This window comes from Vombatus ursinus, unplaced genomic scaffold (genome assembly GCF_900497805.2).
Source record: "Vombatus ursinus unplaced genomic scaffold, bare-nosed wombat genome assembly UNPS02009205.1, whole genome shotgun sequence".
NCBI lineage: Eukaryota > Metazoa > Chordata > Mammalia > Diprotodontia > Vombatidae > Vombatus > Vombatus ursinus.
The window spans coordinates 22184858-22256946 of record NW_020948983.1 but is presented as its reverse complement, the minus strand read 5'-3'; positions in this window follow the sequence as shown (position 1 = coordinate 22256946).

Below are 72089 nucleotides of genomic sequence, written 5' to 3'. Positions count from 1 at the left end.
GTTTGTGCAGTATTCTATGACCATAATCCCCCTACCCTTCACTTCTACAATGAAGAAAAGGGGGTATGTTTCCCTATCTCTTCTCTAGGGTTAAATTTGGCCATTAAAATTTCAGAGCTTTCAGATATTGTTATTTATATTAACATTGTTGTGTGTACTGTTTTCTTGGTTCTACTTTCTTTACTTTGCATCAGTTCAGAAGAGTCTTCTGTGCTTTACTGAATTTTTCATTTCATAATTTCTTATAGGGTAGTGATATGCCATTTTATTTATGCACTACAATTTGTTCCCTAGTTCCCTAGTCAGTAAGCATATACTTAGTTTCAAATTCTTTGCTACCATAAAAAATGCTTCTATAAATACTTTGGTATATGTAAAATGTTTCTTTCTGTCTTCAACTTTCTTGGGGTATACACCTAGTAGTGGGATCTCTGGGTCAAAGGGAATAGAAATTTTAGTCACTTTTTCAAAAGTATAATTCCAAGTTGCTTTCCAGAATAGTTGAACCAATTCATAGCATAACCAACAATACATTAATGTTCTTGTCTTTCCACAGTCCCTACAACATGAAATGTTTCTATACTGTACCATCTTTGCCAGTTTACCGAGTCTGAGGCAAAACTTCTAAGTTGATTTGATTTGCATATCTCATATTAATGATTTGGAGCAGTACTTTTCAATTCTTTTGAAGACTGTGTGTTCATATCCTTTGAATACTTAGTTATTGGGGAATAGCTCTTAGTCTTATATATTTGTATAAATTCTTCATATGTCTTGGATATTAGATGCTTATGAGATAGTTAATCCAAAAGATTTTCCCCAGTTGGTAGTTTTACTTTTTATCTTTGCTGAATTAATTTTGTTAGTACAAAAGCTTTTCAATTTCATTGATTTATGGTTGATATTTTTGGGTTTATCAAACACTGGGCTATTGAAATCTGTTGTTTCTGATGCTTTTTTACCTTGGTCTGTAATTTCCTATTTTTTCATCAGAACCAAATAATCTTGATGATTCCAGCTTTAAAATGTAATGAGCTCTTGAAGTAATGCTCTCCTTCATTCCTACTGTTTTTCATTGTTTCCCTTGAAATTCTGGACCTACCTTCCAAGTGAATTTTGTGATTTTGTGTACCTTTATGAAATTCTGCTAGGTAGTTAGTTTAATATAGCAGTAATTTGGTAAATTAATCTAGGTAGTATCATTTTATTATATTAATGTGGCCCAGCTGTGAACAATGAATAACACTCCAATTATTTGTCATTCTTAATTTCTTTATAGAGGATTTTATAATTATATTTGTGTAAATCTCAAGTATCCCATTATCCTTGTTAACTTACTTGTGGTCACATGCTGGAAAGCACTGAAGTCAGAACTGAAAGCTGACATCTGATTTCTGATCCCAACGTTCTTTACATTTTTCAGTCTCGGTCGCAGTCTCTCTCTCGGTCTCTCTGTCTCTGACTCTTGGTCTCTCGGTCTCATGGTCTTTCAGTCTCTCCTTCTCTGTGTGTGTCTCTGTCTCTGTCTCCATCAATTCAAGACACTGGACTAGGCTTTTTAGCAGTTCTTGTGAAGGTTTTACTGAATAAACCAGTTTATCCAAATGGGAATTTTTCTGTGAGGGCAACCAATGCAAAGCCACAGAGATGAGAGATGGATACATGTACACTCTGTATGAATCTTGTATTCATATGTAAAGCTTCTATGGTTCTATGGTTCTTTTTTTGTTTGTTTTGTTTTGCAGCAGACTTGGAGTGAAGTAGGGGAGAGCGCAATACCTGTAGTTTAGTCTGATCTGTACTACAAGCTAGCTGAATGATCCCTCCTGAGCAAGTCAACTCATTTTTCCTCATTTATAAATAAAGGGGTGGGACTTGATCTCCAACTGTTAATCATGAAATGTCAGGAATTGAAAACTTTTTTTTAATCGACTTGGGTGTTTTGGACCAAAGTGGTAACAGAAAAAGCCTTAAGGCATTTTCCTAGAGTACTGTTAAATCCATAGAAAACTTGCATCTCTTTGTACATATTCATTTCTTCTCTATGTTGTTTTAAATTATAAGCATTACATTTTAAGCGAGTGGATACTCTTCCTTGGAGAAATTATCATAAGGGAAGATATATCAAGCCAGTAAGGTAGAGGAGCCCTACTTTATTTGATGAGTTCAAATTATGATTTAAGTCAGTTTGGCTTTTGTGGTCTTTTGGCATAGATGAAACAGGTGTGTGTATGCATGCGTGTATTTGCTCCAGACTATAGATCAAGCAGGCCGTATCCAAGCACAATGGAGTCATTGTGCAACATCAGTATTCTTCCAAAGGCTGGGATATTTACAGAGAGAAACACTTGAGAAAGCACTATGTGAAATGGATTCCAGTTGATAGGTGGAAAAGACCTTCTTTCAAGAGAAGGCTTTACATCTGCTTACATCTACTTAATTGTGTTTGCCCAGTAAGAGCTGTATCTTATCACTTACGTCTGAGCTGGAAAGTGGCTCTGTTCATGTGCTGTGTACACCGTTTTTATTCCAGAACACTTTTCTACCAGGTTGCTTTTTTTTTTTTTTGCAACAGGGGTGTTTGTGTGTGTGTGTACATATATACGTGTACAAACACATCCAGACTCTGGCCCCAGCTTCCCTAGCTCTTTAAGGTTGGGTAAGTCGCCTCTCAGGGGCGTCAGTTTTCCTCATCTGTGAAATGATGAAAAGCGGATTAGGTTATTGTCTAAAACCCCTTCCACTTTTACAGTTCTATTAGGTGCTATATTTAATCTCAGGTTATTCTAGATGGAGAAGTTGTAAAGCCTGTTTTTCTGTCCTTAGACCATTTATTTGGACCAGTCTTATACTAAATATTCATAAATGAGGTGAGAAGAGATGCCTTGGGGCATTAACTAGCCAACTTCTGCCGCTGGATACTCAATGGGCAAACAGCCTGGAAGGGGATGAATATACACATACACACATACATGCTGAATGTGTGTGCGTACATAGATATACATATAAAACTTGGTAACTGTAACAGATACTCTAAAAACTAGCTTTTTAATCTGGTGTATTTGTGAGTTCTGGTCTACATTAAGAAAATTTAACAGCAAGTAGAGTTTCAGAATGGATTCTAAAAATATTTGTCAGCAGTAGGTAGCACCTGGGTTGTAAGTGAATGAAATGCTCAGCTGGGTGCAGGAAAGTACAGTTTGCCACTTTTTGTTGTTTTAAGCACAGATATTTAAGGTGATCTTAGAATCAGGTTGACATGAAGCAAACAAAATGACACTGGCATGGTTTTCTTTGTATGATCTGAATGTCTGGATTAGGTCACTTAGCCCTTTCATAGTTTAGCCAGCCTCGACTTGCATGGTGGTGACATACATCTGCTGACTCGATGGTTCAGTGCATTCAGCTTCAGGCTGACTGGTGGGCCATGCTTGAAAGACTTCTGGCATGTGCTGGTGCCTGCATTTTTCACCCTTGACTGAAAGCATATGCTTCATACAATCAAGACAGTGTTAGCGTGTGGGTCCCAGGCAGCTTCCTACACATCTGGCAAAGCCTGGCCCTCCTTCCAGGTGAATCATCTCTCCTGGGAGGGTGGCTTGCAGCACTGTGGCATCTGTGGAGTGGCAGGAAGTGTCTGAATTCATCTGAGAGTGATTTTTATCTCCACATGCTTTTCCAATTTCATCAGGGCCCCTTGCACTACATTCCAAATGACATGTCTACATCTGCCAAAGACAAAGGAGGGCTGATGGATAAAAATGGTCTGTGACCCTTAAAAATCTGTCCCGCTTTAAGGTGGTAATAACTTGGGTAAAATAAGCATTGTATGAAAAGCCTTAGAAATACCTTGAGTAATGATGACTTTGGGGAATAAAATAACTCTAGTTTCTTTTATCTCCCCACCCCCAAACCCTTTGCAAAATGAGCAGACTGTAAACACCAGGGAAAACTGCATTTTCCTCCCTATTCCCCCTCCTTTCCAGTTTCTTTCCTCCCCTCTTCCCCCTCCTTTTTAGTTGCAATAAGCATCTTAGAGGCATGAACTTACTGTGTAAGTTAACTTGGATCAGGTACTCAAAATCACAGTAAAGGGTTTGTAATATTATTAGATCACAATGTGTAACAGCTTCTCCTGCTGTCCTTATTACACAAAGTATGTCCAAGAGAAATTTTATGTGTTAAATGAGGTAAAATTCTGGGGAGTTGTTACTCCTTTCTTCTAAGTCGATATCAGATATTGAGGCTCAGTGCACTTTGGTTTAGGTCTTCAGAGACTGAGAGAGCCTTCTGTCCTTCAAGTGGGGATATAGTGGTGATAATGGGAATTAGTTGGGCCACCATGTGCTCTCTGCTCTGCTGGGTTCTGCTTCTCCCCAGGCCTTAACTCTATTCCAAGAATGAGGCTGTCGTCGTAGCTTGCTGTTCTCAGAGAAAATGTTTAGTCAGACCAAAAGCTAGTTTCTACAAGTCTCACACTGTCCTCAGGAAACACTGAAAGGAAGGGCAAACGGTAAGGAATATTAGTCCCTTTTAAGCATCTGGATGCCCAGCACCCTGAATTCACCAGCAGCAACAGTTGCCTTAAGAATCAAGATAGATTATTCTTTTCTTTTACAGACTGAATGGACTCTCAAAATCAGATGTGGGTCCCCTTGAGAGGTTCTGATATCACAAAGCATCGCCACCTCTTGACAAAAGAAATCATATTCTGGCCCTCTTCTCCACTTCCCATTTTGTTTCTGGATTTTGAAGACAAATACTGTAATGTTTTTCACTTTCCAAACCAAGGCAAAAACAACCTTCCTTCCTTCTGTCCTCCCTTCCTCCCTTCCTTTGTTTCTTCCTTCCTTCCTATCTTCCTATAATGGAGAAAGCCCTGGACTGAGATTTCAGATATCTGGAATTGGTTCAATGCAACAAGCTACCGACTAGCTGAGTAAGCTTGGGAGAAGCCATTTCATCTCTGGGCCTCAGTTTACACATCTGGATGGATGATTTCTAAGATCTCTTCCAGCTCTAAAATTTCAGGTTTTGGGACTCCTAGATTAATGGCAAAGAAATATGTGCTGTCTGTGTGAAGTCATCCTAGCGTCAGTTGGGCTAAAGGCAGATGAGAATCCTTTCCTAGGATGTAGGACTTGGGATAGTAGATGTGGGGAAGAATTCTTCTTTTTGGGCAAAATGATGACAGAGGAATGTCTAAAAAGGTGATACCTGTTTTCCATCCCTGATTACTCTTTCTCTCTCCTCCTCTCTCTTTTTCTCCTCCCTTTCCAGTTCCCCTTTTTTCTTCCCTCTCCTTCCCTTCCTCTCTTCTTCTATTCTTTATCTCCTCATTATATATGTCCAGTGTGTACGACAGAGACAGAACTGGTCCACGATTGAGCCTTGGGCACGATAGCCTGTGGACATCAAAAAAAAAAAAATCCAAAAGGATACTAGTTCAAAGATGAGATGATTAACTTTTGTTTCAAAATTCTTTGGGAATTTCATAGGATCATCAGTTTAAGGCTGGAAGGGACCTTAGCTCATCTAGCCCTACCTCTTCATTTTATAGATGAGAAAACTGAGGCCCAGAGAAATTAAATGACTTGCCCAGAACCACACAGGTAGCTACAGCGATGTTTAAAAGAATTGTTTTTGTTTTTAATAGATTTTTATTGCTATCTTTTGTTTTTGTATTATCTAGATTTTCCCCTGAATCCCTCCTTCTGCTCTGTCCAAGAGAAAAGAAATAAGAAAGAAGAAGAGGAAAATTCAGGAAAACTGATTAATACTATTTAAAAATGTAGTATTCCAAACCTATATTACAGCTCAGTGGCATGGTGGATAGAGTGCTGAACCTGGAAAAAGGAAGACTTGAGTTCAAATCCAGTCTCGGACACTTAGTAGCTTTGTGGCCGTGGGAAAGTCACTTAACCCCTGTTTTTTGCCTCAGATTCCTCATCTGTAGAATGGGGATAATAATAGCACCTTACAGGGTTTTTTGCAAGGATGAAATAATATTTGTAAAGTGCTTTGCAAATCTCAAAACATCATGCAAATCATTATTATTATTGTTATCACTATTATTATAACTTGTGGTCCTCTTACCTGTGCAGAGGAGTTGGGGGCCAGATTATCTTCTCTTCTTTGGGGCCATACTTGTTCTTTGTAATTTAGCATCATTATTTTTTTCATTGTTTCATGGTTGTTCTTTAAATTTCCATTGTTGTCTTTGTGTATGTATATTTTTTTGGCTTTGCTTGTTTTACTCTGCATCAGTTCATGAGTCTCTTTCCATGCTTCTCTGGATTCATCATATTTGCTGTTTCTTACAGCGCAGTGATATTCCAGAACATTCACATGTTTTTCGAGCCTTTCTTCAAGCAAAGGACATCTACTTTGTTTCCAGTTCCTTGCTACCATGAAAAGTGCTGCTATAGGTATTTTGATGCACGTATACCCTTTCTTTTCATCAGTGACCTCCTTGAGGTAAATGTCTAGCAGTGGAATTTCTGGGATCAAAGGGCATGGACAATTTAGCCACTTTATTGGAATAATTCCAATTCACTTTCCAGAATGATTCCACTAATTCACAGCTCCATCAGCAAAGTATTCATGTACATGTGTTTCCATGACACCCCTCTCTTCCGCCTCCCCCGCCCCAGTTACTGACTATCCTTTCTTTGGTCATCTTTTCTGTTGTCATCTTGACCAATTTGCTGGGTGTTAAGGTGAAACTTCAGGGGTTTTTGGATTTGCATTTCTTTCATTGTAAGTGATTTGTATCATTCTTTCATATGACTGTTAACAGTTTTGCAGTTCTCCTTTTGGCAACTATTTGTTCCTATCCTTTGACTACTTCACAGGTTGTTATAAAATGGACACAAGTTTTCCTTGATCTTCAGTCCTCCAGCTACGAAAGGGAGTGCCCCTGGTCCTGGAAACGAGAGGGGCTGCCGGCTGCTCCAAGGCCAGGTGGAAATGGCAATATCTGACCCATGGTTGATGAGGCAGCTGGGTATGAGGGTTGGGGGAAAGAAGAGTAGAGCAGATTCCTACTTGTCGGTGTAGGAGATAAGCAGGTCAGAGCCTGGTACTTGAGATAAACACGGAGACCGTCTGAATCCAGGCCAGGAGTGTAGACCACAGAGATGTGAGAGCTATCAGGGGCAAATCCAGGAGCAAAGTCCAAGATAGAGGCAGAAGTCAAGTTCCAGTAAAGTGAGCTGGGGGGGGGGGGGAGCCCAGTGCATTCCGAGGGCTGTGATCCATGGAATCCCAGTTACCAGAACCAATGATTTGACTGACTGGTTTTCAGCTTGGCTCAGCGTCTGTCTGTTTGTAGTTGGGGTACGTTGTCATGCTTTTACCCTTCTCTTCCTGCTTACCATGCTGCAGCTGTGATGGGAGCCAGCTCTGACACCTGGCTCTTTAACATACTTTGAAATAATACTGCCTGGTATTGTGATTCACACAGCACAGCCAGAAGATTCTCTGACCTTTCACTATCTAACTCTTTGCTTATTGTATTCCCCCAACTATGTCTGGAAGGAAGTCATACTTGCAGTTTTTTTCCTGCCTATTTGTTTGTTTACCATCAAATCCCAAACCTTCAAGTTCTTTTCTAAAATAATAAAACGATCCTACATTGCGTATATATAGCCTTCTCACTAACTAGCCCTAAACACTTTTTTTTCAGTTCCCCATCTAAGGCAGCCGAAATATTCCTGTTCTGTCTTAGGAATCAAACATCAATAAATCCATGATTAAATTGAATTAGAGCTGGGGATGTTCTTAGAGGTCATTAAGTTCACCCAGATGAAGAAACTGAGGTCCGGATCTAGTTAAGTGACTTGTCCAAGGTCATATAGTAAGAGAACTAGAATTCAAATCCTTGTTCTGTTATTCTGTCCACTTACACCATCTTTTAAATGTATCTGCTCTGTGGTACTGTATTACAGGCAGTTAAAAGGGAAGTGTGATCTGCTAATATTTGGATATTTATTAATATCTGAACTTCTATAAATGCAAGTTGTGATTTTTAAAGCAACACTTCATTGATATCTTTTGTTGTATATTCCCTACATTTTCCAACCTGTACCCCCCTCTAAGGGCCCCTCTCCCATTGTAAAGAGTTTAAAAAGTGAGGGGATTGAGTAAAACCAACAAATACATTAACAGCCTAATGCTATATGCAGTGTTCAATATTTATACACTACACACACACATACCCGTATACCCCTCTGCAAAAAAGGGGGAAGGGGAAGTGCTTTCTCATATCTCTTCTTTGAGGCCGAACTTGTTCATTATATTTTCACAGCATGTAAGTTCAGTTGTTTCATTGTTATTCTTAACATTGACATCACTATAGTTATTGGGCGTATTGTTTTCCTGGTTCTGATTACTTTGCTTCAATTCATCTAAGTCTTCCCATGCTTCTCTGTATTTATCATAATCATTTTGTATAACATCATTCCATTCAGGTATCACAACTTGTTTATCCATTCCTCAATCAAAGGGCATCTACTTGGTGTCTAATACTTTGCTACCACAACAAGTGCTAACGTGAATTGTTTGGTGTATATAGGCCCTTTTTTCATGTCATATCATTGACCTCCTTGTGATATATCCCTAGCCATGGAACCTCTGAGTCAAAAATCATCAGCATTTTAGTCACTTCTTAAAGTATAATTCCATATTGTTTTCTAGAATAGTTGGACCAGTTAAAAATTCCATCCACAGTGTTTTAGTATGCTCATCTTGCCTCAGTCTCACCAACACTGGCTATTCTCTTTTATCGTCTTTGACAATTTGCTGGGTGTAAGGTGAAACCTCAGTCTTGTTTCAATTTGCCTTTCTCTTATTAATGATTTCTAAGATGATTCCCTTCTTGAATGATTAATTCAATGCCCTTCAAAAGCACTCCACCCTAGATCCCATATTGGATCCAGATCTCAGAGACCACAAGATGATAGGGTAGAAAAGCTGGTAACAAGGACAAAGTAGAAAATGCTTAATGAGACTCTACTCATTCTTAGTCTGCATAATTCCATTTTATCTTTATAACTGTTGGGTCTTTAACTTCTAAAACATTGCCCAACTACAGTGGCATTAAGAAAGTAAGATCCTGTGTGTTTAATTAAAATAGAAAAAAAAAAAGAAACAATTGGGTTGGCAGAAGTAGGGAAGGAAGAACAAAGTTGTGAAATCAATACAGTGAGTAATAAAACTGAAGATTCTCGTTGCCCCCTCTTTACATTTTGGTAAGCTTTTAGAGTCAGAGATTGATAGATTGTTAGATATTACAGGAACCTAAGAGTTCATCAATCCAACAGCCTTCCAGCTTCAAGTTTATGATACCTCATTTTTCAAATGAGGATTGAGGCTTAAGTTTTCCAAGATCACATAGCAAATTTGTAGTAGAGCTAGGATGGGAAGGAACCCTGGGAGTCGCCTACCTTCCTAATGTTCTTTTCACTGTACCAAATTGCCTTCAGTAGAATGTATAGTTCTTAAGGACCCAGGCTGTTACATTTTTGTCTTTTGTATCTCCTGTCCCCAGCTCAGTCCCTGGCCGAGTGGGTTCTTAAGGACTGAATGAATACATAAATGAAACATGTTAAGCACTTATAGACACTGTTTAAGCACAGGGGATACAAATACAAAATTGAGACAGTCCTTGTTCTCAAGGAGCTTATATTCTAATGGGGAAGACAACACTGGAGAGCTGGACTAGTAGTGGTCAGGAAAAGGAGTATTGGTCTGGGACATCACAGGATTATGAGCTGATCCATAGGGTAAGTTCAACTGACGTGTCCTTTTCAGAAGCAGTGAAGTACTTAGTTAATTATTGCACCCAGTGGAAAGCAGCTTTAGAGATGGGGAGAAGAGACAATGTGAAGATGAAAGATGATGGATAGGCTGGGTAGCTGGGTGGGATATGAAGGGTGGTTTAGTCTGAGGAGAGCTGGATAAAGCAGACTAGTTGAGTTTACACTATTGCTCACCAGTCAAGACAGCCAGACCCAAAGCACTAGAGGCATCAGTTCTGGAAGTCTGGTCCAGAGTCTGCTAATCCAGGTGGGAAAGATATGACAAGTTAATGAATGCTTATTGAATTGATTTGAATTAAAGTTCCTCTAAAATGCTTTTGGTGATTTACTACTGACAAATGTCAAGTAATAATAGTTTAAAAAACATTATTTGATAAAGGAGAATAAATATTTGGAGTTTTTAATTCAAAGTCACTATTAGTATTTATTTAGTACCACTAGAAGAATTTAAGTGTGTGTGAGTTAAGAACAGATGGAGGAGTTTTACAGATAGAATCTCATTTTGACTAGTATGACAGGACATCAGAATTGTTTTGTCAATTAAAATGGAGACCTATTGCTATAGTTTACAGGTACTTGGATTTTCAAAAAAAATGAACAGTTCTTATCCTTCATTTGTCAAAGATGATACTTCTTGGTAGTGAATTATTGTGTTTATGTGACCAAAAATGCCAGCGCTGGGCAATGGTTATTTCCACCCTTAGTACAAGCGAAATGTCTTTTGATGAGTGAGTAGCTACAGTATAGTCATGTTGTTAGTCACTTTTAGTAAGGCAGCCTCTTAGACGTGTGGTTAACATGAGCAGGGTTTTTGGACCTTTGCTCAAAAAAGAGCAATTCCATGTTATGCCACCACTTGTCTCAGCAGCACCTTGATTTTCATGAATAGTCATGCTGTGTTGTTTGAGGCTGTGTTTCAAGGATCCTTAAAGTGTTCCTTCCACCCTCTCACTTTATGGAATACCCCATATGATCTAATCATACCAGCATCTTGGGATATTCCTGCTGTCATACATCCTTTGTACATTTCCAACATCTGTTCAGTGCACTTATGTGTCATGAGCATTGTTCCAGTGCTTATGTAAACTGGCTGTGTTCCAGGGCTTAATTAGGGCCTGTAGGTGATGTTGATCAAATCCTCTTAGAAACTTGAAGTGGCACCCATGGTTGATTCAGGTCTCCCTGCTTTATATGCCAGTAGAGTTTGGGGCCATGTTGCTATCATACTCTACAAGTCTCTTGGAGGACATGTTTGCTGCCTTGATTCACTGCAGCTCTATCAGCCAGTGTGGGACTCTAGCTATCTCCACAACCTCTACCTCTGATGGTTTTCATAGAGTGCTGGGCTGAAAGTTTCTTTGATTATCTGAAGGAATGCCAAAGAACTAGAATTCAACAACAGTTTTAGTTCAGTCCTACATGCAGTCCAGCATTATCCTGGAATAGGTCATTATATACATAACTTCAGGCTTCTTCTGGGTTTCTAGCATGCAAATGGATTTTGCAGATCTATGGTTGATCAGCTCTGTCTTCTTTCATGAGTATTTTGTGAGGATAGTACCTGCATGCAGAAATTCCACGGTGACTGTTTCTAGGGCTTTAGATGATCTTTGTGACTTAGTGAATTAAATATTTCCAAGATGTATACAAGTATAGCCTGATGCCAGTTTCTCCAGGTGCCTTGTTGCATATTTAGGAACTTCAGTATCTGTGGAAAAGGATCACTAAGGATGGAACTCTTCTGTGGCCTTGAGTCATTCCATAGGAAATGGGTCAAACAAGGCACTGTGACTTGACTATCTTAAACTGGGTAATTTCTTAGGACAGCCAAAATTGAACTCTTCTAATGCTGTTAACTTTTTTTCTTTGTGAAATTGGGATGGTGTTATTATTTCTGAGTTTTAGTCTAAAATCACATCGTAAATTCTGAAGTCCTTGATTCAGCGTATTGGCCAGGAAAGAATCTATAGAACTCTTCTGGTTGGGACTTTGACATGGAAAGCAGAATGATCATGAGGGATGTTGCACTCAGCTTTCTTTTCTAATTTAATTTCAGCAAGTAGTAAATTAGCATTCTTTTTTTTGTCTTACACTCTGCTAGATAGCCCAGTAACACAAGGATCCGAGATTTTTTTCAGTTTGGGCACTCCTTGTACCAGTGCAGGTTACTTCCCTTCTATGCTGTAGTAGGTGATCAGTCTTGGAGAGTTCCTTGGCCAAAAAAAATACATCACCCTGCAGCCAACTTAGTGATAAACCTCCTTAACCTTAACTAGGCTAGTCCTTGGATAACAGACGTGCCATGAATCATGAGCTCCATGCTTGCCAGTTGTTCTACCCAAACCAAGCTCACTAAGTAACTGCATCTAATACCAGGGAGTTACACATGATAATATAAAAAATAAAAGAAGAAAAATTTAAGAAACCAATAATATCCATATGTTATGGAGTAGACCATCAGGAAGCCACAGAATAGTGACAGACTCAATCATTCTGAAAGAAGAACCAAATGAATTACCTATGGAATGTCCTAATTATGGAGCTGATCAGTTAACAAGTATTTATTAATTGCCTATCATATGAAAGGTATTATATGTGGCACTGGGGGTACAAAAAATGAAAAAGAATAGTCCCCGCCCTGAAGGAGCTTATGTTGTAAGTGGGGAGATGTGTGTGTGTGTGTGTGTACATACATACATATATACAAAGTAGGTATGTAAATAGAAGAGAATTATGGAGGTAAGGTGATAGCTATTGGGAATATCAGGAGAAAGGGAGGGAGGGAAGGAGAAACTAAAAAGGCTTGGCAGAATAAACATCACTCTGCCTGACACTTCCCTCACCAGCTTGCCTCCTAATGACAAGATAAAGTCCTTGTGCCTTGACCTGGCATTCAGAACACTCTATAATCTTGTCCCGTTCTACCTGTCCAAACTTATTTCACTGTTCTCTTACCATGACTAGCAGGTATATTTTACTACCACAAGTCTAGTTTACTTGCTGTCCCCCAGACTTTCTTTCCTCCTATTTTCCTTTGCTCATATCATTCCCACTGTCAGCAATGCATTTCCTTTACTCTTTTCTCTCTGCTATAATTTCTATCCCTTTATCTGACCAAGCCCAATACCTTCATCCCTATGAAGTCTTCTCTTACAATTCTAACTGATAGTAATGACCTCTTAGCCCTCTGATTTCCTTTCAAACTTACTGTTATTACCAATGGTTTTCGAACCTGTAGGCTTTGGCCTTTTTTTTGGGGGGGGGTGGAGCAAAAGTGCTGAGATAAGCAAACCACAGAAAGGCAAACATACTTTCTGTTAACTGAATGGTATATCTTACATAGGTATTATATTAAAAATTTTTAAAGCAGTGCTGAATTAATGAAAAAGGCACATAGTAGACATGAGCAGACTACAACTCATAGCCAAATGAGGAACTTAAAGGAAATGTTTTGAGGAAACCAACCAATATATAACCAAATGAGGAACCAAATTAGAAAAATAAGAGTGAAGATATCATCAACAAAAGGTATACTAGGAAGATAAGATGGACTAGTCATGTGTCAATGGCAATGGGATGACAGTTAGACAGCCAGATTTCTCTGCTGGTACCCACTTGATGTCAGGAAAAAGTGAGGAAGGCTTCCAGCATGTTGGGTGGACCCCTTGAAGTAAACTTATGGGAGGGCAGAGACAAGAAGAGGAAAACCAGATCAGCTGGCATGGATGAGCCATGATAACTAGCACTGGAGAGAAGTCCTAAATTGATCATATGCCACATCCATTGGAGAACTGAATTCATTAGTACTTATTACATGCCTATGTGTCAGGCACTGCTAGGTGCTCGGGGTATAAATACAGTAGTAGCTTTCTGACAGCATATATTTTCTTGATAGCACAACTATCCTCATGTAAAGATCTATAAAATTAAAAGGTTAGGAACCACTTTTTGGGAACAGCTCTTATTTAGTACTTAATCATATACTCTGTATTGTTATTTACTCGTGTGTGTTCACATGCACATGTATGTGTGCATTTTGTCTCTTTAGCTATAACATATCCTTTGTGGGCATAGCTCATGATTTAAATATCCATGTTATCTCTCATTGCACCTAGTATATTACTTTGTATAAAGTAGATTCTCAATAGATTTGATGAATGAATAAATGTTACACCCCTCCCTTTTCCCACCATTTCCTTGCTTTGTTAATTACCCAGCTCTCTTTTATACTGCTAAGAGACCCTGGTTCTTCATCTGTTTCATTTTCACTCCACCATCTTCCTGACTAATAATCACCCTCACTATTCACAGACCTTGACTCAGGATGTGGTCCATTTCACCTCTCATCCTTCTCTCTGACTTTTTTTGTTCAGCATTTTCTACTCCATCATCTACCTTGGAACTTTCAGATCTCTAGAGCTCAAGTGAAATGCTGATTACCATCACTCTCACCCCAATATAGTCACAGAAACATTTCAAATTAACATTTGAAAAGCATACAATGAAGTTTTATTTCATTAAAATGTAGTTGCATTGGAAAGCCCAAATAAAAGATAATATCTTTATTATAGAAATTTACCCCTATTTGGATGGGGACCAATGACTATCTATTACATGGAATTTTTCATTTAAAAAAGTTCTTAATAATAACATTAGCAAAGCTGATGTTAATACGGCCCCTCACAGGGATATGAAAATAGTATTGTTATAAAGGCTTGGACAGTATAATAGTATTTATTAAAATGGGATTGTATCTCTAATTATTGGGTACCCAAAGTTCTGAACATGTTTTTTCTTGAGATTTAGAATAATGACTATTTCTAGGGATAGAGAGGTGTTTGAATGGAATACCTAGGGTTATTATGGAATCTCCTTCCTTGATTATCTTTAAGAAAAGTAGAGACATGACTGTTCCTGGAATGATTTAGATGCATTCCTACTAGTCCTAGCCTATTTTCACAGCTCTAGTTATATTGTGCCAACATCTCTTCCCTGGATGTTCTGCTATCACCATAAACTAAACATATCTAAAATCACATTTATCATCTTTCTCTTCAAGTCAGTTTCATCTTCTGACATCCCATTTTTGACAAAAGTACCAACATTATCTCAGTTACCTCAGCTGGAAATTAGGAGTCATCTTTGACTACTTCTTCTCTTTAATTCCCCATATTCAAGCTCTCCTCAAGTTCAGTCTTCCCTTAGTCTAAAATCTTTTGCATCGTCAATCCTTCCTTCGTCTAAAACCTTTTGCATCTATGTGTGTTTCCATTCCTATTAACCAACCTATTTTAGGTCTTTCACCTCATTCCTGTTCTGTAGTAACCTCCTAACTTGTATGCCTGTGTCCAGTTTCTCCCCAACATCTCTAACCTATCCTGCCAAATTAACCCTCTTAAAATACTCCTTTTTGTGTTTCCCATTGCTAAATCTAAAGACTCAACATTACAGAATCAGGACCTCAGAATCTGATTTGGAAGGGACTTCAGAAGCCATTCAGTTCGAGTCATCCCTAAATAAGAGTACTCTTAACAGAACATCCTTGCTCAAAGTCTTCTCTTGAGGAGCCCGTTACTTCCTGACAAAGCCCTCTCCACTTTGGATAGTTCTAAATGTGTGAAAGTTTTCTTAATGTCAGACTGAAAACCGCTACTCTCTCCCTTCCAACCATTGTTCTTAGGTGTGCCCTCTGGGACGAGGCATTTGAAGTGGAATCCCTCTTCCATATGTTAGCCCTTTAAATACTTCAAAATAATTCTTGTGTTCCCTTAAGTTTTCTCTTCCAAAGATTATACATCCTTGGTTCTTTTAGCTAACCCTCACATGGCATTATCTTAGGACCCTTCCTAAAATATGATCCCCAGAACTGAGCATAGTACTCTAGTTGTAGTCTGAGTGTAATTTATTATGGGACTATCACCTCTCTCAATATAGACCTGTGACTTTCTTAATGCAGTCTTAAGCATTTTGGGGGATGCCATATTAGGCTGCTATCTCATAATGAATTAATGGTCCACTTAATGCCTCATATCTTTTTCACATAAATTGTTACCTAGCCATACCTCTTCAATCTTGTATTTGTAGTTAATTTTTTTAGAACCCAAACATAAGACTTTAAATTTATACCCAGCATTCTAACCTGTCAGGATCTTTTTGGACCCATACTCTATCATCCTGTATTTTAGCTATGCCTTCTAGCTTTGTGTTATCTGAAAAGTTTTTAAGCATGGAATCTCTTCTTCTCCAAGTTATTGATAAAAATGTTAACACAGAGACACGGATTTGAAAGTTCACATCAAACCATTAACATAGTATTTCATTTACTTTTGGGGTCCAGCAATTTAATCAGTTCCTCAACTACCTAATTACTAGTCCCCATCTGTCTATCTCTTTTGCAAGAAAGACTTGGTCAAATTCTTTGCTAAAATCATGGTAAATCATATTTATAATATTCTATTGATCTACCTACCTGGTATCACATACCCAATATGACAAAAGAAAAGTACGTTGGTCTGGTATGATTTATTCTTGGTTGAAGCAATGTTGGCTCTTTGTGGGCATTGCTTCCTTTTCTAGATGTTCATTGGGCTCTCTCTTTAATAACATTCTAGAATTTTAACAGGACTCCAAATCAAGCTTACTGACATAAAGTTTGAAGATTTTACCCTCTTTTGATAAGTGGAAGATTTGCTCCTCCTTAGTCCTTCAATATCTTCCCCCTTCTCCATGATCATTCAAGATCAACGGTATTCTGCCAGTCATATCCTTTCATTTTTTCAGTATCCCGGGACATCGCTCATCTGGTCTTGACAACTTGGTCTCCTTAAGGATAACAAGGTTCTGTCTTATTATCTCCCTATTTATTTGGGACTTCAAGTCCCATTTGTTGTTCTGTTTAATGATCATTCTTGGCACAGAAAACAGAATTAAAATAAATTGACTAGCTTTCTTTCCATCATCTATTCTCTTTGTCTCATCTAGTCCAAGCAGTACTCCTAACTCCTTTTTGATCTTTCTCTGTCCCGCAGTGTAGCTTTTAAAAACACTTTGTTATTGCTATTGTTGTTGTCCTTAGATATTTCTTTACCAGTCTCAACTTATTATGTGTTCTTGGCACTACTCTTAGAGCATTATGGATAAAGTCCAAACTCCATAGACTAACATTCAAGGTACTTTTACAATCTGATCTCATAAGAATGTTTGTATTCTTATTTTCTGCTGCTCTCAACTTTTGGCCATTAGTTTCCTGATCTATAAAATGGGAGCAAAAGTGCCTATAGTATTTGCCTTATAAGGTTAGTAAACCTTAAAGTACAATATAAATAACACCTATTATTATTTATATTCATTGTACCTTTAATCGCTGCAATATAATTATCATAATCCTAGTTCCCATTTACATAATCCCTAGTTCCAAACTGTCCAAAGAAATTTGGAAAGCATTTCATTCATTTTTGTATCCCTTTGGAACCTATAGTGTGCTCTTGATGAAAGGCTTTCACTCCCTCCCTGACGCATTGCTTTTTCTGAAAGGAGGAATTAGAAGGAAAATGGTACAAAGAGGGCTCACTTTATTGTAACATCTGCTGTCCCTCTCTGCTGTTGATGGATGTCTAAAGTGTCTAGAAGCCTAGGCATATGGAATTTTCTGAGTCTCTTCTCGTTTACTTCATTGAAGGGTAGATTCATAGAGATAACATGCAGACACAAAATTGGGGTAGGGGGTGGGTAGGAAAATGTCACTGTCACTTCTTATGGGAGCATCATAAACCAGGAACAAAGAGAGTAGTTGACTAGGAGTCGAAAGACATTGATTTAGGTGCTGGTCCTATTACTATGTAACCTTGGTCAAGTAATTTTTGAGGTCTTCAGATCTCTGTTCCCTCATCTCTATGAGTGGATAGAGTTGGATTCTTTAATGTCCTTTCCCAGTTCTCTGATATTGTGAGGCTTTTCAGAACCCAGACTTGCTGTTAACAAAGATTATCCTAGAACAAGCTGAGAATGTATTGTTTGTATGACTTAATGGGCTATGATCCAGAATGAAATCTTTAGAGGGTTCTGAGTTCAAGTTTTGCCTTAGTTACTTCATTTTGGTATATGGTCCTACCGTTTAAAAAAGGGTGAGGCTACATTTCAAATCCATTTTGCTAAGGAGGAAAATGTGATAGTTTGTGATGTGGAAATCCATCCTTGTACTTTAATGGAAATTTTACTTTTAGTTTTCAAAAGCGCAATCAAATTGACAGGTCGCTCTACTTTTTTCTTAGATCTGAGTGTCTACAAACAAAATTTCTTGCATTTGCTGTTTAATTATTCATTTATTATTTTTGGTGTTACAGTGACCTGTGATCGCATGTATCTCAGATTATTGTTTTTCTGGACAGATAACCTTTCCAACAAGCTGAGCAAATTTTATTCAGTGCAGTCTTATTATCTGCCGTCTTTGTGAGAATGACAACCCATTGCCATTCCCATTCCTAGCAAATTCTAAGAACTGGCTAGTTGTTCACCTTTATCATGTGATCATCTAAGTGAGTTGTTATCTCTCTCTCTCTCTCTCTCACACACACACACACGCACACACACACACACACACGCACACACACACACACACACACACAATCAAAGCTGTAAGGGATCCACTCCTTCATTTATCTTCAATAGCTTTTGCCTAGGAGAAAGTAGGAGAGTAGGACTATGGAGTGGTGCTAATTTAGAGTGCTTCCATCCTGCATATCTTGTTTGCTGCCTAATGCCAAGTCTCTTGGACTCACTGCTATAAGATATTCTGGAGCTGCACACCTTGTGGGGTTCAGAGACTTTTAGGTGAAGTGTTCAGGTGACTCTTCCAGCTACCAACGACAGGGTGCTTTGATATATGCATACCACTGGTATTATATACACTGAATATGTTAGTGAATTCTGCCTAGGAAATGGTCTTGTTTTCTTCTTTTGTGTCCTTGAAATACTCTCAAGTAGATTACTGTTTGGTTTTTGACTAATCAAAATACCATTCCCCCCCCACACACACTGCCCTCTTTTGCCAAATTACTGATTTTTAGGACTATTGTATTCCTCTTTTCAGTAACTGCCAAGTGCAACTTAATTGCAAGCTATGGTCTCCTTATACTTTAAGTGAGGGGTGTAGGGAAAAAGGATTAGATTTAGGAAATTTGGAGTCTGAAGAAAAAGAGGGCCTATATTGAAGATACTTTGGGATACAGGAAACCATAGCTCCTGGCTTTCAATCCTGATTCTGTCGCTTGGAACTGTAACCTTGAGCATGTTGCTTGACTTTAATGTACCTGTTTTGTGATTTGTAAAATGAAGAAGTTGGACTTAATAATCTCTTAAGATCCCTTCTAGATTTGAACCTTTGATCCTTTGAGATGACATTAAAAGGAGAATCCCACTGTCCCTACCCTCTCCTGACCATGATTCTCCACAAATGCTTACATAGAGTAAGTAATAGAGAGGCCATTATGGCACAGAAATGGGACTGGGAAATTTACATAGAGATACCTAAGCATGGCTGTCATTATCAATGGGAGACCCTTTATTGTGAAATATCCAGTGTGCCTGTCTTTTAGAAGCATTTGGTAAGTTTGATCTTAGAAGGGGAAGTAGACACAAATTTATGCACTTCTATGAAAATCTGTTTTTGATAACTAGTGACAAGGCTTCTAGTTAAGATGGTGGTGTGAAAGGTATCAGATGAGCTCAAATACACTAGCAAAGACTTAAAAAAAAACAAACCTAACACTGGACTAAACATCAAGAAATCCAAATGAAACTAAATTAGCCATTTTCAGCTAACCTAAGACTGTACAAGAAGAGGACCCAAATGCTAAAGGGACCACTCCTCCAGGGAAGTTTATATGAATGCAAGTAAATAAGCTAGAAGCCTGCCAGTGCTGGGGCCAGAGATGTTTCAGGGGCACTTGAAGCCCCTTGCACCTGCAGCATTTTGTATTGAGTGCTGAGGTGGGGAGGAGTAGGAAGCACAGAATGGGTGGATTGGGAAGCTCCAGATGGCTAAGAAGCCTATAGTAGTACTCTGACCATTTTTACCACAGGATGAGAGCAGTCAAATATTTGATGAGTAGGGCTTCGAGTGTGTTGGAGATGTAGGCAAAAGTCCACAACATTCCAAACTGTGACTCTCCAGGGGTCTCTGAATCCTGAAGCACTTTGTACTGGGAGACAAGTAGCTTGGAATGTTTGGATGAGAAATCTCCAGGGGAGATCAAAAAATGGCAGTGTTTTGACTACTTTGACCATGACCATGGGTCAAAGAGACAGCAGTACTCTAACCAAAACACCCCAAGAGGGCCAGAAGCCCATAGCAAACTGAACCAAGATCTCCGGCTGTCTATGAAGACCACATCATGAACCTTTAAAGGAATAGAAGATTTTCATCGTTCCTGATGAAAAGACCAGAATTGAGTAGACACTATGAAAGTCCAACACAAGAATCCCAAGAAACCCAGAAAGGTAAATGTATTTGAGCACCTTGAAGGAGCTAAATGATAAAATGCTTACCTTCTCACTGGGGAGAAAAGATAAGTGTTCTTTCAAAACCCAAGGATCACAAAAGAAATTAAAATGGAGGGTCATTTTGGTTTTGTTATGTTTTCCTGGTCTAAAAGGGATGTAAAAGTAACACATTAGGGAAGAAATGAAGAGAGTGGAACTTATTTCTCCTAATTGGAATGCATGAAAAGAAGATTATATAAATACAGAGGGGAGGGGGTTAGGCATCACATAAATCTCACTCATATAAATTAATCAGCAAGTATTTATTAAGTACTTCTCATTTTCTGGTCCTGGGATACAAATACAAAGAATGAAACAATCTCTACTTAAAAATAAGCTTGCATTCTAATGGCGAAGACAACATGTACATATAAAAATATATGTCCTATAAATATATTAATATAAACATATACATAGTACATAAATACAAGGTAGTTTAAACCATACAAAAGACTGTTTTAAAAAGCAAAGAGTTTTGCTTAGAAACATACTAAATTCAACAGAGAAACAGACAGGGACAGAGGAGAAAGGTGAGAGGAATGTTTAAAAAGGAGGGAGGAGTTAGAAAGGAAATAGTCATAAGCAAAATAAACTTCAAAGACAAAGATATTGAATAATAAAAAAAAGTTAAAAGGAAAAAAGTAGATGAAGCAGGGATCAGTGTCTGGAGTGAGGAGGGGCAAGGGTGTATAAGCAAGATTGCTTCAATTATAGATTAATAATGTTGATCACATTCCTTTTCTTTTACCACCTTTTTTATAAAGAACATAATGAGGTATGGGCAAAAAGATGAAAATGTATGAGAAGATATGATGGAGGAAAATAAACAATTAACAACCATACCCATTAATGTAGATGAAATTTATTCACCAGTAAAATGGAAGAGCATAACAAAATTGGTTAGAAAGTGGAGGCAGTATATTGAAGGCAATATATTGTTTATAAGAAACACTTGGGACTGAAAGATTCGCACTGAGTTAAAATAAATGGCTGGAGCAGAATTTATTATTATTCAGTAAATCAGAGATAGCAACCATGACCTCAGATAAGGTGACAGTAAAAAAAAAAAAAAAAAATAAGCACAGTTAAAGATAAACAGGGAAACTACATTATGCTGAAAGGTACCATAGAAGATGAAATAATAAGTATTCAATATGTGTGCACCACATTGCATGGTAACTAAATACTTGGAAGTTAAATTATAAGGGAAAATAGATAGCAAAGTTACAATAGTTGTTGACCTCAATCTTACAACAATAACAGCAGCAAAATAAACAATAAAGAAGTTATGGACCTGGATAACAATGCAGAAAATTTAGATTTTGATATCATAATTCTCTGGTAATTATTTAACGGGAAGAGAAAGAAATATGCATATTTCTTACTGGCTTTTTAAAAATTTTACAAAAAATGACAATGTGCTAGTACATTTTTTAAAAATCCCTATAAGGAAATTAAGAAAAAATAAATACATCTTGTATTGATAAGAAAATAAAAAATAATAAATAAAAAGTCTTTAAAGAAGGGATTCCAATTTAAATGGAGACTAAATAATTTATTCCTAAATAATTGGTGAGATCAAAGAACAAACCAGAAAAATAATAGATAATTTCATCAAAGAAAATGATAATGAGACAGCATATCACCAAAGAAATCCTTAGGGGAAAATTTCCTTAAACACTTTGATCAACAAAAGAGAGGAAGGACAGGTCAATTAATTGATCTTTCATCTAGATTAGTTGCTCTAGATAATAGATGATTAATTGACCTGTTTTTTTTGAAAACCTAGAAAAATATAATATTAAAAATCCAACTAAATACCAAAAGAAAAAAATCTAAAAAATAAATGAGATCAACAATTGAAAGCCCCTCAAAATATCAAATTGATAAAATTGGAAGACAATTTAAAAATGAATAAAAAACAAACCATTAACCTGGTTTAAAAAAAAAAGAAAGAAAAAAGAGAACTATTGACAGTATTATAAATGAAAAAGAATTCACAACAAATGAAGAAATCAAAGTAATTAGACATTGTTTTACAAAATTGTATGCTAAAACTTCTCATAATTTAACTGTTATTTGAGTCCTTACAAAAATATAAAATTCCTTGATAAATATAACAAAGAGATTGAGCTTTTAAAGTTCTCTATCTCAGAAAAAAGAAATTGATCAAGCTGTTAGGAGACTTCCAAAAAAAAAAAAAAACCCAACACTAGGTAGAATTACAAATGATTTATATCAATCATTCAAAGAATAATTCTAACATTACATAAATTATTTGTAAAAAAAAATTGGAAAAGAGGAGATCCTACTGTATTCCTTTAGTGATACAAATGTAATATTGGATGCTTAAATTAAAGAGACAAAGTAGAGAAAGATAACTAAAGACTAGTATCCCTAATGAATATTCATTTAAAAGTACTGACTAAAATATTAGGAAGATGAAACACAATGGTGAGGCTGAATTTATGCCAAGAATTTAAGATTGGTTTGATAGTAGAAAGACTGTAAAAATAATGGAGAATATTAATAAAAAACAATAAAATTATATGATTAATCAATAGATGAATAAAAAGCTTTTAGCAAAACAACATTCATTTTGGTTAAAAAAACTCACTAAGAAGAATAGGAATAAATGAATCTTTCCTTAATATGGTAAATATCTATTTAAAACAAAGTGTCAGCATTATATTTAAGGGAGAAATGCCAGAGGCCTTCCTAGTCAGATCAGGGATAAAGTGAGTGTGTTTATCCTCAACTTTATTATCAACTTTAGTTCTGGAAATGCAATATATAATGCTGGGTAAGAAAAAAATGAGGGAACAAGCAGAAGGAAGGAAGAAACAAAATTTCTGGGTTTTGCTAGTGATATGAATTAGGATAGGAATTAGAGAATGCTAGTAACTTGACTAATATTAATTAAACCAATTGATAACTTCAGCAAATTAACAAGATATAAAATAAATACTTAAATCATCAACTTTTCTTTTATATTACAAACAGAATTCTCTAGGATGAAGTAGAGAAATTTTATTAAAAATAACTCCAGATAAAATATTTGGGAGTCTACTTAATAAGACATAAGAACTATAAAACATTCTTTTCAGAAATAAAATCAGATCTAAATAATCGGAAAGATAGAGTTCTGATTCGCCTGTGCCAATTTAATAAAATAACCGTACTACTTAACTTAATTTACTTTTCGGTGTCATGTCAAACTACCAAAGGGTTCCTTTATAGAAGTAAAAATAATAACTGTATTATAGAGGAACAGTCAAGAAACTAAAGGAAAATAATGAAAAAAAAAAGGAGGGGGGGGAGACCCAACAGTACCAGATCTCAAACTATACTGCAAAGCATTAATCATCAAAATGATTTGGTGCTAGTTAAAAAATAGAGAAAATGTGATCAGCGAAACAAATTAGATACACAAAACATAGATGCAAATGAACATAATGGTATAGTGTTGATTAAACTCTAAGACCTTACCTACTGGGATAGGTATTTACTAAGTGAAGAAAAACAAAACAAAATAAACCTTAGTGCTGGGAAACTGTTAAGCAGTCTGGCAGAAATTAGGTTTAAACCAATTAGACTTGACATACACAGCACATACCACAATAATCTCTAAATAGATACAAGACCTAGAGATAAAATATTACATCATAAGCACAAACAAGGGTAGCTAGGTGGCCCAGTGGATAGAATGTCAGGCCAGAAAGATTCTTCTTCCTAAATTAAAATGTAGCCTCAAACACTAACTAGCTGTGTGACCCTAGGCAAGTCACTTAACTCTGTTTGCCTCCACTTCATCATCTGTAAAATGAACTGGAGAAAGAAATGGCAAACCACTACAGCATCTCTGCCAAGAAAACCCCAAATGGGGTGACAAAGAGTTGGATATGACTGAAAATGACTAAACAACAACAAAAAACATAAACAAAATCAGTATGGTTAAAATAGAAGGGAACCAGTTAACAGTGGAAATAAAGCTTTACAATAAGTTTCTCTTCTAAAGGAAACATTCAAATGTTTAAGAAGAAAAGCCATTCCTCAGTAGAAAAGTGGTCAAAAATAATAGGGAACAAATCCAAGTTATCCAGAACCATGTGGAAAAAACAGCCCAAATCATTTATAATAAGAAAATGAAAAAAAAAAAGAAAATGCCAATTAAAACAACTCTGAATCTAATCTGACTGGCAAAGATGACAGAAAGGAAAATACAATAATTGAAGAAGCTATGTAGAGGTGTGAATTTATCCAGTCGTTCTGGAAAGAAATTTGGAATTATGCCCCAAAAGGCACAGAACTTTGGCCAGGTAATATTCCTGCTAGACCTATATGCCAAAGAGATCAAATAAGTAGGAAAAACACTCACATATGCAAAAATATTTATGGCACTTTTTGTTGTAGCAAATAACTGGAAACTAGGGAGGTGCCCATCGATTGGGAAATGTTGGAATAAATTATGGTGCACAACTGTGATGGAATATTATTGAACTGGAAGAAATGACACAAGTGGTTGATTGAAAAAGCCCTAGGAAGACTTTTTTGAGCTGATTCAGAATGCAGTGACTAGAACTATAGGGATAATTTATATGAAAACAAAAATGTTGTAAAGGAAAACGATTTTGAGAGACTTAAGGACTAGGATTAATGCAGTGAGCAAGGAGAGATCCTCCAGGAGCGATGATGAAGCATGGTGCTTGCCTCCTGACAGGCCATGGACTAAAGGCACAGAATGAGACATACATTTTCATTCTGTCCAGTAAATGGATTTCTTTGGCTCGACTGTGCTTATTTGTTACAAGGGGCAGGGTTTGGAGGGGAGAGTTAGGGAGCTAAAGAGATTAAGCTGAAGAATATTAATAAAGAAGCATCATTGGAAACTTTTTTTTAAGTCCCAGGAACAGAGGGATGTTCAGAGGAAAACGAACAGGGACAACTTTGACACTAACCTGTTGAACTTACTATATTCACTTGGAAAAAATTAAAGCTGTATTCCGTGAAGATTTGTGGTTTCACGTACAATCCTTTTTGTTTTTTGTGGATGGAAATGGTTATATGTTGGGTTTGGGATAACAGAAAATAAAAGTAAAAAAAGTAGTGATAGAGCCTGATGCTTGTAGAAAAAAGAACTTTACAGGATAGCTGGGTTTCAGTTCAGCCTCTGACTAGCAGGGTAACCAGACTTTGGTAAAATGAGGGAGCTGGATCATGTAATCATTAAGGTTCTTTCCAGCTCTGACATCCCAGGAGCCAGAGTATGCAGTGTTAGCCTCTAAATAGACTTGTTGTGACATCCTTATTTTGTATTCTCTTTTTTTTTTTTTTCAAATTACTAGTCTAGATTCTTATTTCTTTGGAATTTCAAAATACAGAGTTGATAGGTGGGAAAGAATTTAGCTGTAGAGAGAATACAAAGCAACTTTTAGAAGAGTTTCATAGAGTAAAAAAAAAAATGTGATTCTGATTTAATATTATTCCAGGATTGTTGGGTGTGTAGAGACCTGCTTTAAAGAATGAAAGGGAACTGTAAATTAGTCCCATTTTACCCTTCTTTGGATTGCTTTCCTTCATTAGGAACCTGCTGATGGGAGCTGTCATTCAGCAGCTGTAAGCCCAGGCGGAGTGTCAGGCACCCATCCCAACTGAATGTGTAGTCCACAGGAAGTAATGTTAAGTCTACACGATGTCAGGTGAAGTCGAGTGAGGTAGGGGAGAGAAAGAACCCAAAGCTCTCACAATATGATAAGAATTTTGTCAAGGCCTCCCAGTGCAATGAGGGAGTTACTAATAAATAGGTGGAGATGAGTTGGTAGAAAAATGTGATGTGACTTGTCCAGCCTTGTCTAGTCCACACCCAGTTTAGTCGCTAACCTATTTTAGAATTTCAGCATGGGACAGATAAGTTATTATTTTATTTAATAGAAATTTGAAAGTGATAAGTCTATAGGAGAGGCCCAAGACGTACTGTAAGCTACTTAAGGCAGCAGGGATCTAGGAAGGGGCCATGAACACACATAAGCCTGGCCTGGCAGGATGTGAAAGTTATCAGCAGGGACACCTGGAGGGTGGAGATGGAATGCATTTCATGCTTGGGGGACATCCTGAGTAGAGGCAGGAAAGGGCAGCACGAGTTCAAGGAACGGCAAATGGTTCAGTTGTGCCATAGAGCAGAATGAGTAAAGGGGAGTAGTGAGAGAAGTTAGGAAAGATAGGAGGGAACCAGAGACAGAGGACCTTGAATGCTGAACCCAGAGGTCTGGATCTCATCCTGGAGGTGGTCAGGAGTAAGCAAATTGATCAGGAAAAGGATGTAATCAGAGGCATATGTTAAGAAAATGACTTCTGGAGACTTCCGGTATCAAGATGGTGAAGTGAAGCCCTCCCAGATTTTCCTCCAAACAACTAGAAAACCACCTCATGATTGGTCTAGGAGCAGGGAAGCAGCTTACCAGCTCAGGAGGAAAGGTCTTTCTCACAGGGGTGGGAGGGGAGCGAGGTTCGAGAGCAGCAGCAGCAAGCCTCCCAACAGGGGACCTGCAGCAAGGCTCCAAGCCTGGGGCAATCCACCAGCAGTCCCCTAGGCAAGTGAGCCTTCTGTGCAGCACAGCAAGGCCCACCCCAGCGACCCCACCCTCAGTACAAGCCACCGGTGAGACCTAGACCCCATTGCTGACCAGTAGTGAAGCCCCATCTCAGGGCTGACCAACAGTGAATTGGCCCTTGGGGCCTACCAGGAGAGACGCTGTTTCTGTAGCAACCCAGCAGCAGGGCCTCACCCCAGGGGCCGACCAGCAGCTAAACCCCACACCCAGGGGACCCCTTCAGGGCCAACCACCAGAAAGACTGCTACCATGCCAACGCAGCAGCAAGGCCCCATCCCTAGAGCAGGCCAGCTGCTAAACCCCACACCCAGGGGAGGCCAACAGGAAGAGCCTTCCCCATCCCTGCTCCCCAGTATAGGCCAGAAGGAAAATCTACCCTCCAGAGAAAGCAAGCAGCTAAGCCCTGAAGCCCAGTGAAAGCCAGCAGTGAGACCCAAAGCCCCAGCACAAAAAACTTGGGAGAGTGTAGGACCAGAGCCCACCTCTCACATAAAAACACCAAAAAAGGCAGAAAAAATGAGCACATGCGCGCACACACACAAACACACACACACACAAAACGAAAACAAAAACACACACAGTAAAAAGAGCTTGACTGTAGAAAGTTGCTATGTTGAAAGGGAAGATCAAGGCATAAACTTAGAAGAGGATGATAGTGTCAAAATGACTACGTGTGAAGCCTCAAAGAAAAATGTAATTTGGTCTCAGGCCCAAAAAGAATTCCTAGAAGAGCTTTAAAAGGGTTTTAAAAAGCAAATTAGAGAAATAGAAGAAAAATTGGGAAAAGAAATGAGAGTAATGCAAGAGAATCATGAAAAAAGAGTCAATAGCACGAGAAAAGTTATATAAAAATTTGCTGAGGAAAGTAAGTCCCTAAAAAATAGAATTAGCCAAATGGAAAAGGCAATACAAAAGCTCACTGAAGAAAATAATTCCTTAAAAATTAGAATTGAACAAGTGGAAACTAATGAATATGAAACTTCAAGATTAGATAAAACAAAATCAAAAAAGTAAAAAAATAGAAGAAAATGGGAAATTTTTCATTGGAAAAACAACTGACACAGATCCAGGAGAGATAGTATAAGAATTATTGGAGTACCTGAAAGCTGTAATTAAAAAAAAAAAAAGCCTGGACAACATCTTTCAAGAAATTAGCAAAGAAAACTGCCCTGATATGTTAGAACCAGAGGGCAAAAGAGAAATTGAAAGAGTCAGCCAACCACCACCTGAAAGAGATCCCAAAATGAAAACTCCCAGGAACATCACAGCCAAATTCCAGAGCTCACAGATCAAGGAGAAAGTAGTGCAAGCAGCCAAAAAAAACAAAAACCAACAACAACAAACAAACAAACAAAACCCAATTCAAATATTGTGGAGCTACAGTCAAGATTACGTGGGATTTTGCAATTTCCACATGAAAGAACTAAAGAGCTTAGAATATGGTATACCAGAAGGCAAAGGAGTTAGAATTACAACCAAGAATCACCTACCCAACAAAATTGAATATGATATTTCAGGGGGGACAAATGGACACAACAAAATAGAGGACTTTCAAGCATTTCTAAATAAAAGACCAGAGGTGAATAAAAAAATTTGACCTCCAAATACAAGATTCAAGGGAAACATAAAAAAGTAAAAGAAAGAAATGAGAGAAAACATAAGAATTTCAATAAGGTTAAACTTTATATTTCTATATGGCAAGATAATAATTGTAATTGTTAACAATTTTATTACTGTAAGATCAATTAGAAGGAGTATATGTAGACAGAGGGTATGGATATAAGGTGACTTTGATGGGATGGTACCAAAAATCAAAGGGATCAAAAAGAAAATTGTACTGGAAGAAGGAGGTGGGAGATTGAATGGGAGTAAATTATCCCACATAAAAGAGGCATAAAAGAGCTATTATAATGGAGGGAAGATGAGGGGAGGAGCACAAAGCTTAAACCTTGCTCTCATCAAAATTGACTCAAAGAAAGAATAAGATACACAGTTGGATATAGAAATAATCTTACCCTATAAGGAAGTAAAAAAGGACAAGCATAATAGAAAGGGGGGTGATAAAAGAGAGGATATATTGGGGAAAGCAAGGATCAAAAGTAAAACACTTATAAGGAGGAAGAAGGGGGGGTAAGAGAAGGGGATAAATAAGTGAAAAATAGCATGGAGACAATAATACATAGTTATAATTATAAAAATGAATAGGATGAACTCACCCATAAAAGGCAGGCAGAAAGCAGAATGGATTAAAACCCAGAATACTACAATATGTTGTATACAAGAAACACATTTGAAGCAAAGAGATATACCCAGGGTAAAGGTAAGGGACTGGAGCAGAATCTATTATGCTTCAGCTGAAGCAAAGAAAGCAGGGGTAGCGATCATGATCTCAGACAAAGCAAAAGCAAAAATAGATCTAATTAAAAGAGATAAAGAAGGAAACTATATCTTGCTGAAAGGTACCATAGACAATGAAGTCATATCAGTCCTAAACATATATCCCCCAAATGGTATAGATTCTAAATTTTTGAAGGAGAAGTTGAATGAGTTACAGGAGAAAATAAAGCTATACTAGTAGGGGACTTCAACTTTCCCCTCTCAGAACTAGGTAAATCTAACCAAAAAGTAAACAAGAAAGAAGTTAAGGAGGTGAACAAAATTCTGAAAAAGTTAGATATGATAGATCTCTGGAGAAAGTTGAATGGGAATAGAAAGGAATATACCTTTTTCTCAGCAGTACATGCCATCTATACAAAAATTAACCATGTATTAGGACATAAAAACCTCACAACCAAATGCAGAAAAGCAGAAAGAGTAAATGCATCCTTTTCACATCATAATGCAATAAAAATTACATTTAATAATGGACAATGGAAAGAGCAATTAAAAATTAATTGGAAATTAATCTCTAAAGAACAAGTGGGTCAAAGAGCAAATCATAGAAACAAGCAATAATTTCATTAAAAAAATAAGTGAGACAGTATATCAAAATTTATGAGATATTGCCAAAGGGGTTCTTGGGGGGGAAACTGTTTGCATCAATGAAATAGAGGAAAAGCAGATCAATGATTTGGACATGCATGCCAAAAAAAAAAAAAAAGCTAGAAAAAGAACAAATTAAAAATCCCCAATTAAACACCAAATTGGAAATCCTGAAGATCAAAGGAGAGATTAATAAAATTGAAAGTAAGAAAACCATTGAACTAATAAAAATAGAAGCCGGTTTTATTGGCGGGGGGGCAATAAAATAGATAAACCATTGGTTAGTTTGATTTAAAAAAAGGAAAGAAGAAAAACAGATTACTAGTATCAAAAATAAAAGGGGTAAATTTCCCAATGAAGATGAAATTAAACAATTGTTAGGAGCTATTTTGCCCAATTATATGCCAGTAAATTTGACAATCTAGATGAAATGGATAAATATAAATTATCCAGATTAACAGAAGAAGAAATAAAATACTTAACCCAGTCTTAGAAAAAGAAATTGAACAAACCATCAATGAACTTCCTGGGCATTTTTTCTTAGGATCAGATGGATTCTACCAAACATTTAAAGAACAATTAATCCTAATACTATATAAACTATTTGGAAAAATAGGTAAAGATGGAGTCGTCCCAAATTCTTTTTATGACACAAATTTGGTGCCGATACCCAAACCAGGAAGAGCCAAAGCAGAGTAAGAAAATTATAGACAAATTTCCCTAATGAATATTGATGCAAAATTTTGAAATAAAATACTAACAAAGAGATTACAGCAATATATTACAAGGATCATACACTATGATCAATTGGGATTTATACCAGGAATGCAAAGCTAGTTCAATATTAGGAAAATTATCAACGCAATTGAATATGTCAATAACAAAACCAATAGAAATCATGTAATTATCTCAATAGTTGTAGAAAAAGCCTTTGCCAAAATACAGCACCTACTAAAAACACTGGGGAGCATTGGAATAAATGGGGCTTACCTTAAAATTACAAGTAATATTTATCTAAAACTATCAGCAGGCATTATCTGTAATGGGGATAAGTTGGACCCCTTCAAAAGAAGATCAAGAGTAAAGTAAGTATGCCCTTTATCACCTCTGTTATTTGATATTGAACTAGAAATGTTAGCTGTAGCAATAAGAGAAGAAATAGAAATTAAAGGAATTAGAATAGGCAATGAGAAAACAAAACTATCACTCTTTGTAGATGATATGATGGCGTACTTAGAAAATCCTAGAGAATCAACTAAAAAACTACTTGAAATTATTAACAACTTTAGTAAAGTTGCAGGATATAAAATAAACCCATATAAATCATCAGCATTCCTATTTATTACCAACAAAGTTCAGCAGCAGGAGAAATTCCATTTAAAATAACTCTAGACAATATAAAATACTTGGGAGTCTACCTGCCAAGACAAACCCAGGAACTATATGAACACAACTATAAAACACTTTTCACACAAATAGAGTCAGATATAAACAATGGAAAAATATTAATTGCTCATGAGTAGGCTGAGCCAATGTAATAAAAATGAGAATTCTACCTTAATTAATCTGTTTATTCACTGCCATGCCAATCAAACTATCAAGTTATTTTATAGAGCTAGAAAAAAAATAAAATTCATTTGGAAGAACAGAAACTCAAGGATATCAAGGGAATCATTGAAAAAAAAAATGTGAAAGAAGGTAGTCTAGCCATACCAGATCTCAAACTGTATTACAAAGTAGTAATTGTCCAAGTAATCTGGTGCTAGCTGAGAACTAGAGTGGTGGATCAGTGGAATAGATTGAATACAAATTATATTATAGTAAATGACCATGGTAATTTCTTATATGGTAAACCCAAAGATCTAAGCTTTTGGAACAAAAACTCATTATTTGACAAAAACTACTGGGAAAACTGGAAAACAGTATGGCAGCAATTAGGTATAGACCAACATCACACACCATATACCAAGATAAGGTCAAAATGGGTACATGATTTACATGTAAAGGGTAATATCATAAATTAAAAGAACATGGAATAGCTTATCTGTCAGATTTGTGGATAAGGGAAGAATTTGGGGCCAAACAAGATATAGAGAGCATTAAAAATATAAAATAATTAATTTTGATTATATGAAATTTAAAAGTTTTTTCACAAACAAAACTAATGCAACCAAAATTACAAGGAAAGCAGAAAACTGAGGGAAAATTTTTGCAACAAGTATTTATGATAAAGGCTTCATTTCTCAATATGTAGAGAACCGAGTCAAATTTATAAAAATACAAGTCATTCCTCAATTGATAAGTTGTCATAGGATGTGAACAGGCAGTTTTCAAAGAAATCAAAGCTATATGAAAAAAATCATATGATCAAAGTTATAGGAAAAAATGCTCTAAATCACTATTAATTAGAGAAATGCAAATTAAAACAACTCTGAGGTACCACCTCATACCTGTCAGATTAGCTAATATGGAAAAAAAAAAAAGAAAAAATGTTGGATGTTGGAGGGGATGTGGAAAAACTGGGAGACTGATGCACTCTTGGTGGAGTTGTGAACTGATTCAACCAATTTGGAGAACAATTTGGAACTATGCCCAAATGGCTATAAAACCGTGCATACTCTTTGATCCACAATACCACTGCTAGGTCTATATCCCAAAGACGTCCGAAAAAAAAAAAAGGGAAAAAGATCTATTTGTGCAAATATGTTAATAGCTGTTCTTTCTGTGGTGGCTCAGAATTAGACATGGAAGGGATGCCTATCAATTGGGCAATGGGCTAAACTAGCTGTGGTATATGATTGTAATGGAGAACTATTGTGCTATAAAAAATGACAAGCTGGATGATTTCAGAAAAACCTCAAAAGACTTATATGAATTGGTGCATAGCAAACAAAACCAGACAAATGTACACAGTAACAGCAATATTGTTCGATAAAGAATTGTGAATGACTGAACTGTTCTCAGCAATGCAGTGATTCAAGACAATCTCAAAGGATGAATGATGAAGCAAACTATCAGCCTCCAGAGAAAGAACTGATAATGATTGAATTCAGACTGAAGCATGCTATTTTTTTACTTACGTTTTTTTTCTTTTATTCAAGTCTTCTTGTACAAAATGACTAATATGGAAACGTTTTAAATAATTACACATGTATAACCTGTATCTGATTGCTTACTGTCTCAGGAAAGGAGGAGGGAAGGATAGAATTAGGAATTCAGAACTTTAAATAAAAATGTTAAAGAAGAAAAGAAAATGACTTCTGGCTAGAGCGTAGAGGACAGATTGGAGTAGCCAGAGACTGAAGGTGGGATGATAAGGTAGAAAGCTATTATGGTAGTCTAGGTGGGAGGTAAGGAGAGCCTGAAAGAGAAGGCTGGCAATGAGAGCAAAAAGAATGTAATAGGTGTAAGAGATACCGCAGAGATAGAATCCATCAAAGCTTGGCAATTGATTGAATGTTGGAGGTGAGGGAGAGGGAAGAGTGAGAGATGATTCTATTTTCAGGCCTACATTCTACGCTTTTAAACCATTTATCAATTCACTTTGAAAAAGTTTTTTTTTTTTTAAAGAAGCTATAAGTAAATAGAACTCAAATCTAAAAAGCTTAAACAAGATGTTTAGCAATGATGTGCCGTTTGCAATAGGAGGAGGGGTCGAGAAAATGATTAAAGGCAATTATGTTCAGAAGAAAAGTTTGGAAATTTTGAATTTGACAGGTGTTTGTTCTCTGCCTCTTGTGAATTCAGCAACCATTTTTCCTATTAAAATTACCTTCCACATTCTTCCGCTTGCTTTCATTGTCTTTGTTTTCTGCCATGTAGGGAAGAGATGGACTGCTGTTAAGGAGGAAAATCCTGGCTTTTGTCACCTCTTATTTCTCTTTCTCCACATTGGCAGCATGTTTTGCTCACTTTCCGCCATTGCTTTTGGTAACTGCTAGAATAAATAACAGCCTGGTAGACATTCATTATCTTCTCACGATGTTCAGAGATTTGGTTATCTGGTAATGATTAGCTGTTAGTAATCAGTAGACTGGATTATGTGGAAATGGTGACATTTGAAATAGCTAGAAGAGATCCACCTTAACATTTTTCATAAAAACTTTGGACTAAGATAATTTTTAGAGTGTTCATAATAGGTGGGGAGGTGGTTGCTTTAAAAAAAAAAGTGAAAATTTAGGGTATTTTAACAGAAACACATGCCCACATGTTCGACTATTCTCTCATTGTACCCAATGCTACTTAAGACCACATTGGGAGTATAGTGTTTAGTTCTGGATATTTTAAAAGCAGCGTTGACAGACTGGAATGTGGAGAGCCAGTGTGCTGTAATGGATAGTGGTGGCCATGATCAGAAAGACTTGGATTCAGATCACACCCCTGACACAAACTAGGTGACCTTGGACAAGTCGCTTAACTCCTTGGACCTCAGGGGTAAAATGAGGGAAGTTGAATTAGACGGCATCTGAGGTCCCTTCCAGCTCTAAATCTATAATCCTGTCTCATGGGGTTGTCCTGAGGATTAAATAAGATAATGTATGTACAATGTTTTGAAAACCTTAAGGTGTACTGTGTAATTGTGAGCTCTTCTTACTGTTATTATCATGTCTAGATGAAAGTGTCCAGAATCATTTGGATTCTTGGAACGATCTCATTGGTTGATTGTTGAATAATAATAATAGCTCAAATGTATACGTTTTAAGGTTTGCAGAGTATTCTATGTGGATTCTCATAGGAAAGAACTGGTGATACTTAGCTTGGAGAAGAATTTATTGTTTCTTAATCACTAAAAGATTCTCATATGGAAGGAGGGAATAAGCATTTATTAAACACCTACTGTTTACTAATAGTAAATCTAATCTCATTTTATCTTCACAACAACTCTTCAAGTACTGTTTTTTGTTTTGTTTTGTTTTGTTTTTGCAATTGAGGAATCAGGGGCAAAGAGAAGTTCAGTGACTTGCCCAGGGTCACACAGCTAGTAAGTGTCTGAGGCTCAATTTGACTTCAGGTCTTCCTGACTGCAAGGCCAGTGCTCTATCCAGTGCGCCACTTAGTTAAGATGAGAAGATCCTTTTCCCAACAATAAATATATCCAAGAATAGAATAGGGTGCCTTAGGAAGTAATAGAAACCTCATCACTTGAAGTATTAAGACAAAATCGGAATGACCATGTCAGGTATGTTGTATAAGGGATTCTTGAATTTGGAATTGGGTTTTGTGTTAGATGACCTCTGAAATCTCTTTCCACTCAGAGATTCTATGATTATGTGGCTTATTCTGAGTGACCCCAGAAGACTGATTTAGGTCCAGTGGAAGGCCAGTCAGATTTCTACTCAGTATAAAAACACACTTTCTAATAGTTCAGAGCTTTGCAACAATGAAATGGGAAGCTTGACAAAGTAATGAGTGCCCCATTCAGGTACTCAAACAGAAGCTTTGTGGTCTCCTATCATGTGTTCTAAAAGAGAACTCCTGCAGCAGGAGATAGGTTTGACTAGGTGACCTTCAAACTCTAGGTTTCTTGGATTCTGGGAATACTTTTTATCTGTGAGTTTGGAAACACTTTATAAACATAATCTCTCTTTGCCTCTTTAATTTTTTTTTTTAGTCAATGACAAGGTTTATTAGAACATCCATCATATTGGCCAGACTCTTAAGAAGTCTGAATATTAGTGAGCTATTGGCTAGATTTTAAGAATCTGAGCACTTCAATGGAGACAAGACGGCCCTTATATACAGAAAGACTGTGGGAGAGATCTAGGAGTGGCCAACTAGTCTGTGGGGACTTTGAGGTCAGGGACCTGGACCAGAATGGAGCCTAGCTAGGATTAAGGGTGGGACGTGACCAGGGGCCATAGGGAGGTAAGACAGTGGAGGGCTAAGCTAGGTTAAGGGTAACAGAGAGTTGGGAGATTGGGTGTAACCACAACGAAAGGCCGGTTGGTGGGATTATAGCCTCAAGCAAATGCCAGAGATTTGGCCACGTGGGAAAGTCCAGGGTTTTTCCTTTCCAGGTTCCAGATCCCAACCCCATCATTCCCCCCTCAAACAAATGGGACCCAAATTTTTGGGGGGTAAGGGGTGAAGGTCTCAGCTTCTGAAACTGCCTGCTGGCAAGGGGTGTAGAGCTGTCCCTGCCTCGAGGGGGTCCCAAAGAGGAGGCTGACTGGAAATGAGCACAGGCTGCATCCAGGGATCGATGGGGGACATTGGCTGGTACCCGCTGTTTGCTATCAACTGTAGGTGAACGGCCTGTAGTCTGGAAGACACAAATCTGACAGAAAAGACTGCAGGGCCCAGAGATGACAGGATAAAACATCTTTAGCTCTGTTTGGATTCAGATAATTCAGTTTTCCAACCATACAGAATCGAATCTACCTCATAGCCAGACTCAGAAATAGCCAGGTGGGTAACATTCCTTTTCAAAGGAACAAAATAGGGATACTGCAGGAGGAATCCATCTTAGACTGAGGCCAAAACTGTCCTCTCAGCTTTTCCCGATGCTGACTTCCCACGAGAATCTCATTCTCTCTGAGTAGCTTGTGGCATTTCTCTCAGATGGTAGATTATTGATTATTGATGGATTATTATGATTCATCAGACAACTCAAAATAAAATCCTATGAGCTTTTACTTCAAACAGCAAGTTTCACTAATGAAACTTTTCCAGGATTTACATCTCAAATTTAAATTTGTCCTGGTGTAAAAAGCCAATCATTAGAGATTATGTCTATGTACTTGCAAATTCTCAGCAAGACAAAACCCAAAAAACTTTTTGCCAAGTTTACATGTTAAAACAATAACCAACAATAGCCAGATTATTTTAGTGGTAACCAAATTATGAAAAGTTGTTTGACATAACTGACACAAAAAGTTCACCAATTTGAAAATTGAAACAAACCTATTACCAGTCAGGTGACTGAAGTTTTGTTAAATGCATTTCCAAATTACTTTACACAGAGAATCAACATCTCATTAACAGTTAAAACTACAACTTTAAAAAAGCATGCTTATCCAAGTTCAGAGACTGGGTTCTTTACCTTGAGCAAGATGTGCTGAACCTGGGTGATGCTTCCAGGTAAAGGTTGCCCCAGGACCCAAGGCCACTGCCAGGGGGACCCACACTGTAGCTGCTGCAGCTTTTACCCCTCCTTCCTTTTGGGGAAGGGTGAATTCAAAGGTGAGGGAGGGAAGGGTGAAACTCTCTTCTCCTATGAGCACGGTTAACAGATACCCTGTTGACGCAAAGGAAGGGAGTGGGAGAAAGGAGTGACCAGGGTTATAAGGAAGTGTTTCAAAAGTCCTTAATTATTGATCACAAAACCTTCAGAATGTGCTAAGATGCTTTTAGCTGTTCTAACTTGTCCCTGTAACCTCCACGAAGGAGGATTCAAGGGTATAGAGGGAAGAGGGAGTAAGTAAGCCTCAGGGAACCAAAAAGCAACTGCAGTTTTCCCAATTCCGTAGCACCAAGAGAATTGACTGAATTGGGCATACACTTAGGGATAGGGCGTCTGTCCTTGTCCTCTATGCTGCAGAAGGTGTACTTGGGTCCTTGGCCTCGAACCGAACCATTGGCCCAGAGCCTGAGAGCATCAGGCCGAGTGTGAGACAGCCTCGAAACTGTCTGCCTTGAAAAACACCTCCAAGTTTTGGTGCTTAGAGAGCCACCCCAACTGCAGAGCAAGAAAGGAGGGGGTGGGGACTTACATACCTTCCAGTCTTGGCTGGAGAAGAACTTGGGTTTAGGCAGTTTCCCCATATAGGCCACCAAAATGTTGAGGTTTAGGGGTTAGAGGTACTGGGACCCCGAAATCACAACACACAGGTCTTGCCTGAAAGAATTCGACCTAAGCCTTCTTTCAGCCAAAGACAAGGTTTATTAGAACATCCATCATATTGGTCAGACTTTTAAGGAGTCTGAACATTAGTGAGTTATTGGCTAGATTGTAAGAATCTGAGCAGTGGTAGATTTTAAGAATCTGAGCCTTTCCTTGTCTCTTTAGAAAAATTTATATTTCTGTCTTGGGAATGGAAAATCTTAAAGGTTGGAGAAGTGAAGCCAACTGTTTGAGGTGACAGGATAGTTGGAATTAAATTATTTGCTAATTCAATCAATTAACAGGCATTTATTAAGCAGTTACTATATGCCAGGTGCTGGGGAGGTAAAACCAAAAATAAAACAGTCCTTACCCTCAACATCCTAATGGGGGGAGATAAATATATACATATGTAAATATAGATGTATGTATGTGTGATATTGTATTATATTATTATATTATCTTGTGTTATATTAGTCACCCAACCTAGGTAGTCACCAAACCCTCAGGGACATCCTTGTGCTGCTGTGTATGCATAGGAAGCTCCTAATTAGCCAAGAGACACACAGAAGATGGAGACCATGGAACCATAGGCATATGGGGAAGAGTCAGCATAGAGGATGACTTTGCAAATAGATATGGCATTCTACATCTCTAAGGGGATCTACCTCATTCTACATCTCTAAGGGAAACTGCGATTTCTACCTTGCTGGAGAGTAGAAATGACCAAACAGTTACTTTGCTCTCCTGTCTTCAACAAGGACATGGGGCTGGAATTACATGTAACACATCAGATATTTGCAGTCTAAGGTTACCATGTTCTTTTGGGGTTCAGGAGGAAGAGGCATTTTCCCTGGTCCACAAGTGTGCCAGTTTAGGCTCATCCAGTTTAACCTCCCTCCCACCAAATGCTTATTACACAAAAGACAGTCATTTATAGCAAGCAGATATATTTATCAAAACAAGCAGTAAATTAGTGTTTGGAAAAGCTATACAGATCAATTTAGGCAATAGGACACACAAGTGTCAGAGGGCTCTGTGCCTCCGTAATGAGGCGCTTTCTCAGCTCAACCAAGGAGAGAATACTCTTACCCACTTCTAGAAGTTTCTGGGATACAGGTACTGGGCATTAAGGGATGTGCTGGGATATTGGCTCTTCCCCATATGCCTGAGGTTCCAGGACTTCTTGTCCCGTCCACTATTCAGAGTTTCTCAATTTTGCTCTTGTTCTTTGGTTCTTGCTCTTTCTCTTTCTGTCTGTCCGTCTTCCGGCCTCTGCATCCTCTGCGGTTTCACAGGCATGGCCTTGAGGGGACAGCTCAATCCCACCTTGGTGGGGTGCTAGACAGATCATTTTTGGAGTATATTAGTAGCTGGAGGATCAGGAAAGACTTCCTTTTGTTGTTGTTCAGTTGTTTCAGTCGTGTCTGACTCTTCGTGACCCCATTTGAGGCTTCCTGACAAAGATACTGGGGTGGTTTGCTATTTCCTTCTCCAGCTCATTTTACAGTTGAGGAAACTGAGGCAAACAGGGTTAAATGACTTGCCCAGGGACATTGGCTTTATTTAGAAGGTGGCATTTGAGCAATGTTGAAGGAAAGCAGGTGTTCCAAAAGGAAGCATTGTTGCATTCCAGGTATGGGAATCAGCTAAGTAGAAGGGCGTGGAGGGGGAGATGAAGTATCATGTGTGTGGAACAGCTGTGAGGCTAGTATGGCTAGAGCAGAGTTTGAGGAGGAGAGTAATGCTTAGGAAGACTGGAAAAGGTAGGAAGGGCCAAGCTCTGATGAGATCTAAATGTCAGCCAGAGGAGTCTTTATTTGATCCTCCAGGTAATGGGGAGCCATGAGTACGTCCAAACAATGATACAATTGAATCATGGGTCTGGAACGGTCCTTGAGGGAGGTTATCTAATTCATCCCTTCCTAGATAGATGGGAATTTATCTATTCCCTCATTTATAAGAAAAAGGAAAATAGAAATACCAGATTAGATTTATGTGATGCTTACCTTTCAAAGAGCTTAGAACGCTTTCATGTATAGGTATGCCCCACTTTATGAAAATAACATAGGAAAATACAAATCTACAAAATAAAAATTTTGTCAGAAATTTTGTATTAAAAAGGGCTCTTTAGGTTTATAAAAGACTTAACTTCACAGCAAGTTCATGCTTTTAAATAGCAAGCTTTCCCCCGTGCAGTTGAAATAGAATTTGACTTACAAAAATCAGATTTATGCCCAGTGTTTTAGGAAAATATCTTTTAAAAAAAACACAAAAACCAAGGTATGTGGGATAGTCTGTCTGATACCTGCTTATGTCAGTTCCTTTGACATTGAGAAGAATAATTCCCTTATCCAACAAATCCTGCCCATTTTACCTTTGTAACATCTCTCATCTAGGTCCCCTTATCTTTTCTGACACTACCACCATCCCGGTGCAGACCCTCATCATCTCATGCTTCGACTGTTGCTTGTAGCCTGCTGGTCAGTCTGTCTGTCCCAAGTCTCTCCCCACTCTAGGCCATCCTTCACTCAGCTGTCAACCTAATCTTTGTAAAAGTGCGGGTCTGATCATGTCTGTCCCCTATTCAGTGGGCTCCAGTGGCTCGCTATTACCTCTGGGATCAAATATAAAATCCTGTTTGGATTCTTAACCTGCCTCCCCACTGCCTTTTCCAGGCTTCACGCATCTCATTCCCCTCCCATGTACTCTGTGATCCAGCGACACTGGCCTCCTCGACAAGACACGCCATCTTCCCAGCTGTAGACGTTTTCATTGGCTGTGCCTCATGCCTAGAATCCTCGCCTTCCTCATCTCCACCTCTTGGCTTCCCCAGCTTCCTTCAAATCTCAGTGATAATTCCACCTTCCACAGGAAGCCTTTCCTAATCCTTCTTAATTCTAGTGTCTCCCCTCTGCTGCTGATTTACAATTTATCCTGTTTACATCTTGTTTGTACAAAGTTGTTGGCACGATGTCTCCCACATTAGACTGTGAGCTCCTTGGAAGGAGGGACAGCTTTTTGACTTTTTTTGTACGCCCCGCAACATAGCATAACCTAAGACACTCTTGTTGTGGTTCGGTTGTTTTCAATCATGTCCGATTCTTCATGACCCCAGTTGGGGTTTTCTTGGCAAAGATACCAGGGTGCTTTGTCATTTCCTTCTCTGGCCCATTTTACAGATGAGGAAACTGAGGCAAACAGGGTTAAGTGACTTGCCCAGGGACACACAGCTAGTAAGTGTCTGAAGCCAGATTTGAACTCAGGGAGATCAGTCTTCCTGACTTCAGACTCCAGACTCCAGGCCTGGCACTCTGTCCACTATGCCACTTACCTGCCCCTAACACCTAGTTGTCTGTCCTGTAGTCGGTGCTTAATAAACGTTTATTTGATTGACTGATTATCACTCTTATTTCATAGATTGAGAAATGGGGCCTCATTCATAAGATCAAACAAAGTGTTTTGATTACCAGGTCAATGTTTTCCCCATATAGACCATGCTGTTTAAAATGCTTTAATGTTTTGTTTTTTTTTAAATAGTGAAATATATAAATGTGACCTTAAAGCATTTGGTCTAAAAACAAACAAAAAAGCTTACCAGAATTTATGCTTTTAAATGAGTGTTTTCTTCAGAGTAGTCCCCTTGGGGAAGGTCATATACTCACATCATAGAAAGGTAGAGCTGGAATGTGACTTAGGAATCCTCTTGGATCTTTAAGACATGGGTCTACAGCTGGACGGATGGATTCCGAAGTCCATGTAGTCCAGTCTCTACTCTTATCTTACTGATGAGGAGACAGTCCTACAGAAGGAAAGTGGTTTGCCTCCCCTCCTCCCAGGTCACACAGCTAAATGCTCCCATTTCTCAAACTGCTTTTGGGATGGCTTTGGTGGAAGCTTCTAGGCTACTCAAGAAACTCCCTCTCATTATTTCATAGCTAACTCCAGCTGCTCTCCCACCTTATTCTCCAGACGTTGCTCCAAGTTACTCTTGGCAATTTCCAGAAATTAACTCTACTGTCAATGTACAAAAATTTGCCATCCCTGAAGGGTTTTCACAGAAGGTGCTGTAGGCTTCAAAGGCATTTCCAAAAGAAGAGCTCCAAAAATGCTTTGAGCCATGATAGCGTCACTGGATTAAATGCTTAACATCCTAAAATGATTAGTTTGAAGAAAGCAGCATTCATTTGGTTGTATACGTGTGTGTGTGTGTGTGTGTGTGTGTGTGTGTGTTAAGAAATCATTCACATGACTTTATAGTCACCAATAAATGTGAATGCTCAAAACTGACTGGGAAATGTCAACATTTTACATTGGATCTGTTCACAAATCTTCCCCCAGAGTCACATGGACTTTTGTGATAAGCACAACACACCCAGGAAACAATTCAGTAAACTGGTTTAAACTTGGGCAAGTTTGTACTGATTCTGCTGGTCAGAAGTTAGAGTAAGTAATGGTTTTTAAAGGTTCAAATGTTTAGGTTTTTTCCCAGAATTTAGGAAGAACAAATCTAATTTCTGTGAAGTTTGGATTCAGTCAAAGGGCCACACTTAAGGACCTAAAGGGCCACATGTGCCCTAGAGGCTGCAGGTTCCCCACCCCTGGCCCAGCCTGTTTATAGAAAGAAAAGCTAAGGGGTCATAGATGATAACCCAGACTTCAAAAAATGTTACTTTTGTGCCCCAAAGCATTTTTTTTTTTTTTAACAGAGGCAGCTGACACCATGGAGATAGCTATGGACCTAGGAGTGAGAAAAACTTGGTTTGAGTCTCAGCTCTGTGACTTACTAACCATGTGATCAGATAGTCAACACAAATTTATGATGTACTTGTATATAAAGGCTTTTTTATTACTATTATAAACTCACAGTCATGTAAGTGCTTTAAGTTTTACAAAACTAGATAGATAGAGGGAAGGAGCATATATTAAGCTCGGAAGCTATGGGCTAAGAAGTGAGGTGGCCAGTGGATAGGGTACCAGATCTGGAGTCAGGAAGACTCATCTGCTTGAGTTGAAATCTGGCCTCAGACACTTAGTAACTGTGTGACCCTGGGCAAGTCACTTAACCCTGTTTGCCTCTGTTTCTTCATCTGTAAAATGAGCTGGAGAAGGAAATGGCAAATCGCTCCAGCATCTTTGCCAAGAAAACTCCAAATGAGTCTGACTCAGGAAGAATCAGACAAGACTAAAATGACAGAACAGCAACTGTACTTAGCTCTAGAAAGACCCAAGAAAATATCTAGATTTATCTTCTAATGGGGTAAACAGAACATAAAGAAGAGGTGGAGATCGAGGCAGTAAGTATGGAGACAGAGCACACCTGAGAATGAGCGGGGAGGGAAGTGATGAGCTGTGTGGCTGAAACGTATGATGATAGGTCAGTTCTGGGCAAGAACTCCCCCATCGGTCATCATGTTGGCTTCCAGCTGGAGTCATCCTCAGTGGGGTAAGGCAGCTGGTTTGGAGATGGGACAGACCAGATTAGAGAGTGAGCCTGGGAATTTTCTTTACCACAAGCCTGTGAGGTAGGTAATACAGTTGTTGCTATCTGCATGTTACAGATGAAGAGGCTGAGGTCTAAAGAAGCAAAATGACTTGCCCAGGCTCACACAGCCTATAAATGTCAGACACCATATAGAAACCCAGTTCTGCTGACTCTAAGACCCATATGCTTACCACTGTACCACAACCACCTCTATCACTTTAAGTACCATATAAATGGGAGCCATGATTATTTTCAGATAGCACTTAAAATGTTAAAGAGTAACCTCAATGACAGGAAGCATGATCTCTTTTCTTGTTCATTATATACAGACATGAGCATACTGGTGGTATCAGTTGCTTCACTGATGGGTTCCAGGAAACAGCAGAATTGAAATTAATGAATTAGTGAAAAATCAGCAAAAAAATGTAATTCTGGTCAATTGGATATCAGTTTAAAATAACATTGTGGGGGCAGGTAGGTGGCGCAGTGGATAGAGCACTGGCCCTGAAGTCGGGAGGACCTGAGTTCAAATCCAGACTCAGACCAAACACTTGACACTTACTAGCTGTGTGACCCTGGGCAAGTCACTTAACCCCAATTGCCTAAAAAAAATAAAATAAAATAAAAACATTGTGGAATAGTACTTTCAAAGTAATTTCACAAAATGATGAGTTCTGAGCATTAAGTATCAATAGCTTGTATTTGGATTTTTTTTCAATGTCTTTACTTTGTCTCTTACACTTACATTTTGTTATTTTTATTGAATCAGTTGTTTTAAAGAGTTTGGATGTACATATCTGAAAGCTGTACGTTCTCTAAAAACGTCTTGTTGGTCTTTATCATAAGGCAATTCCATAAGTAAATGTGCTATTGGAGGGGGCAAGTTCCAAACAAAACAGAAGTTTAACATTTTTAAATTAATCTATCATTCCTTTCGTACAACATTGATTTTGTATCTGTATAGACTCAGTTTCTTCATCTGTAAAGTGAGAGGATTAGACTAAATGGCCTACAAGGTATCAGTTCTAGAGCTATGATCCTGTATGGTCCTCCTAGGTATAAAACACTGCGACAGACTTTAAGGTAAATACACAGATAACTAAGACATGGCTCCTGCCCTCAAGGAGCTTATAGTCTATTTACACAGTAAATTATCATCATTTTACACAGATAAATATAGAAATTGGAATATGATATGTAAGAGTGTAGAATACAAAGTGCTCTGAGAGTGAGAGAGGAATGTCTTTACGTATATCTGTGCATATAACATTCATTGTATATGCTTGTTTATGCACAAATGCATACATTCCAGATAGGCAATTAGTATGACTTCAATTTGTAAAGGTTTTTCAATATTTTCAAGCTGAAAGGTTTATACAAGATTAATTATAAAGTTAGAGGCCCATTCTCTTAGCAAAGCACACATTGCCTAACCTCTCATTAACATTAATGAGCGTTATCTGTGTGTACTGAGAGCAGAAGAAACCTCTAATTGGGTTTATTTTTCTTAAGTAGAGATAGAAATATCTCTCCAAAGTGTAATATAAAAGACATTGTTCACCTAATACAAAAAGTGGAACCTTTGCTAATTCAAGCCAACAGGAGGGTCCTCCTAGAATAATTAAATTTTGTGACATTAGCAAGTTGGGGGAAACCACAATAAAAATCTCCCGCATCACAAAATCTACTTCATTAAGCTGTAAGTAGAGTTTAGCCTTAATTATTTATGATAATAGTCTCTAGGATACTAGTCAATGTGCTGCAGTCTGTTTTGTACACGTAATGGAATTCACCTGTGTGGTGAATATGCCACACTCTTGCTATTAAATCTTCTCTGAGAGATGGTAAAGGATGATCAGGATTTTCATGGGAATGATCAGGTTTATACTGTAATAATCATGCTCTGTACTTCTGTAGAGCCTTTCATCCATGGATCTCCAAGTACTTTGCAAGCATTCATATAAAACATACATACTACCCCTGGAAGGTAGGTGTGTTTTTACCATCTCTGTTTCATAGAAGAGGAAAACTCAGACTCAGGAGTGATAAGGTGACTCGCCCACAGTCACATATCAGTTGACTGGCTGGGAATAAAATTAGAGGAGGATCTGGTCTAGTATGTAATCATGAAAGCAGGCTTACAAGGAGAATTTTTTCCTCCATTTTAATAGGAAGCATGACTATGTCTTGCCTCCGTAACTCGATTTTAAGCTCCTAGAAGGAAGGGACTATGTCTTGCCTTGTTTTTGTGTTCTGTTCAGTGGTTCACAGAGGGCCATGCATTCATTTATTCATGTAGCTACTGAGTAATGCATTATACCATGTGCTGGATAGGATCCAGAGATGAATGACCCCCTCTGTTCATGGATCTTCCAGTCTATTAAGAAAGCTAAAGCATGTAGACAAATAAATATAGTACAAAACAGAACAAGATAATGATGGGAAAGTAAAAACACAGTGTTGTGAGAAATTGGAGGGGGGAGGGCAGAGAGTTGCTCAGAGTAAGTGCTGAGACCTATGGGTTCAACAAATGGATGACTGTCCTTATTACATTAGTGATTGAGCACAGCATTGATCCCTGCCTTGACAGTTTTATTTACTATTCGTTATTTTATTTACTTCAGGTCTTTTTTCCACAGAGGAATAAACTGCAGAATATTTGAAATCTCTCCTTACTGTCACTTTGTTATGGAGAGAGATTTCAGCTCTTTTTTTGTTTTGTTTTCTGTGATGTCAAGTAGGTCAAAACCTTTGTGTTTCAAGTGTTCATTTTTCTGCTTGTAAGTCTCTCTTTTGAACTCTCAAACTGGAACAGTGCTAACAAGGAGCCTTTTTTGTACTTTTGTTAGTTTCTTACCGGTCAATTTTACATAGCTTTTTTTATTTTCAAAGTGTATATTTGATCCCTGCCATAATTTACATTCTAGACATTTCTAAAGTTTGTCCCCAAAATGCTGTGGAACGCTGAAAAAACAAAACTCATCTAAAGAGGAATGAACTTTTAGCTCTGCCCTCTGTGACAGATTCCAGAGCATCTCTACCTTGGGGCAAGTCGGGTCACCATTTTGCTTCTCTGACCCCTCCTAACCTGTACCAGTCAGCAGGCTAGCACTAATGTCAGTACTGTTTACTTGGACAAGACTGATAGCATCCAGGTGGATTTCCCAACCCCCCCCCCACCCGCTTTCGTCTTCTCACCACTCCCCCACATTTTTTTTTTGAAAGCCGAGGTATACGTTTGCCAGTCAAAAAGTTAAACACCAGATCCTTGGTACAAAGAGACCAGGAAGACCACTCTTTTTTTCTTTAAATTAGTTATTTCATTTTCTGACTACAGAGTAAATAGAAAAATCTTATTTCCAGTCTCCCTAAGATCTGCTGACTTGGTTTTTTATTTACTAAATTTTTCCTTTGTGCTTATTAAGCAGAGATTAATGGGTCCTTTTTGCGTCCCTGGGGGAATCTTCCTAGGATGAGGTCACTTTTGAAGAATTTTCCTATTAGGTTGCTCTGGAGCATACCCTTCTGTAGACAATAATTTTAAATGACCAAGTAGATTGGTCAGTTGGTCAAACATATTGGCCAATAGTATATTGCCAAGTGGAAATGAATTTACTCTCTAGCTATCACCAGCAACAAATCACTTCCTCCTTTAGCTAGTGAATCTGTTATCTTCATAAACACTAAATATTTGTTGAACCACCTACTTTATGTTCTTGGAAGCCAGCTTGGTACCTTGTTCAGAGTGGCAGCAACATCGACGAATCCTACCTAAAACTGAACTGGATTTTAGTTTGTTAGACTGTAAGCCCTTAGTACCATCTATACTTCTTTTCATTCTCGTTGCCAACTCTATATAGCAGCAGATGCTTAACAGAAATTTGGTGAATTCCTTAAAACATGTTTGGCAGCAGCCTAATAAAAAATGAAGAAAAATGAGCAGACAGTTTTGAAATAATATATTTTCCATTAGCCAAGGGAAATAAGGGGGGGGGTGGGGAAGGTGTTTTTATTTTAAATAGTTGTTATTTCGTAGTGGATGAAATGTGAAACATCATCGTTTAACTATGTGCCCCTGCCCACTGCTGAAATGGATTTGAAGGTTAGGGAATATAGGGAGGGTGCAGGAGAGACATTTTGTGTCAAGGTCAGGGGAAGAAGAATGTATTTTTGGACTTGGTGAGATATGTGCCATTCTTTATTGAGTTTTAGCTTCACAGTATATTTGGTACCCCCGTGATGTTTGTCCATACGTCTTAATTATTTGTTGGTATGTGTGCTGATGGATAGTAGCTAGGGGGCAAAAACATTGCAAAGAAGCATAAAGCAAAACTTATGCATTAAAGAAACTTAAATTTTTATTGTCTAACACAAATATAGGGGCAAGGACGAAAGATGACAACAGCAGGAATGATAAGGTAAGTGCACATTTGAGAGATTCTGAAGGAAAGGTAGATGTAAAATGGATGTTTGGTTGATTTGGACTTAGCCGCTGATTGCAGATGGGCTTTGGTGCAATGTGGTGAATTAAAAGAGGGCTGGATTTAGAGTCTGAGGCTATGGGTTCCAATTCTAGCTCAGCCACTTACCTTGTGGCATTAGGCAAGTCATTTTACCCCTTTGTACCTCGTCTGTAAAATAAAGAGGTTGAACTAGTGAAAATGAGTATTTGCAGCAATAGGAAAGTTAAGGAAAAGAGCAGGTTTGGGGGTTCAGTTTTAGCCATACGTCCTATCTCCAGTGGCACAGAGTAGAAATATAACAAATGCCTGTTCATTGATTGACCAGTTTCACAAGTACTGAGTTCAGAGTGCTGGTGTGACAAACAAAAAGCAGAACCATGTAGGCTGGGTATCTTGAGATTGGGTAAAGGTGCCAACATTTTGAGATAGGACAATGTAGAGACAAATATTTTGAGATAGACAGGAAGATAAGGGAACTCATGCCAAATAGACTTTTCATCAGTAAAACAGGAGAAAAGGCTGGTATTTGAGAAAGGAGATTTGTCAGGAGATGAGCTAGAGAGCCTGGGTATTATAGAGAAGATTTGGAACAGTCATTTACCATACTAATCAGCCTACGTTTTATCTATTGCTATCGATTGGTAAGGGTGAGTTATGGAGAATCAAGCAATTAGAAGTAAGGGGATCTGTGGCTGCAGGCTGCTGATGACAATGTTAATAGCAATGACAACTGACATTTATATAGTCCTTTAAGGTTTGCAAATGGGCAACTATGTGGCACAGTGGATAAAATACCAGGTCTGGAGTCAGGAAGACTCATCTTCCTAAGTTCACATTTGGCCCGACACTTAGTAGCCTCATGATCCTGGGCAAGTCATTTAACCCTGTTTGCCTTAGTTTCCTCATCTGTGAAATGGGCTGGAGAAGGAAATGACAAACCACTCCAATATCTCCTCCAGGAAAACCCCAAATGGGGTCATGAAGGGTTGGACACGACTGAACAGCAACAACAACAAATTAAGGTTTGCAAAGCGCTTCACAAATCTCATCTCATAGCAGCTTTGAGGGGTAGGTAGCATTATTGTCTCCATTTGACATATGAGGGAACTGAGGCAGAGATTAAGTGACTTACCCAGGGTCACAGAGCTAGTAAATGTCAGAGGTGGGATTTAAACTAGGAACGTCCTGAGTCCAAGTCTGGCTTTCTGTAGATTTGTACCACTCAGCAGTTCTGGTCCAAGTGAACTGTATCGTTAGATTCGGGGGCCGGAGGGGGCATCTGGCAGATATAACTGCTGCACCATTGTCAATGATATTTGAAAAACTGTAGAGAGCAGGAGAGGTAGTGGAGGAAGGGCAAATGTCTTCATTTTCAAAGAAAGGGAAAATAATGGAACATGCAAACTCCAGGCTAGTGATCTTGACTTTGATTCCTGGAAAAAATTCTAAAAGCAGCTTATTGAGGAGATTGTTAGTGAACATCTAGAAAAGGCAATGGTGATCATCAAGGATGGGTCATGTCAGCCTAACTTGATTTTCTTTTTGCCAGGGTTGCTAAATAGGTAGATGGGTGGGGGATAAAGATACAAGTATACCTAAGTTTTAGCAAAGCATTTAGTAAAGTGTAACATGCTATTATTATGAAAAAGTTGAAGAGATGTGGGCTAAATGATAGTACAATTGCACCCATTCCAAACTGGTCGAGTGCCTGGACTCTGAGCAAACTTCTTAGAGGTATCCATCTAGTGCCTAGCCCAGGGACCTGTGCTTGGCTGGCCCTGTGTTGGTTCACATATTGTTTTTTTTAATCAATGAGGCACAGATGGCATCTTTAGCAGATCTGCAGATGACAGATATTTAGGAGTGATGGCTAGCATAATGTACAGCAGTGTCAGGATCTAAAAAGATTTTGACATGTTAGAAAACTGGGCTAAATCTAATCAGATGAGATTTGGTAAGGGTGAATGTGGATAAAATTCAGCTTTCCAGGTACAGAATGGAAGAGGCATGGTTTGGCCGCAGTTTCTAAGAGGAGCTGTTGCTGTTTGTAGCCTGCGGGCTCGCTCTTAATAAATAGTGTGATATAGCCCCCAAAAGAGCCACCTTTTAATGGACGCCTTAAAGCAAGACTGGACAACCACTTACTTAGTATGCTCAAGTGAGAGCTTTTTTTTAAAAGCATAGATTGGACTAGCTGATTGATGAGATCTCTTCCAACTCTGAAATTCTTGGACGTCTTTGATGTCTCTTTTATTCCTGTGACTGCCAGTAGGGTAATTCGATGGATATTCTTGGGATAATGACAATAAGATCCTGACCTTTGTATCTTAATGCTGCTCCCAGTCTCAAGGCATTTTTGCTTGGGTATGAAGGTAGTAGGTAAGAACCTAGATGGGATAGTTCCAGAAAACATGGCAAGGAGTGAATTAACTTTAGAAAGTCTAAGGAAAGAGAGTACAATACAGTGGAAAATAGACAGTTAGGTGGCACAGTGGATAGAGGGCTGGGAAGGAAGACTCATCTGTCTGAGTTCAGATCTGGCCTCAGATTTGCCTCAGTTTCCTCATCTGTAAAAATGAACTAGAGAAGGAAGTGGCAAACCACTCTGGTATCTCTGCCAACAAAACAAAACAAATAAAAAAAAAAACCCAACCCAAATGAAGTCATGAAGAGTTGGACATGACTAAAAACAACTGAATAGCAACACAGTAGAAAATGTGCTCGATTTGGGATCAAACACTTTGATTTTGAATCCTAACTCTTGTGAATAAGTGAGTAGTAAGTCAATAAGCTCACCAGCTGTAGGACCTTGAGCAAATCACTTAACTTCTCTGGGCCTCAGTTTCTTCTTTTGCAAAAAGAGCACCTTGGGACTAGATGGCTTCTCAGTCCATTCCAGCTCTAAATCTATGATCCTATGATGGGAAGATTAGGAACTGACTGAAAGGGAAACTGGATGGTCTCTGTAGCCAAACCTCCACAGCCAGCAAATGGAGGTTTCCATTCTCAGTGCATCTGCCCACTTTCGTGGTACTTAGCTTGAATCCATTGTCATTTCCATAACTCCATGTTCAAAAGGAAAATTGAAGTGTGGTGGGAAATAATGGAAGGTAGAGGAAGGGAACATGTCACTGTGGCTAGAATTATCAGGATTCTTGTTACATTTACAACAGAATTCAATGTATTATGATTTCATCTTAGACCTCTCCCCCTACTCCACTACCGTCAATACAAGGGGATTTTCTTACTGAAAAACTAAAAAAGATCCTAAGTTGATTTTGCATACAGGGCTGTCTCATTGGATAGATGCCAGGGGACGGTGTAACACAGAGCCTCTGATATTTGCTCTGTACGGTACCTAATACATCTACTAATGAAGAAAAGGCATTCCAATGACAGTACATTGTTATATTATTTGCTATTTGAGGTAGAAAAATATATAGAAGCTACATAGAAGAAGATACATCCTTCTTTGCTACCTCATCATGCCATAGAGGTAGCTCTGCTTTCTCAAAGACTATGTCGGTGGGGAGCAAGCTATAGTAGGTCCGACTGCCATTCATTCATTCACTGTTCATTAATTACCTATTATGTTAAAAGCACTGTGCTAGGATCCAAGGATACAGATACAAAATATGACAGCCACTGCCCTTGAGGTCACATTCTATCAAGCTAGAGTGGATTTGAGTATGGGTCTAGGAATGGACCATATATCTATTATCAAGTACCAGCCTACCTAAATTTGCAGAGGCTTTTAACCAGAGGTTTAACAGGAAGGCCATTTCTTCCCCTAATCCATAGCAATTGATGATACCATCTATGTTTATTTTTTATTATTGTTATTACATTTTTATTTTTTTATTTTTTGTTCCAAATTTTCTTTCTCCTTCCACACCCTCCCCCACCCATTGAGAAGACAAGAAATACCATACCCATTATACATATGAAGTCATGCAAAACATTTCCACATTAGCCGTGTTGTTGGGGGAGGGGAAGAGAGAAAGAAAAATAAAGAAAAAATATGCTTCAATCTGCACTTAAGAGTCCATTAGTTTTCACTCTGGAGGTGCATAGCATTTTTCATCATTAGTCCTTTGGAATTGTTGTGTCAGAGTAACTCTTTCACAGATGATCATCATTAAAATATTGAAGTTATTATGTACAATGTTCTCCTAGTTTTGTTCACTTTACTTTGCATCAATTCATATAAATCTTCCCAAATTTTTCTGAAATCATCATCCTTGTCATTTCTTCTAGCAAAATAATATTCATCTCAATCATATATCACAACTTGTTCAGCTATTTCCCAAATAATGGACATCTCCTTAATTCTTTGCCACCACAAAAAGAGCTGCTATACATATTTTGATATATGTTAGTCGTTTTTGTTTTTCTTTGGTCTCTTTGGGGTAACAGAGCTAATAGTGGCATTGCTAGGCCAAAGGGTATGCACAGTTTTATGACCCTTCGGGCATGATTCCAAATTGTAATTCAGAATGGCTGGACCAACTCATTACTCCATCAACAATGTATTAGTGTCCCAGTTTTTCCACATCCCCTCCAACTTTTGTTATTTTCCTTTTCTGGCATGTTAGCATATCTGATGGGTATGAGATGGTATTTCAGAGTTGTTTTAATTTACATTTTTTTAATTATTAATGATTTAGGGCATGTTTTCATGTGACTTTTGATAGCTTTGTTTTCTTCTTCTGAAAACTGCCTGTTCATATCCTTTGACCATATCAATTGAAGGATGGCTTTTTTATAAATTTGGCTTTGTTCCCTATATATCTGAGAAATGAGACCTTTATCAGAAAAACTTGCTATAAAGTACCCCCCCCCAAAAAATTCTGCTTTTCTTTTAATTTTGGCTGGATTGGTTTTGTTTGTGCAAAACCTTTTAAATTTAACGTAATAAAACTAATCCATTTTACCTCCCATCATCCTTTCTGTCTCTTGTTTGGTTATGAACTCTTCCCTTATTCATAAATTTGGTTTGATTTTGAACTCTTCCTTTATTCATAGATTGAACAGATAATTTTTTCCCATGTTCCCCAAATTTGCTTATGACACTGCCCTTTATAGCTAAGTGATGTGTCCCTTTTGAGCTTACCTTGTTATATGGTTTGAGATGTTGATGCCTTCCTAATTTCTGCCAGACTGCTTTTCCAAGTTTTCCCAGCAGTTTTTGCCAAAAAGTGAGCTCCTTTCCAGCTCTAAATCTGTGATCCTATGATGTTGGGCCTGTGAAAAAAAAATTAAATACAATCACCATAAGACAGCATCTTCTTTACCCTTAGCCATCTGGCTAAGGTTTGAATAAAGCTGTAGATTGCATTTCTGAAGATTTTCTAAGAATGCCATGGGGCAGGTGTGCATGAGTAGAGAACCATTCTAGGTATAGGGAAGAGCATTAGCAAAAGAGTGTATACCATAGAGTTAATAGTGTAACATTCCTGAAGTTAAGGTTCAGAAGGTAAGGTGATAATGGACTATGGAAAGCCTTAAATGCCAGACTAAGAAGTTTGGACTTTAGTAGGAAAGGGATTAAAGGTTTTTGAGCTGATGAGTGAAATGTTCTGGTCCTTGCTTAAGGAAGATGAATCTGGCAGCGGAGAGAGTAAAAGATTACTGAGGAAAGTGACTGGAGATGGAGAAGCTGGTTAGGAAGCTTATCTTCAGAGGATGAGGTGGGCTTCCTTCTCTGTGAGTCTAACCCCTTTTCTTTCTCTCTTAATCTCTCTTAATTCCTTCTCTCATGTGTCCCTTATGTGTTTTCTGTAGCAGTCATTTCTTCCTGCTCACATACATCTTCGCTGTCCCCCTTACTACTGACTCCCTCCCTGCTACTTACAAACATGCTCAGCTTTCCCCTATCCTTAAAAAAATTCTGCGCTCCAAGGTGGCATCTCATCATCACTCCTCCCCACTGACTGCTAAACACTTAGAAGAGTATAGTTATCTCTTCTATCTATCCCCCACAATCTGGGGAAATCCACAAAAAATTTTTTGGACCTCCCTTTGGACCAGAGCAGTCTGAATTATTATGGTATTAAAAAATAAAATATGTTGATATTATATTATGCTATACATATGTTTTATGGATTTCTGATTTTCTAAACTTTTCTGTGTTCTCTGTGGGTTCCACAAAACTCCCCCAAAATTCCCATTTAATTTCTTATATGCAAATGATGATGTTGCGATGTGGAAGGGCTGTTGATCTGCATTCACTGCCTCCTCTTTCTCAGTCCTTGCATCTGCCCTTTGACTCCACTAGTTTCCAGAAGCTACACTGTCAAAGGTTGCTAGTGATCTCTAATCACTAAATCTGCTGTCCTTTGCTCATATACCATCTCCCTTGAATTTTCTGCCGATTTTGACACCGCTGACTATTTCTCTTCCTGGATACTTTCAACACCCTTGACTTCTCTAATATGACTCCCTTCCCATTTCCTCCTACCTTCCTGATTATCCCTTTTGGTCTCTTGCTCAATCATCATTTTCCCCACACTCCTTAACATGGGCATTCAACAAAGTTTTGTCCTGGGTCTTCTCTTTTCTCCTTAGCCTCTCTACTTTGGAGACCTCATCTAATTCACTGGGTTTCATTATCACCTCTTTTCAGACCCTATGCGTTTCCATATATTCAGTCCAAACTCCTCCATGGAGTTCCAGTCTTGTGTCTTCACAAGGCCTTCCCTCTTCAACTTAAACTCAGTATGTCCCAAGCTGAGCTTTTAATCTTTCCCCTTAAATCTGACCTTCCTCCCAACTCGTGTTTCTGTTGATGATACCAACAGCCTATGAGTTAACTCAGGTTTGAAATCTCTGAGTTTACCCTTCATTCTTATCTCTTCCTCATCCCCAAATCCAATTTGTTGCTAAATCCTGCTGATTCTATTCTGAACCAAATCCCCCTCAACCCTGAATGCCCATGCTCTGTTCACACAACTACTACATTTACTCATGCGGCTTCTCTTCACCCCTCTTCTGGACTATTAAAAATAACCTCTGGATTGTTTCCTTCTGATTCCAGTGTTTTGCCTTACCACAGCTATCAAAATAATTTTCCCATTTTACGTATATTACCATGTCACTTTCCTGTTCAAAATTTCAGTGGTCCTCTGTTGCCTAGTTTAAAATACAAACTTCTCCTCCTGGCATTTGAGGCCACCCACACAATCTGGCTCTAAATACCTTCCTAGCCTTATTATATGTGATTTCCTATCACTCACTTCATGTTCTAGCCAAATTTGACATTCCATCACCCACCTCCTTGTATTCACAGTGTTTGGAATTCACTTTCTCCCCATCTCTGCTTCTGAATTTCTTCAAAGTTCAGCTTAGATGCCAATTCCTCCATGAAGCCTAAACTGAGATGGCTGTTTTGCACTGGAAAATAGATATGTTAGTGTCTAAAGTTTGTATGCCTTTTACTGAAATAGATTTTATGACTTCAAGATTTCCAACTAATTATCCAGAGAAGAGGTGGGGAAAAAATATACATCCATCCACATACTAGAGAGGTGGGGGACTATGGGTGCATGATGTCAGATACATTGTAAGACAAGATAATTTGAATGGTCAGTTTTCCTTAACTGTTTTTCTTTGTCACCAGGAAAGGTACAATGATATAAGGAATACTGTGAAATATCTGGGGTTTTAGAAAGCAAAAAACATCAATATAACTTTAAAAAGATTTCAGAACAATACTATATATTCAGTGTAACCATATTTGGCACAGTAAAATAATTTGACACCCTACTGAAGTGCACTTTAATAGGCTTTGAAATTAACCCATAGTGTTTGAATTGAACATGATAAATCTTTTACTTGAGAGGACAGCATGACGTGGAGTAAAACTGGATGTGCTTTAGTTTAGGTGAACTTTTAACTGTTCTATATCATATCTTGGTCTTCTAAATACTCTACTACTCTTATTACTACTGATTTGTCATAGATGATCAATAAAATATGTTGATTTTATATATTTTTCAAATTAGTTTGATAAACTTTCTACATTTTTTTATGGAACCAAACAATCAACAAGCATTCATTAAGCATTTACTAAGTGTCAGGAATTGTGCTAAGCACTGGGGATACAAAGAATGGTTAAAAACAAACAAACAAACAAAAAACCCATCTGTGCCTTTGAGAAGCTCACATTCCAATGAGGAAGAGGAAATATACACAACTAAGTATTCATGAGATCTATACAGAATAGATGGAAAGTAATTTCAGAGGGGAAGGCACTAGTGGCTGAGGATGGGGAATTGGGAGAGCCTGAAAAAGGTGGCATTTGAGCTGAGCTTTGAATGAAGTCTGGAAAACACAGGTGAAGGTACAGAGGGAGTGGATTGCAGGTTTAGGGACAGCAAGTACATAAGGAGCAGCAGCTACGCTAGTGTGGGTGGATTGTAGAGGTTATGGAGAGGTGCCCTAGACGATCTGTATTATACCTTCTAGCTCTAAAACTCCAATCTACTCAAGTTAGCCAGGCCGAAACCATGCCTGTAGAAAACCAAAATTATTGTCATTTTCCAAGTGTCGATCAAGTAATGAGAGAACTCGTTTAATAATTCCTCAGAAAATAGGATCCTATATAAAAATCTAAGAAAAAGAAATTGAGTGTGTTGATTTAACCACAGAAAGTGCAAACTGACAGGGGCACTTGGTTCATTTGCCTATTTCTTGGTGTTAGTGCCTTGTGACTTGAAGGAAGAATGACTGTTTTCCCATGAATCTCTTTTTTTCCTAGTATATCTATTAACTTGGTAAAGTCAAGTCCCTTCTTTTCACTGAGCCTAAAGGTCAACTGAGCTTTTAGAGACAAGTTGTTGTTCAGTTTTGTCTGACTCTTTATTACCCCATTTAAGGTTTCCTTAGCAAAGATACTGCTGTGATTTGCCATTTCCTTCTTCAGCTCATTTTACAGATGAGGAAACTGAGGCAAAGAGGGTAAAGTGACTTGCCCAGGGTGACACAGCTACTAAGTATCTGAGGCCAGATTTGAGCTCAGGAAGGTAAGTCTTCCTGACTCCAGCCCAGCCAGTACTCTATGCACTGGGCCACTAGCTGCCCCGAGAGACAGGTAGTAGCTGATAACAGGCCAGTTTGTAATTTTAAAGGCTGTGTACATGTAACTAGTGAGACACTATTACATAGTATAGCACTCTGAGAGATGTCTGCTCCTTCAGATTTGTGCTTATTTAATCCTGATATAATCCAGTGAGTTCATGATAAAAACCCCCTCTGCTACCTTATGTTTACTCACATTCACTGTGCAAGGGCTGGTCTGCCTAATTATGACTGGCTAGTCGCACTGTGATGTAATCTGGTTTAATTGGTAAGTAAAACCAGCAGCATATGTAACTGCGAAGGGTGGAGTGGTGTGTTGCAGCTGCTAATTAGCTTTAAGTGATGGTAAATGGTAGCACTTTCACAGAATCTGTTTGCAGGGCTTTTTTTTTTCCCCCACCGGCCAACCTCTGTATATAAATGTGTAGTGGAAAGCGCATTGCACTGGGAAACGGGAGCTCTGGGTCCTAGTCCTGGATCTGGCATTAACTCAGTGTATGGCCTAAAAATTAATTTCACCTTTCACCTCAGTTTCCTTATTTGTAAAATGAGGCAGTTGGACAAGATAGCCTGTGAGTGCCAACATTCTGTGCATGTATTGAGTATCTCACAAAAAAATGAGACGAAGCTGGCTTTTTAACCTTGCTGTCCGTGTTTATTGAGTGCCTACTCTGCACTAAGAACTGTACTGGATTTTGGACAGGATATAAAAGGGAGGAGTAACTGGTCCCTAGTCTCTGGAGCTTCCAATCTAATAGAGAGATAAGGCAGGTAGATGGCAGGATGTGGTAAGTGTCCCTTGAGAAGTACAAAGAAGGGTAACGGGAGATCAGAGGAGGCTGATGCCAGAAGGTTTCATGGGAAGGGGCAGTCCTTAACCTGGGTCTTATAGGATGGGCAGAGTTTCCTGAGGATGGAGCCAAGGTAGATGAGAAGAGGCCAAGAGAATATTTTGAATATTGAGTAGCCCCACTGTAGCTGGAACCACAGGATTAGTAAGACTAGAAAGAAAGGTTAGGGCCAGATTTTAGAGGGTCTTGACTATATAGATTTTACATCAGGGCTTCTTAATCTTTTTTTGTGTCATAAACCACTTGGGCAGTCTGGTGAAGCCCATGGACCCCATATCAGAATGATATTTTTTAATGCATAAAATAAAATAGACATGACTATAAAGGAAATTAATTCTATTGTAATACAATTATAAACTTTTTTTTAATTTAATAGACCCCAGGTTAAAACCCTCTATTCTACGTGAACAGATATCTGGGACTTAATAATGGTCATTTGCCCATTTATGTGGGCATGGGGAGGGGGAGGTGTCATCCATGCGGCATTTAAATTTGACACCATTGTGTGGTGCAACGAAATTGCTAAGTGGATTATACTAAGTATTTCCCATTCAGGAGTATTTTAATTTTAATAGCTCCTAAAGATGCAATTCTTTAATTCCAAGATGGCTAGAATCTCATATTCTATACTGACATTTACAAGCTGATCAGGAAGGTTTCTGTGCAAAGGGGCCTCTCAGAAGTAGCCCTCATCACTGAGTAGCTGCTTAATGTTAAGGATAGCCTGACTCAAGGATGCCTGAGACTGGATGTGGACCTTTTGACACCAAAGCTTGCACTGGATTTCTTTAAGATCTGATTTCTTTAGTCCAGCATTTGTCTGTCCCTTCTGCTCACTGGAGCTTTATTTTTCTCTGATTTATTTTTCTTCACTCTATTTTTTCTGTTGCCTTCTCCCATGTTTCTCAGCCTTGGGGCTGGTGGGACTTTAATTGTATAACATAATGCCTGCCAAAGGGAGAACGTTCCTGGTTGTTAAATTGTTAAATATATTTCTTGGAATCCTCTGCATCTTTAGATCTGTTTAACTATTTTTGTTGTTAACACTGGAGGCCTGAATATTTTCTTATTAATTCCAGGTTACTTTCTAGATGGTTATGGAAAGTCATAGCCCTAAGCATATCAACAAGCATTTATTGAGAACCTGTTGTGGGTGCATGTATGTATGTTTATATATGCATGACACCTTTACCTCCCCCTCTCATCTCTCTCTCTCTCTCTCTCTCTCTCTCTGTGCTATTTCACTTCCATCCTTTCCTCATACTAGCAAGTCTAAAGAGAGTTGCTCTCAAAGTGGGAGAAGAAGGTAGCCATAGCCACAACCACACTGATATATCTCAGACTCTTAGGGTCCTATAAATAGCCCTGGTACACACCTGCTGCTCACCACCATAACTCCTGAGCCCCCAGTGGTCTGTTTCCCATTTGTACAAAATGGCACAACAATGTAAGTGACACCATGATATCAGTGACTTTTAAACATGAAACATTTACCCCAAAAAAGGCAAAAGCAAGCATAATATAATATTTGCTCAACTGAAGGCAAAATTAGGACTAATCAAAACATCACAGTTCCATAAGCTTGGAAAACAATCTCCCACCAATCCTCTACTGTATAATAGGAACTGGGGAAGGTGGGTAGGATGGAGGGAAGTGGGATGGAAACCCAGGCAATTCTGGGTTCTGGACTTCTAGGCTTTGATGTCTTTAATTTCTTTAGGGAACAGTTTGTACCATGTGTGTCATCTTCTGGGCAAAACCACTGCTAGCTGCTCTCCTTCTAATAATGATAATAATAACAATAGTAACAACTAGCTAATATTTATATAGCACTTATTACATACCAGGCACTCTGCCAAGTGCTTTACAGTTATCATCTCTTTTGATCTCATTTGTATCTTCTGGTGCTCATAGCTCTACTACTAGGAAAACCTACCTCTCTACTAAGCTAATCAGCTGTGTTCTGTATGGGCTAGGAGGGCGTTTACCCTTCCCAAGCCATGGAGATGTGATCAAGGTCAAAATAGGCAGCCCTGAGAGATTTTTTTCTCTCTCAGGCTGTAGATAGCATGAAAGAACAATAAGCCCAGAGAGGTATTCATATAGCAAAGGAAGCTGTTTTCTTCCAGTCAGCTTCCAGCAACAACAGTCCTCTGTTCCAATCAAACAGTTCCCCACTTCATCTATAAAGCCTGCTTGTAAGATGAGTTCAGCTCCTGTCAGCTTCTGTGTTTTATCTTCTCTCTTTGGTGTCATTTGACACCTCCTTCACAGCACTTAGCACAGTGCCTGGCACATAATAGTTGCTTAATACGTGCTAGTTAACTGACTTTTATCTTCTGTGGCTATCATTGTCTTAAATCAGGGTCTGTTTGTGTTTAGGGACTTATCTCTATGTTGTGAAATTCAAAAATTCCCCTTTCTTTCAGGTATAACTTTCAACTTATAAATAATTGTCCCACAACTACTTAGTTTTATTTTCTTGGTTATAACCTTCAAAACTCTGAAAACAGTCATTCACAAATGAGCTGATGGACAGCAGGGCCTTTCAACCATCTCCACTTTTAGGCAAGCATTTTTGTCTCTGAGAGAGTATTATCTCTCAAATGTCTCTTCAAACACTTAAAAAAAAGTTTTTATTGATGTCTTATTACATCATCTTAATTATACCTAGTATCTCTCCCTCTCCCTAGATATCCCATATAATAAGTAGTATTTTTTTAAAAGGGTAAAAGTAACTACAACCGATCAATACATTGAAGAGTCTTAAAATATGTGCAGTGTGTAACACCTGTGGACCTCCCACCTTCATGAAGAAGTAGATTGTCTTCTTAAACATTTGTATCTGATGTCCTCTTTTTCTTCACAAACTGATTTTATCAATGTTCCCCACACAAATATTCTTTATGTGCCACTTTCAGCAACCAAATGTTTACCATTATCCATGGGGAAAATAAGTGCTGTTATTGTTTTATAATGCTATAACTAGACATGATTTATTTAGACTTTCACTTTTCACTGAAAACGAAACAAGAGAACATGTCACTTCTCTAGCTAGAATTCATCTGCTTTCTGCCCCTAGTCAGTCACGTGAAACATAGTGCTAGGTGCTATCAGAAGTAAGGAAAATATTCAGCAAACATTTATTAAGTACCTACTACCTCTATGCTAGGTGCTGGGGATACCAAAGCACCCTCGCCCATCCTCCCACCCCTAACCAGTTCTTACTCTTGAGGATCTTATATTCTAGAAGATGGGATGCCAGAATCAACGCACTCACAAATAAATATAGTACAAGGAAAATTAAGAGACAGAGAATTAACAACTAAGAGGATCAGGGAAATGTGTCAAAAAGTATGGGAGACATAGTTATTGACCTCAGTTATTGACCTCAAAGAGTTTTTTTAATAATAATAATTAGCATTTATATAGGGTGTTCCAAAAGTCTAAGCCCAGTTTTAAGATTCAGTAGCTTAAATAACAATAGCATCTACCTCATGGAGCTGTTGAAAGGAAAGCTCAAACGAGATAGTATATTTAAAGTGTTTTTGCAAACTTTACATATATTGTGTACCATACAGGGTGTTCCTGGAAAATTGTGCTAAGACTTTGAGGATACCCTTTATAGTCCTCAAGTTTGCAAAGCACTTTACATATTCTATAATCTTGTTTGACCTTTCCTTGAAACAATCCTGTGACGTAGGTATTATTATCCTCATCTTACAGATGAGGAAACTGAGGCTGAGTGAGGTTTAAGTGAGTTGCCTGTGGTCACAAAGCTATATAAAACAAAAAGTATCATATATACATAAATTAAGTACAAAGTAATTTCAAGAGGTAAAGAGTATTAGTAACTTTGGGGATTAGGAAATGTCTTGCATAGGAAGTGTCACTTGAGCTGTACTTGGGGAGAAACTATAAGGTGTAACTAAAGAAGGGGAGTGTATTACAAACATGGAGTACAATTTGTGCACAGACACAGAAATGAGAGATGCAACTCGTATGGGGAAGTAACTAGTAGGCTAGTTTGATATGGAGTATGAGAAGGGGAAGGATGTGAAACAATACTGGAAAGATAATTAGGAGGGAGCCAGCTTGTGGCAGACTTTCAGTGCCTACTTTAGGAGTTTCTGTTTTATCCCTGAGGCAATAATAAGGAGCCATTCAAGACTTCTGACTTGGAGGTTGATGGACATTAGAGGATGAGTGGGATTTGGATCTGAATGAGAGAGATGGGAAGGCAATCCAACGTAGGAGGACATGAGTGAAGACAGCGGGATAGACGTGAGCCTGGCATGTTTGTAAGACAAAAAGGAGAACAGCGTGGCTAGAATTGAGGTTGACTATTGGGTAGTAAAAGAAAATGAAGCTAGACAGTGTAAGGCCAGATAGCCCAATGCCTTCATTTTATAGATGAAGAAACTGGAAGTCATAAAGGTGTAGTGACTTGACCAAGCCAGGCAGGAAGTCATTACAGTAATCCAAGCATGAGGTCATGAAAGCCTGGATTTGGGGAGTGACTATGGAGCTGGAGATGAAGAGAGACAGTTGTGAGACATTTTGACTGACTGTGGGGTGGGGAGGGGGTAGAAGACAGTTAGCTGACTTAAGGTCTTTAACTTGGAGAGAAGTGGAATGTTCCAGTATTTGGTTTTCAGTGAAGAGCAAAAGCCTGTATAAATCATGTCTAGTCAAAGCATTACAAAACAGTAATGCCACTTATTTTCCCATGGAGGAAGGTATGTACTGCTGAAGTCTCATTACTAGTTAGTGCGATTTTTTTCCCCAGTCAACCCACAGGGAAGAATTTTCAGCAAAAGATGAAACCCTAAAGATGATACTTTATACAAGCATTTTTTTTAAAAGATGGATTGCTAGGATTGCTTTTAAAAATTTAAGTAGCACTCATCTTCAGGGAAAATTAGGGGCCTTTACAACCTTTATATGAATGATTTAGAAAATACCCCTAGAATGTTCCCAAAGACAGCTATTTAAGATTGGGAAAGAAAAAGAGTGGGAGAGAAAGTGGCCAAACCCCAAGTAGAGGTAACAGGCCCCAGAGGCCTCCTCCCACAGTTCTGAGATAGAACAGCCACAAATGGCAAACAGTTGGCTGGCCTCTGCAGCAGCGGTGGTGAGAGGTGGGAGAGGGTAGGAAGTAGTAGATTAAGAGATTTTGGCCAAAACACAAATCTCTCTGAAATGAAATGAAGACCACAGGGTCGTTATTTTTCAAATCTGCTATGTATAAGAACAGATCTTTGTCATTAAAATGAAGTGAATATTACCTGCCATTAAACTAGTATAGCCTCTTTTCTTCTTTTTTTTTTTCTCTCCAAAAGCAAAGGGGAACTCAGAGAAGAAGTTAGATGCCTAGCAGATAAGTGGAAGGGCAAAGGTCAAGTTGTTTTCTAAGGACCACAGAATATTTGAACTGGAAAGTTCCTTAGAATTCTTCAGCCCCTTCATTTTACAGGTGAAGGACTCAGTCCCAAAGATGTGAGGTGACTTGCCCTAAGATCCTAATCACTGGCAAAGCCAGGACTGGACCTAGGGACTCTGAATACAGTCTTTTCCCCGCATTATTCCATGTTTCCTCTCTTTATTTAACTAGCACCCGACATCTTCTTCTAGTACATTATGGATAGCCAGTAAGTAGCCAACCACAGAACCACTCCTCTTTCCCTCCAGGGGAAAATGATGAGAGACAAAGAGACCCCAGGGAGGAGTGGGAAGGCAGCCAGTGCCTTGACTGACTCACCCCTGCCTGACAGGCACCTTTTTCTGATCTCATGTGTTCATTCATTCATTCATTTAGCAAGGGTAAGCTAAAATAATATGTTTACTTTTGAAGGCTTAAGGGAGTATAGATTAGGGGTGGGGAACCTGTAGCCTCGAGGCCACATGTGTCCCTCTAAGTCCTCAAATGCATCCCTTTGACTGAATCCAAACTTCACAGAACAAAACGTTTGGATTCATTCAAAGGGCCATGGCCTTGAGGCTGCAGGCTCCCTATCCCGGACTATAGAATGTCACAGGACTTAAACCTCATATTTCAGAACTGTGAGGATATTTTGGCAGGTGTGAGAAAGAAATGGCTAGTAAATAATGCCTTCTGCTGACATGGGGGGGGCCTTCTGTTTCCCTGTTAGAGTAGTGTTTATACATACATGAGCCCACTTTTTCACCACCAAAGACTACAAGGTGTTTTGAGCACTATAGAATCAAAGGAAAGGGCTTCAAAGGCCTCTTAAGGCCCCTCAATGGTACCAGGGATAAGAGCGCTGGACCTGGAGTTGGGAAGACCCCTGTTCAAATCCAGCTTCAGAACCTCTCTTTGCCTCAGTTTCCTCAGCTCTAAATTGGGGATGACAATAGTACCTACCTCAAAGGTTTGTTGTGAGGATCACCCGAGATCATATTTGTTACGCCACAGTGCCTGATGTATAGTAGGCACTTACTAAGTGCTTGTTTACCACACCCCACGTCAAAAATTGGTACAGCCTCACCATTTTAATAATGAGGAGATGGAGAGTAATATTTAACCTTCCCAGTATCCCTGGGAGGAAAAAAATGAGGTAAAATATTTGAAAGCAAAAAGGTCAAGGACTTGGGCTGTGAGGTTGTTACTTGTCCTAAGTAATACACTAAGTGGATACACTAATTAAAGACCAGAATCTCTCTCTCCAGACCTGATAAAAGTGGTCTGGTCTCATCACAAAACCATGCTACTTTTCCAGGAGCATTTTAACTAATGAGTTCTAAAGTATTAGGATGCAAACAGGATTCGAACAGGACAAAGATACTTTTTCCTTCTTTTCTTCTAAAGAAAAGGACATTTCAGTAAGAACCACAGAAAGGTAATATAAAAACAGTATCAGTTAAAGCATTTTTTTCCTACAGAAAGAATCATAAAACCCATTAATTTCCTTAATCACATTTCTGATGAAGACCCATTGTTTCATAGTATCACAGGTGTAGAAATGGAAAGAAACAGGTTTTCTAGGTCCATTTCCTTTCTTTTTTAGATGGGGAAACTGAGACTCAGAGTGATTAAGTGAAATAAGCGGTAGAGCTGGGATTCATCAAGTCTCCTAACTCCAACAGGGCAAATCCCTATGTGTCCAGGCTCACGGTGGTTCAGTCACAGTTGAGTGAGAAGGATTTGTGGCTAACACTACTATCAGAAATGCACAATATCCTTTAGGGCCGATGGTCATTCACCAGCACCTTATGATTTGCCCTCTGTTTTATCCTTAATTCCACCTGAACCCCTTCACTACTTCCCTTATCTTCCCCAAGGCTTCCCTTTGGTTCCCCCTTTTCCAAATCTCTGCCTGGCTCTGCTTCCATACTTGTTAACTTGGTGAACTCCAACTGACCTTGGCCTTTGGCACAGTGTCCTGTTTACTCTTCTAGACTGTGGCTTGAGCGCCAACCATTGTTTCACCCAACCACTCCTACCTTATTCCCTCCTCCAGGTTTGTTGATTGCCCATGATGGCTAAACTCCATTCCCTTATCCTTCAAAGGGTTAGGGATACAACTTCGTAGTCTCTATTTATAAAGCAACCCATGTGTGGAAATTTTGTTTTTCTGCTTGGACTCATTTCTCTAGTATCAATACGCATTCTGTGTGTGAGACCTTCAGGCAAGTTACTTCATTTCTGTATCTAGTCTTATCTATGAAGTGAGGGAGTTGGTCAGATAAACTCTTTAGAGTAAAAGTCTCTTCTGTCTCTGGTCTGTGTATATCTTTGAACTAGAATGGAACCTTCTAACAATCTCACTCAGGTAGAAAATAGTAGGGAGCCAAGATGTTGTGAAGGACTATTCACTTTTGCAACATCTCTTGACTACACTCTTCTCTCTTCTGGTGCTGCCACCACTCTGGTGCAGGCCCTCATCACCTCATGCCTGGCTGCTTGCCTCAAGACTCTCTGCATTCCAATCTATCCTCTCTTCAGCCACCAAAGTGATTTTCCTAAAGCACAGGTCCAACTGTATAACACTCCCTGTCTTCTTCCTCTCTCCACATAGTAAACTCCATTGACTTCTTATCGCCTCCAAAACCAGATACAAAATTCTGTTTGTTGTTCACAACACAGACCACTCCTCTCTTTCTAACCTTACTTACTCTTGGTCAAGTACTCTTTGATCCAGTGACACTAGTCTCCTGGCTGTTCCACAAACAAGACCTCCATTTTCTCTTGGTATCCCCCTTGCATGGAACAGTCTCCCTCCTCAATTCTGCCTACCGACTTCCCTGGCTTCCTGTAAGTCCCAAATAAAATCCTGCCTTCTACAGCATGCCTTTCCCAACACCTCTTAATTCTATTGCTTTTCCTCTTTTAATTATTTCCTTTTCATCCTGTGTATAGCTTGTTTGTACATATTTGTTGCTTTTTTGTCTCTGCCATTAGATTATGAGCTCCTCGAGGGCAGGGACTGTCTTTTGCCTCTTTAAATCCCCAGTGTTTAGCTCTATGCCGGGGCACATCATAATCTCTTAATGTATGTTTATTGACGGACTGACTGGCAGGAAATAGACAAACAAAACATCTGAGCAAACGTAATAGAGCAAATTCATGCATGTTCATGCACATTACTCATAGGATAGCCCTTCAAAATGACTGAAGGCTGATTGACTTACATTATACACAGTCCTAACAAGCTTGTTTATATTTTCCAAGCCCACAGCAACATTGTATAGCATAAAGGTCTGTGTCTTGGGAGTTATAGTACCTAGATTTATATCTGGGCTCTAATGATTACTACCTGTGTGACCTTGAGAAAATCACTTACAAACACAGGAACAAAAAGCAGCTAGGTCTTGATTGGTGTAAATAGTAAATGGTACCATTATTTGAATTCACACTGCATATTTCCATATGGCTAAAACAAATTATCATATTTTATAAAATTATTACTTTAAATGGTGCAAATTCAAATTCATGTAACTGCTTCATGGGATTCCTAATTTTACACTAATCAGGTCTAGCTGTAGTCTGGGCCCATTTCGTGTAGTAGCAAACAGCCCTGCTGGCTTCAGCAAAACCTAAGGAAATCACCATTTCCACACAATAAAGTCACTGATCTTCATAGTGAAGACCCTGACTGATGGGTCTAGAATCATAAATTTAGAGTCGGAGAGATTCTCAGAAGCCAGCTAGCCCAAGCCAACAAGCAACTCCCTCATTTTTACAGATGAAGAAACTGAGATATAAAGAACTTGAATGACTTGCTCAAGATCACACAGGTAGTGACAGACATGGGATCTGAACCCAGGCCATCTGACTCTAAATTTAGTGTTCTTTCCTCTTAGCTATGCTGCCTCCTACAATCTGGTTCTCAAAGGAGTAAACCTTAAGCTATTGGGAAAACTCAGTTATCTAAAATAACTCATTCTTCAAAGATTCAAGGTGGATGAGGTTTTTTTCCCTGTAATATCACAGGATATAACTTTACACGTATATTTCTTGAAAATATTTTTTGTTCTAATATAGAAAGATCCGTGCACCCTGTACTCTCCATCATGAAGTAATGATTCACAAACACCAGAATTCCTGCTAGGTTCAAGGCACTGGGCATATAAAGATGAAAGGGAACGTTGTTCTTGTCTGCATTGAGCTTGTGACCTGAAAAGCGATACAACATGCACATGAATAGGTTATGATAGAATGGGATAGGAACCAAGGAAAGCCCTTGAGGAAGTTTGAGGGAAGAGTGATTCCTTTTAGATAAAGGTATCAGGAAAAGTATCAAAGAGAGAAGAGTATCCCCTGTTGGGCCTTGATGCAGGGAGTGAGGAAGGAGTACCTTTTAAGCATAGGGGCCTCCCTACAAAGAATGAACTACAGAATGAGATCATGAAAAAGCTAGTCACCCCTTTAGGGACATGGAAAGTGAAGGGGAATGGTGTTAAATAAGGTTAGAAGACTGTGGGAACTTTTATGTGACAAGTGAAGGAGGTTGTATTATTGTAATCCAGAGACAATAGGAAGCTAATGAAGGCTTTTGAGAAAGAGGAAGGGTATGGTGAAACCTGTGCATTAGGAGGTCATCAAATAGCAAGAATAAGTTATCTACAAATGCATTTTCTGCTTTTGTGATAATATTTAATGAACTCCAAAAAAAAAAAATGCTGTCTGTACACTCTGATATAAAGTTAGAGGGGGAAATTTTTTTTTTCTTAAACTAGGAGTGTCAAACAAGGCTTACACACACATACCAGGAAAAATGTCTTCTGGCTGATTTGTGAACATGGCTTCAAGGGAACTTCCTCTGTTTCAGTTAAGTAAGCATCAAGAGAACAGTTTTGGTGTTTCAGGTAACATTAACCTCCTGGAAAGCAGCAGTAGCATGATTTGTCAGAACAACCCATTTGTATACTAAGTGATTATTGGTCCTAAAGGAGGAGAGCAAATGGTAAGACACTGGAATTATGAGGTAGCAGGGTCATAGTGATCCTCTATCTATAATAGACACTGGTAGAAAGTGGTGAGACTTGATCACGCTGTTCATTGGTATTTACCCTTGATATTGCTTCCTTCTGAAATAAGAAATTATTGACAGTCAAAAAGTCCTGTGGCCTAACAGTCCCAGAAGGTCTGAGTATAATAAGAATAGTATATATTATTATGGCACTTACCAGTTACAAAGTATTTAATATGTTATTTGATTTAATCTTTACATCAGCCCCATGGGTAGGCTAGTGAAATATTATCCCCATTTTATAGATAAGGAAGCTAAGATTTAGAAGGATTAAATGACTTGCTTGGTTATTGCATAGCTAGAAAGTGGTGAAATTGGAACTTGAAACTATGTCTTCTGATTCCAAATTTAATAATTTTTTTCCTATACTACACTGCAAAGAAATCAGCAGTCCTGGCAGGTGGGTTCTTCCTCACTGGAAGTCTTTAAGTAGGCTGAATTTGTATGATTTGATGCAAAGGGGATGTTTGCTCAGGTATGGGCTGCATTAGGAGGTCTGAAGTCCCTTCCAACTCAGAAATTATATGAAATATTTAAAAATTTTTATTAACATCTTCTGTTTTTACATCTCCTGCATTTGCAAATATATCCCTCCCCTCCCCTGTCCTCAGCAAGCCATTCCAAAAAAGAAGGGGAAAAGAGACAGCTCAGCAAAACTAAACAACATTTCAATGCATCTGACAAACAGTATATGCAATGTTTCATACTCACCTCAGCAAGGAGGAAAGGGAGGGTAATTTTTCTCATCTTTCAGGGACCATATTTTATCATAATTACACAGAATTAAATTTTAATTGTTCTTTATGTGAAACATTTTAAGATAAGGAAACAGGGACCCGGAAAAGTTAAGTAATTAGGACTAGAGAAATGTGGGCCTTACACAATAGGAGGATTGGATGCCAAACTCCAAAACTAGTTATTAAGGGGTCATGGGGGATTTTTAATGCTAGAGATCTGTGCTTGGCTCTGTGGGTTTGGGTTTTTTTTTTCTATTTTTTTACACTTTCATCAGTGATGTAAATGAAGACAGACAGTATTATTTACCAGTTTTTCAAATGACACAGCTGGAAAGGGTAACTAATATGTTAGATGATGGGCTTTTAAAATATTTCAACTTTAGGCTTAATCTAAGTTAAATGAAAATTGAGGGGAATAAATATAAATTCCTACCCTTGGATTTCAAAGACCAACTTCAGTAGTATAAAACAAGGAGAGGTACAACCAGATAGCAGTTCATCTGCAAAGAGATCTAGGAACCTACCCTTCAGGCACCATAGAGGTCTAGAATAAGATATGGCAGCCATAATGTGATCTGAATCCAAATTAAGAAAAGTGTAATATCCAGAATAAGGGAGCCAATACCGTTCACCAGTCACACCACTTCTGAAATACAGAATTCACCTTTGACTAAACATATTAAGAAAAGATATTGATGAAAATCAGAAGAACCCCCAGAAGGTGACAGCCATAATAGCAAAATGCCTTGAGGATATACTGTTTCAGCATCAGTTAAGGGAAATGGGGCTTTAAAGGGCTGTCATGTGGAAGAAAGATTTGACCTACCCAGAGGGCAGAATTGTTAGGTAGAAGCAGTTGGTAAAAGTCTAAGAGAGGAAGGTTTCAGCTTGATGTAAGAAAACAAAACTTCCTAAGAATAAGGAATATACAAAAACAGAATGGACTTCCACAAGATACTGTAGGTTCCCTTCATTGGAGGGCTTCTAAGGAAGGCTGATAACCTCTCTTGTTGGTTATTGTGTAGAAGGGGTGGTGGTTGTTGTAGTAGTAGTAGAGGGGTTACTGTTTGGCTTTTAGGTAGACAAGATGGCCTTCCAGCTATTAGAATTTATGGTTCTAAAGGAGTGGGACAAAGTAGTAGGGGGGAGGTCAATATTCAAAACCAAATCCAGTGTATTTTTCTGTGTAGCTTCCAAAACTATTGTAGAAAACCATACAAGGATGTTACAAATCATCACTTAATCATTATGCAGAAACCTATACTACATCTCCCACCTTCAAAATTAAGAACATCATAAAAATCTTTCCTCGCATAATTCTTTTCCATCACCAAGACTTTTAGTTTGTTTTTGCTTTGAAATTGTCCAACCGACAGAAATTCCTCTAAGTAAAAGATGTTTTGGTCTGGTCACAACAAAAGGATAAATTAAAGGAACGGTTTTTTTATAAAAGGAAACTCACTCCTCTACCTGTAATAACTTCACCTCTGGCTACCTCCCATTCTTCTATCACCTTACCTCTTTCTCCCTCCTGCTTTCCTGGGGTGTGGCATAATGACCCTGAGCACCCTGGGTGCTCCTCCTGCCCCTTAGAAGCAGCGAATTGACAGTCACAGTCATCTGGTCTTCTTTTCCTTGTATTAAAGGTACTTAATCTCCAATCTTAAAACTTGAAAGGAAAGAAAACCCTAAATGTAAAACAACTTTTAAAAACTTTCTCAGTCATCTGCACTGTGTATCTGCTGCTCTGCCTGGTTTCAACTCCAGGAACAAGATGCCAGGACAGGCTCATCACTTCAGATCTCATCACCATGCTGCTTAATTCAATATCAGTTTGATTGACACCACCTCCAGCCTTCTCTGCCCCCTGATTGGAAGGCTAAAGTACCAAACTTCTCCCAGTGACTTCCTTTATAGAGGGCAGAAATTGAACTTATAGCTGGCTCCTTTTTTTTTTTTTTGAGGCAATCAGGATTAAGTGATTTGCCCAGGGTCACACAGGTAGTAAGTGTCAGAGACCAGATTTGAACTTAGGTCCTTCTGATTCCAAGGCTGATGTTCTATCCACCGTGCCACCTAACTGCCCCTTAGCTGGCTCCATTTTGCATCTGCTGCCTGCCTGGTTTCAACTCCATGGAAAAACATGCCCTGGTGCTGGGTACTCCTAGCGACCACCTCCCACTTTCCTGCCTCCTTTTGTGTGTTGTCTCCTTCCATTAGACTGTAAACTCCTTGAGAGCAAGGACTATCTTTCTATCAATTGTATCCCCAGTGCCTGGCTCATTGTAGGTGCTTCAATAAATGTTTATTGGATTGGATGAGGGTTGGGGTGGCTCTTTTTGTCTTACAGATGCACTTACAGCTCTTGCTATTGAAAGTGACACTAAATAGCACTGTCACTCATTAGTAACCTATCTTTATTTCCCCACATTAATTGGTGTCCCTAACGATAGCAGTGTGACTTTAAGTAAATTGGGAGGGAGTATGGTGTAGCAGGAAGAGTGCTATACTTATTCAGGTGAGATCTGGGTTTGAATTCCACCTCTGACACTTAGGTCACTTAATACTTCAGAGCCTCATTTTCCTCCTCTGCAAGGTAGGGCTCATAATCCTTATGCGTCAGACTAAAAGCATTGTTAGAGGATCAAATGACATAACATGTATAAATCTCTTTGTAAACCTTAAAGTGTTCTATAAAGGTCCTGAGTGTCTTGGGTCAGATAAATTCATAAGCTCCCTTGCAGATCTAACATTCTCTGATCTAAGGCAAATGTTATAAATGTTAATAATATTAAAATCTAAGTAAAAAAATAGCATTAGAAAAAAGGTATCAAGGCATCCTGCTACATCATGGACAAGTGAAGGTAAATGTGGAATGAATCGATTGTAACTCCAGTTTGATAATTTCAAGAAAAAAGTTTCAAGAAAAAATAAATTATGCCTTTAATTTCTTGATACATAAAATGAGGTGAGGGATACTAATTCTGATTTTTTCAAAAATACAGTAGTTGAAAGAAATTCCACATTTTAAATGATTGTAGAATACTTGGGAAACAGATTGCTAGAGGTGTTTAAGATAAAGATTTAGATGAACTTCTGGGATCAGACTTAGGAATTAAGTTTTCCTGGGAAGAGACATATAAAATCATAATGTCCCATTTAATTTTTAACATCATTTTTATAAGCAGGAGAGCCTCATATAAAATC